The sequence below is a fragment of the Mytilus edulis genome, chromosome 11 (genome assembly GCF_963676685.1).
Source record: "Mytilus edulis chromosome 11, xbMytEdul2.2, whole genome shotgun sequence".
Classification (NCBI taxonomy): Eukaryota; Metazoa; Mollusca; class Bivalvia; order Mytilida; family Mytilidae; genus Mytilus; species Mytilus edulis.
The window spans coordinates 213,136-285,224 of NC_092354.1; the positions used below are offsets into that span (position 1 = coordinate 213,136).

Sequence of the window (72,089 nt, forward strand, 5' to 3'; positions counted from 1 at the left end):
TATTTATTTAGATGAAGTTCTGAAGTTGTGAAAAGGTTGTGTATTACGATAGGATAAAAAAATTATCTTTTTTCAAATTTTCAAATTTGTGAAGCGTAAAACTGAGATTATTTTATTTCTCTACTACAAGATTCATATGTATAGAAAACTTGAAAGGGAAAATAAAATTAGGCTTGACGTGTGGCTTGACTTGTTATTTTTAAAATAATTTGCTGATTGCCGGATAAAAGCAGGTTTTCGTAGTATTTTTGTTATTCATATTTTTCACTGATCTGATTCAGCTACATGCTTGCAGTAACGTATGGTCAACGTATATAAAGCGCCCAAACAAATTGCATATAAAGGTTGCGTATTTATTGATATTAGAAAATCAACCTGAATATTTAATATTAAATATTCATTTTTTAATATGAAACAAGAATGTGTCCAAAGTACACGGATGCCCCACTCGCACTATCCTTTTCCATGTTCCATGGACCGTGAAATTGGGTAATAATCTAATTTGGTATTAAAACTAGAATGATTATACTATAGGGAACACATGTACTAAGTTTCAAGTTGATTGGACTTCATTTTTATCAAAAACTACCTTGACCAAAAACTTTAACCTGAAACTCCCACTTTCATTTTCTATGTTTAGTGGACCGTGAAATTGGGATCAAAAGTCTAATTTGGCTTCAAAATTAAAAACATTATATTATAAGCAACAAGTTTACTAAGTTTCAAGTTGATTGGACTTCAGCTTCACCAAAAACTACCTTGACCAAAAACTTTAACCTGAAACTCCCACTTTCATTTTCTATGTTTAGTGGACCGTGAAATTGGGGTCAAAAGTCTAATTTGGCTTGAAAATTAGAAAGATTATATCATAAGCAACAAGTCTACTAGGTTTCAAGTTGATTGGACTTCAGCTTCATCAAAAACTACCTTGACCAAAAACTTTAACCTGAACGGACACACAGACGGACGAACGGACACACAGACGGACGCACAGACGGACGAACGGAGCCATAGACCAGAAAACATAATGCCCCTCTTCTATCGTAGGTGTGGCAAAAAAAAGACCATTTATTATTATAAGAAAATGATTTTTTAATATTAAACTAGAGGCTCTAAAGAACCTGTGTCGCTCACCTTGGTCTATGTGAATATTAAACAATGGACACAGATGGATTCATGACAAAATTGTGTTTTGGTGATGGTGATGTGTTTGTAGATCTTACTTTACTAAACATTCTTGCTGCTTACAATTACCTCTATCTATAACAGTACTTTCTGTGGAAAATGTTATTGAAAATCTTCAAATTTTAAGAAAATTGTTAAAAATTGACTATGAAGGGCAATAACTCCTTAGGGGGTCAATTGACTATTTTGGTCATACTGACTTATTTTTAGTTCTTACTTTAATGTACATTATTGTTGTTTACAGTTTATCTCTATCTATAATAATACTATAACAAAAAAACAGCAAAATTTCCTCAAAATTACCAACTCAGGGGCAGCAACCTAACAACCGATTATCCGATTCATCTGAAAATTCCAGGGCAGATAGATCTTGACCTGATCAACAATTTTACTTCCGGTCAGATTTGCTCTTAATGCTTTGGTTTTTGAGTTTTAAGCCAAAAACTGCATTTGACCCCCATGTTCTATTTTTAGCCATGGCGGCCATCTTGGTTTGTTGGCCGAGTTTCTGGACACATATTTTAACTAGATACCCCAATGATGATTATCGCTAAGTTTGGTTAAATTTGGCGCAGTAGTTTCAGAGAAGATTTTTCTAAAAGATTACTAAGATTTACGAAAAATGGTTAAAAATTGACTATAAAAGGCAATAACTCCTAAAGTGGTCAACTGACCATTTTGATCATGTTGACTTATTTGTAGATCTTACTTTGCTAAACATTATTGCTGTTTACAGTTTATCTCTATGTATAATAATATTTAAGATAATAACCAAAAACAGCAAAATTTCCTTAAAATTACCATTTCAGGGGCAGCAACCCAACAACGGAAAGTCCGATTCATCTGAAAATTTCAGGGCAGATAGATCTTGACCTAATGAACAATTTTACCCTTGTCAGATTTGCTCTAAATGCTTTGGTTTTTGAGTTATAAGCCAAAAACTGCATTTTACCCCTATGTTCTATTTTTAGCCATGGCGGCCATCTTGGTGAGTAGGCCGGGTCACCGGACAAATTTTTTAAACTAGATACCCCAATGATGATTATGGCCAAGTTTGGTTAAATTTGGCCCAGTAGTTTCATAGGAGAAGATTTTTCTAAAAGATTACTAAGATTTACGAAAAATGGTTAAAAATTGACTATAAAGGGTAATAACTCCTAAAGTGGTCAACTGACCATTTTGATCATGTTGACTTATTTGTAGATCTTACTTTGCTAAACATTATTGCTGTTTACAGTTTATCTCTATGTATAATAATATTTAAGATAATAACCAAAAACAGCAAAATTTCCTTAAAATTACCATTTCAAGGGCAGCAACCCAACAACGGAAAGTCCGATTCATCTGAAAATTTCAGGGCAGATAGATCTTGACCTGATGAACAATATTACCCTGTCAGATTTGCTCTAAATGCTTTGGTTTTTGAGTTATAAGCCAAAAACTGCATTTTACCCCTATGTTCTATTTTTAGCCATGGCAGCCATCTTGGTTGGTTGGCCGGGTCACCGGACACATTTTTAAACTAGATACCCCAATGATGATTGTGGCCAAGTTTGGTTAAATTTGGCCCAGTAGTTTCAGAAAAGAAGATTTTTGTAAAAGTTAACGCAGGACGACGACGACGGACGACGACGGACGACGACGGACGCCGGACGCCAAGTGTTGAGAAAATCTCACTTGGCCTTTCGGCCAGGTGAGCTAAAAATTAATTTTTAATATTAATAAATAGGATCTATTTTTTAATATTATTAAACATGTTAAATCGAATTTTCAATATCAAAAATGATTTTTAATATCAAAAAATAAAACCTATTTATTAATATTAAAAAATTACGATATTTCAATATTGAAAAATATTTATTAATATTAAAAATTCGATTTATTAATATTAAAAAAATAATATTTAATATCAATTAATGATTTATTAATATTAATAAATCGGGAATAAATTCCACAACGGCTTGCCATAGAATAAAGCTCAGTTATAATTTATGAAATTTGTGTATTTGTTCCAGTACAAAGTAGATAAGGTTCACACATTAAACAAGCTTATATCATACTATTTTTATTTATGACAATCATCGTTAGTTTTATGACATAGGATAGGCAAACACCTTAAATAAATAAGAATTGCATAAATACTTAAAACCAAACACCTTGTATGTCAGCCAATACAAAATCTCCATTTTCATCACCATGTTATCAATTTTATTACTATAGATTCGACTAAACTGGATCAAAATAAGAGTGTAATTAAATTCGTTTTTTTCACCTCAAACGAACTTTTTTCAAATCTTTTACTAGTATTTGTTTTTATCTAAGGGGATTTTAAAGAGATTTCTAAAGTTTAATGATGCTGCCTCACATGCGAACATGTGCACTCCAATTTGATATTGGAAGGTTTGCTTGACGAATGTAAACGTGTTTGATAAAAGATAGTTCTTTTGTCATGCCATTGAATAATAGCTTTATTACAAATGTACAAGTAATAACTACCCTCACAATGTACACAGTCAGTTGGTGATTTCTGAGGGTTCATCATAGAACATTATATAGACTTTTCTGTTTAAAGATAATTTATAATGTATTCAATATCAGTTCAATTGAAATGTGAAGAAATTAAGTTGATTTCTTTTCGTGCTGTCGTTAAATGATTTTTGATTATGTAAACTTTAAGGGAAATCCCCTTTTGGATATATCTTAGTTTTATTATAGCTTTTTTCTAGTTATAGATTTTGTCAATTCTATTACTGTGAAAGTACTTTTATTCGTGGGGTACCAATTTTCGTGGTTTTCGTGGATGACTTTATCCACGAATTTAAGTGTCCAACGAAATAAAATAACCATTGTCTAAATCAAGACCTGGAAAGATCCCAATCGGTAGGTTTGACTACTGATATGACATGTATGATCTAGTTGAATAGCACCAACTCTGAGAATACTTTAATAGCAGTCACAGAACTACAACCGCATGCAGGATTATACCCATTTAATCTTTAATAACCTAAAATGTACAACTTTTGTTTTTGATTAATAAAAGTCAGATTTCCGGTATTGATATGCTAGTATGATAAAGTGTTCATTTTTTATCCTCATAGTTCTCGTACGTATAAGAAATAAAAAATTATGCTGGTCTTGATTTTGCTAAGAACAATTGGCAATTCATAGCATTTATTTGCAAAACTTTGAATTATTCGAAAAACTAAGGATTTTCTTACCCCAGGAGTAGATTACCTTAGCCGTATTTGGCACAACTTTTTGGAATTTTGGGTCCTCAATGCTCTTCAACTTTGTATTTGTTTGGCTTTTTAACTACTTTGATCTGAGCGTCACTGATGAGTCTTATGTAGACGAAACGCGCGTCTGGCGTATAAAATTATAATCCTGGTACTTTTGATAACTATTTACACCACTGGGTGGATGCCACTGCTGGTGGACGTTTCGTCCCCGAGGGTATCACCAGCCCAGTAGTCAACACTTCGGTGTTGACATGAATATCAATTATATGGTCATTTTTATAAATTTTCTGTTTACAAAACTTTGAATTATTCGAAAAACTAAGGATTTTCTTACCCCAGGAGTAGATTACCTTAGCCGTATTTGGCACAACTTTTTGGAATTTTGGGTCCTCAATGCTCTTCAACTTTGTATTTGTTTGGCTTTTTAACTATTTTGATCTGAGCGTCACTGATGAGTCTTATGTAGACGAAACGCGCGTCTGGCGTATAAAATTATAATCCTGGTACTTTTGATAACTATTTACACCACTGGGTGGATGCCACTGCTGGTGGACGTTTCGTCCCCGAGGGTATCACCAGCCCAGTAGTCAACACTTCGGTGTTGACATGAATATCAATTATATGGTCATTTTTATAAATTTTCTGTTTACAAAACTTTGAATTATTCGAAAAACTAAGGATTTTCTTACCCCAGGAGTAGATTACCTTAGCCGTATTTGGCACAACTTTTTGGAATTTTGGGTCCTCAATGCTCTTCAACTTTGTATTTGTTTGGCTTTTTAACTATTTTGATCTGAGCGTCACTGATGAGTCTTATGTAGACGAAACGCGCGTCTGGCGTATAAAATTATAATCCTGGTACTTTTGATAACTATTTACACCACTGGGTGGATGCCACTGCTGGTGGACGTTTCGTCCCCGAGGGTATCACCAGCCCAGTAGTCAACACTTCGGTGTTGACATGAATATCAATTATATGGTCATTTTTATAAATTTTCTGTTTACAAAACTTTGAATTATTCGAAAAACTAAGGATTTTCTTACCCCAGGAGTAGATTACCTTAGCCGTATTTGGCACAACTTTTTGGAATTTTGGGTCCTCAATGCTCTTCAACTTTGTATTTGTTTGGCTTTTTAACTATTTTGATCTGAGCGTCACTGATGAGTCTTATGTAGACGAAACGCGCGTCTGGCGTATAAAATTATAATCCTGGTACTTTTGATAACTATTTACACCACTGGGTGGATGCCACTGCTGGTGGACGTTTCGTCCCCGAGGGTATCACCAGCCCAGTAGTCAACACTTCGGTGTTGACATGAATATCAATTATATGGTCATTTTTATAAATTTTCTGTTTACAAAACTTTGAATTATTCGAAAAACTAAGGATTTTCTTACCCCAGGAGTAGATTACCTTAGCCGTATTTGGCACAACTTTTTGGAATTTTGGGTCCTCAATGCTCTTCAACTTTGTATTTGTTTGGCTTTTTAACTATTTTGATCTGAGCGTCACTGATGAGTCTTATGTAGACGAAACGCGCGTCTGGCGTATAAAATTATAATCCTGGTACTTTTGATAACTATTATTTATGTTACTGTTTTCTTTAGGTGACATGTTAATGGCCTAATTAACACCTTTGATGGTCTTTAATCTGTTGATCACTTTATCATGGGTTAATTAGTGTTATCACTACGATTTTGCACTGGTCAATGTTTACTTTGCAATTTCCTTTAATCTAGACTATTTGTAACCCTCGTTTCTAAAGGCTTCAATTTTTCAATTTTTCTTTTAAGAAAACTAAAATCAATGAATTTAAAAACCCACGAACATGTAAATATTGCTCAAACCACGAAAATTGATACCCACGAATTAAAGTACTTTCACAGTATCTGTCTTTGTCTCTGCTTCCGTCCTATAAAAAAACAGTTGTTCACATTCTATCAATCAAAATAGTGTTCTTAATGAAACATAGATTATGAAATTTAACTCCGGCTTTGAATAAAAACTGCTTCGTCAAAATAGAACTCATCAGTAGCGCTCGCAAAATTATTAAGAATCCAGATTTTCCCTCGTACATTATAGTGTTAAATATTGAAAAATAAAGAATTTGAACGATAGATTTATAACATAATAAAATTGAAACGCGAAAGAAGTTCTGACGCTGACAAAAAAGCCATAACCCCCCTCATTTGAAGTTTAATTGTTAATGCATGCTCCCGGAACTGAGGTTTTTTATTGCGTAATCAAGACCCCGATTGAGATATCTTTAGCACATTTAAAGTTCTTTAATTTGTCAAAATGGCTTTCATGATTGCTATGAAAGTGTTTTGAGTAATTTTAATTTGATTCATTGTAATTGCATGTAAATGACACATAGTTTACAAGTGTGAACAAATCTAATGTACAGGTAATTAAACCATGTTCATATAGATGTAAACAAATTTAATGTGAAACCAGTGTACATTAAATTAAACTAATTGTAAACATAATAACCTCACATCGCGTTTGGTGTGAACACGGACTTAAGCTATATAGTTCAAAGAGGTAGAAAGAAGACCTTGAGCGTCCATACATCAATTATAAAAATAAATAAAAGTTTTGTTCCTTCATTCAGCTTTTAAATACTATGATTTGGGTGTTCCCTATGAAAAAAAATAAAGATGATGCATACAATGGATTACGTGGTAATTTCACTGGTTTCATAATGCAATATATTACCATCTTGTTATATCCCATTCTTGACGTTTTTGTCGCAGTTACAAATGTTCTTTAAAATTTTCTTTGAAGGATAAATAAACAAAAATTTCAAACTTGAAGGCAAATTCAAAATAGGGAAGTCAAACGCTATCAATCAGCGAAACAAGTGATAACTTAGTTCTATAGATGGCTTGATAAACTTCGAACTTATGGGACTTTTTTTTTATAGTGCCCTAATATTGAAAAAACAATATTCAGCAACCAAAACAAACATTATAGGTTAATGAGATAATTGGGATCTAGCAGTCAAAACTGTGTGAACATATATTAAAGACAAAAGACAAAAGAGGGACGAAAGATACCAGAGGGACATCATAACTTGAAAAAGGAGAAAAGAAATTAGCCCAGTCTTTTAATTTCACCTTTCGGTACATTGATGATGTATTGTCTCTTAATAATAATAGATTCAGTGATCACATTACATTTAATATATCCAAGTGAACTTGAAATTAAAGATACTACCGACACAGATAAATCTGCTTCATATTTAGACCTTTTCCTCGAAATGACTACTGATGGTAGGTTGAATACTATAATTTAAGACAAACGCGATGGTTTTAATTTTCCTTTAGTCAACTTTCCATTTCTGTGTAGCAACATCCCAGCGGCACCAGTATATGGAATATATATATCTCAATTGATACGTTACTCTAGAGCTAGCTCAAAGTACGTTGATTTTGTTGAACGAGGAATACTGCTTTCTCAAAAGTTGCTAAGACAGGGCTATGAATCAATCAAATTAAGGTCACCACTGAAGAAATGTTACGGTCGCCGTCATGAGCTGATTGGCCATTATGACAAAAGTGTGTCATAAATCATATCTGATATTCTTCCTCAGTCATAATAACCTTCCATCATTACCGAACTGAACAAAGAAATGACACGACGGGTGTCTTATACGGTGCAGGAAATGCTTACCCTTCCGGAACACCTGATTTCACTCTCGGTGTTTAGTGGAGTTCGTGATGTTTCTTGTTTCTTTTTTTTTGGTACTGGTGAGCAGCTGATGCATCTAGTGCCTAAACCTTTTCATATATTAGTTTTATCAAAAATATATACCTTGTCATATAGCAACTAACACAAACCAGACCTATGGATACATTCGGATATTTTCATCCTTATGTACAGGAGTATATAACACGTGTGTGGTCATGTTCATCTTAGTGTTTGTGTTTAGATTCAACGCAATCATAGTAAATACACCTTGCTTTTGATTTTTGTGTTTTTAGTTAAATGTAGTAACACCCTAGACAGCAGCACTTTCGCTGAGTTTTCCTTTAATGACAAAATGATAAGGAGTTCCACTGCCGTTTACCATTAAACGACGCTGACCCTCTAGAAATTCTTTGCATGCTGTTTATGTAAATGTAAATGAAGTGCATATATCAAAATATTCGGATTTCTAGCATCTATTACTAGCATCCGTGGAATTACCACATTGCAATAAATAACTATTAATTTGTTTGACAAAATGCTAATGCTTTAATGACTGTGATTTAACCGCACAAACATATCTGATTAGTTCTATATATCTATGATATAATCAAACAAGTAATTATATCAACCTTTTGATATATTTAATCTGAATTTCTCATCCTTATCATATATAAAGACGCATTAAAAAGTTACCTACTCTAACGGCTCGTCACTACCACTCATCACATAGTAAGCCCCCCTCCTAAGTCATGTTGTCGGTGATACATTCAACCGCTTTATAAAATATTATACAAATATATTCAGTGTTAAAATGACTAATACTTTTCTTGTGTTAAAAGTCATGAAGCAGTTACTTAAGATAACATTTGTAAACAGAATGCAACAATTATGATATGAATAAAAAAAAACCTAAACAGCGAGGTATTCAACGCCATTTATGTAATGATTTAAAGTTATTTATAAACTGAATGACTTCATCTAAAAATAAATCATTCACACTATTCGCCTTGATTGAAGTATGCAGTCAGACAACAATGGTAAGGTAATCTAAACGATTTGTAAAATAGAAAGTAAAAGTAAATAAATTAATTTGTCAGTTCTAATTTCTTTTTTTCTTTGAACACAGTGACCTTCAAGTAACTTTTGTATCGAGTGATATGTTATGACCTCTGAATGTATTCTTAAATTAAAACTTGTAAATAATGCAGCGTCAATGGACCATATGTACAAAAATCGGTGGGCATCATATTATCAGATAATATACAAACATTTAGGTACGTTAAAATCATTTTAGTAACATGTTAACATATTTAATGTTTAATATAGATATATTTAATTGTATACGGATTAAGTAGGTTGAATTGCGTCTTTACACTCGGGGCTATTTTATTCTTAAATAAAATCATATACATTGTATTGCAGTATTGCTTCAAATTCCTTTGATAATTTTGGAATGGTATTTAAATAAAGTTGTAATTTGAATTTATTTTTCATATCTGTACACAATATAACACAATTTAAAAATCCAATGGTTTTTTTTCTAATTCGATGAGTATTGAGTCTTAAGTAGACGAACCGCGCGTCTGGTGTAAAAACTTTGATTCCTGGATTGTATGAAGATTTATTTATGTTCTGCAAATAGCCAAATGCATCAAAAGTTCCCTGATGAAGACATCTATAGAGAGAACATTTGTAACTTAAATTCCAATTGAGGCATCGAAGACGCAGTGTAATGTAAACAGATATATTATCAATGTATTATTTAGTTAACCTTGTGTTTCCTTCTTTTAAAACAATAAAAACTTATCATAAGTGTTTGTGTAAATAAAATCATACAAGGCTTAAAATGTTGTTAGCAAGGTTATTAAGATGAACCTTGTGTCGCTACTTACTGTTTCTGTATATCTTACATTTTTACAATTCATTTCAAAACTTGAAATTTAAATCTTTACAGGTTTACCTGTGCAACTATTATAAAATCAAATACAATGTCCCGTTATAGGTCATTGATGTCAACTGGAAGACATGATGCTCCAGAGATGGGTTATTGAAAAGCTGTAACACAAATTAAACAGAAAAATATTTAAAGTTTTAATGAGTTTAAAGTATGCAGAAAAATTCAGAAATTGGCTGAGTAATATTTCTTCCATCTTGCTTAAAATATGCAAGGATTTTCCAGTAGAGAAAAAAGTTAAAAACATTTGGAAACAGAAACCTGAACACTGGCCACATGATGCATTGTTTTACGATCCGCATAACACAAAATACAAAGGGAAACAAGATAACCAAAGATTACTGACAATGTTATTAAAATGTGTTGAGATGAAAGGAGTGCAAATTAGCGTCAATATCAAGGAAGAAATTGAAGCATGGAAAAATCACGATATGAAAAGACTACTTAAGCTATTTACACTTAGACAATATGTGACACAAATTGAATCAGAACTCTCTATGCTAGCTCACTATTCAACATCAAAAACTCAAACATTTCATACCAAAAGGTTTAAACTCTCATTTACTTTCCTGTATCAAAAGAATGCTGAAGCTAAAAAAGTTATCCATCGATCAGAAGCTATGCGTAGAGTTGCATGTCTTTTATGTAAGATTTATCATGGAGTGAAGGTTGAGATAAAATCTGATTCCATATGGAAAACTCGCCCAAAAAACTGGCCTGATGATATTTCCTTTACAAATCCTTACAATAAACGGAATAAATGCGACAAATGGGAAGATGAACGACTTGCTAAAACCTTACTGAAGTGTTGTGTAAACGAGAATATAGATATACCGGCACCCTACAAACAAATAACAACTGCTTTATGTGAGAATGACTACGAAAACCTTATTACAAATGTTGTCGTATGTTCTTCCGAGGCAAAACTTCAAAGAGCATTTATACAACTAGATTTTGACAACATTCTGGAAGAAACCTGTGAAATTGTTCGACTGCAGTGTTCAGAAATTGTGCATTCATTGAGGGTTGAACCAAATTATTCAGAGGAATTATTAACAAGGAATGCAACAGAAAGCAGACATCAATCTAGCGTAAGCTATAATATGTTTTGGTCAAATTGCATAATCAAATAAATTTACCCTGAAGGAATAAAACCAATAATTAATTGTCCCATTGCTTTCTATGTTAAATTGCTTGATTTCAAGCTTTCATAGCTCTTTCTTTTTAAGTTCAAATGAAGTGACACTCATTCCATGTCAAAACATTACCTTCTGGTAACCCATGCTGGAAAAATCATCATACCCTTAATTGCATATAAGGACGCAGTGGTTTCCCGAAGTTCGAAAGTACTAAAACAGGTACTTCAGATCTGAGAATGAGGCAATACAGGTCCTTATGTTTCAAGTTCTTACAACGTTTTTATTATTTAATATAATCATTCAACAAAGTTTCTACAATGATCCACAGGCATTTACCTTTCATTTGAAAATTCCAAAATTGCCAAAATATTGTACAAATTAAAAACGTTACAGCTATTTTGTGTTTTAAATATGTACTTCTTTCTTGTAAGTTCTTTCAGACCGGGCCCGAATTAGTGGTTCTATACCTGAAGCTTCACTGTAACCAGTTTCATTGTATTTTATCAGAATGCATTAACAGACAAAATAGAAGATGTGGAATGAGTGCCAACGGGCAACTCTCCATCCAAGTCACAATTTGTTAAAACACAAAATGTTATGTCAAAATACGGACTTTAAATGTAGCCTTGGCTCACACCGAACTGCAAGCTACAAATAGGGTTTGTGTAAAACCATTAGTACAAGAGAACCAACGGTCCAATCTATATAAAAAATGAGACACGAGAAACACTTATGAACGACATCAACTACCCACAACTACTAAATATCAGATTCCTGAATAGTTTGTCTTATCTGCTTCGAAGAGAAGTGAAATGAACATGATTTCTTTCTGTTTTCCAACAATTGGAATGCACTACTAAAAGACCGTCAGTTGAATATACAATCGATTATTATCCTCCTTCACACTATAATTTTCTGCTGGCAACAATTTGTACAAGCATATTAATTTAAGTGTGCATTCATAACTTTACATTTACTTTTGATAACTACTCAAATTAAAACGTTCTATCGATCGATTACGTGTTGAGTTTAGCAATGTTATGATTTCGAAGGCTACAAAGACGTTAAAGACTATATATGACACTAGATGTCAGCTTTAGAATGATGAAAGCCTATTTAGAATAGAAATTTGAAAAATATGCTTAAGTCTCACGACATTGAGCCTCTAATAACATTGTTTTATTGTAATTAAAACACATATAATGTTTGGTAACGAAATTAAGTAATTACATTCAGTTGGAATAAAGGTAACACAAGTATACCGCTGTTAGAAATTCATAAATCGATTGAGGAAAAGACAAATCCGGGTAACAAACAAAAACTAATAAAAAAATATAAGAAGAGATCAAAAACACAACAGAAAGACAACACATAAATGCAACACACAGAGAAACCAATTATAATATAACAATGGTTATTTTCTGACTTGGTACAGAACATTTTAAGACAAAAATGGTAGGTTGAACCTGGTTTTGTGGCTAGCCAAACCTCCCGCTTATATGGCAATGTTAAATATAACATTAAATTGACAACATTATATGACAGGACTATAATACAAATACATGGGAGAACATACAGGATAGAAAAACACACAATTAATAGCTTTAAAAAGATACCAGGCTTATAATTTGATACGCCAGACGCGCGTTTTGCATACAAAAGAAACATTAGTGACGCTCACAAAAGTTCGAAAGCAAAAACAAGTACCGGTTAAAGAGCATTGAGGACCAAAAGTTCTAAAAAGTGCCAAATACGGCTCGGTTATCTGCCTGTGATAAGACCATCCTTAGTATTAAGAATTACTCATAGTTTTGCAAACAGTAAATTCCGCTCCCAGGTCTATGCTTTTCTTGTATTTAAAAGCCTATTGATTGCCTTGTTAGAAGTTTTGCTCTTTAGTAAGGGGTTGTCTCGTATTCGTAATCGTGTATAAAAAAGTGGAATGGTTTATCGCTTTTATTAAGATTAAAACAAGAATACGTTCAGGAATTGTAAACGTCCAAAAAATACAGAATAGCAAATCCAAATGTTGATTTGACTCTTGATTACATTTGTTTTTCTGTTTTGTTTACTTATGTGCTATTGAAAGGTTCCTAAAAGAGGGACGAAAGATACCAAAGGGACAGTCAAACTCATAAATCTAAAACAAACTGACAACGCCATGGCTAAAAATGAAAAGTGATGTTGATTAATTTGTTTATATTTACGTAAACATGAGTTATAAGTTTGGAGTATACTAGTACGTAAATCATGGATATGAAAAGATCCTGCTTTCAGAATCTTTACTGTTGTGGTAATCTATGGATGGTACCAGCGGGATTAAAACTCTCAATCTCGGGATCTGAAGGCAGCGCTCTAACATAAGCCAAAGAAGATGTACAATGTATTTATTCCCATTCGAGCAACTCATAGGTTCACTACTGTACAACTCATTCTTTCAATAAGAAACCCTCTGTCAGTTCTGGCGTCTGGCGTATATATAAAATTTAGTCCTGGTATATATGATGAGTTTATTTACAACCACTGGGTCGATGCCACTGCTGGTGGAGATAAATAAACTCAGATTTATTTCCAGGAGGGTATCACAAACCCAGTAGTCGGCACTGTTTGTGCTGACATGAATTATCATTGATATTGTTATATTTATGAATTAACTGTTTACAAAATTTTGAATATTTTGAAATACTAAGGCTTTTCTACCTCAGGCATATATTACATTAGCTGTGTTTGGTAACACTTTTAGGAATTTTGGATCTCAATGCTCTTCTACTTCTTACTTTATTTGGCTTTTTTAAAACTTTTTTTTTATTCGAGCGTCACTGATGGGTCTTTTGTAGACGAAACGCACGTCTGGCGTATATATAAAATTTAGTCCTGGTATCTATGATTAGTTTATTTTTCCTTGCATGTCACCTACATTTACATTTTTGAGTGTAAATTCACATTCCTATAAGACATGTCACGGTACTTATCTATCCCAAATTCATGTATTTGGTTTTGATGTTATATTTGTTATTCTCATAGGATTTAGTCTAATGCTTAGTCTGTTTCTGTGTGTGTTACATTTTAATGCTGTGTCGTTGTTCTCCACTTACATTTAATGGGTTTCCCTCAGTTTTAGTTTGTTACCCCGATTTTGTTTTTTGTCCATTGATTTATGAGTTTTAAACAGCGGTAAACTACTGTTTCCTTTATTTACTAGACATGTAACGGGAAATCTATGACCCGGTCAAACCTCGTGACCATATCTTACATTCAACTGCCCTACATTATTCTATATACACTGTGTGTATCAATAGTAGAAAGCTTTCCCGCTGTTGTGAAAATCCATGGATTGTAACAGTGGATTTGAATCCTCAATTTCGGGATCTAAAGGCAGCGCTATAATCATTTGAGCCAAAGGAGATCTTTCCTAAATCAACTAGTTAGAATATCTTTATATCTATAAGTCAACAATATTACGATGGTCTTTCTTTCATCAATTCATAGAACAGTCTCTAAGTTTTTGGACTATGAAATGTTTTGTCGACTGTCACTTGATTTTTGGATACCATTGTTTCTTTTTCCTAAACTTCAGTTATGTTGGTATTCGTTAGGACGTCTTTGGCTTTTCATACTAGGCTTTGAATATTTACTAATTCATTGTTTGTTGATATCAATCCTATAACAGTTTGACTTTTAAAAATGAACATAAAATCATATACATTTTGTTAACTTACTTATTCTGTACAACTATTGTGCATTTTATAAAATTAAATCAAGACTAATTGGTATTAAATAGTGAAATAAAAAAAAAATAATTAAAAAATGTTCCTTTTTTGATCCCCGTTCGAGAGTGAAAATTTCATGGAATGAATTTTTGTCTCTCCCTCGAAACCATGTGCAAGTTTGGTCTTGAGAAACGATGATAGTATGTCAGAAGGGGCGATACATGGCTGATCCGGGTTAAGATAAAGCAATAAATCTTGCACATCACAGACACCGTTGTATATGTCGAAAAAGAACAGGTTAATTCCGCCACAAGGCAGCACTCGCATCCGCACAGTTAAAAGAAATTACTGTAAATTTATCAATCCACTATTATTTACCTGAGATCACTCCTAGTTGTTGGTGGGATTCGTGTTGCTTATTCTTTAGTTTTCTATGTTGTGTGATTTGTACTTTTGTTTGTCTGTTTGTCTTTTTTCTTTTTTAGCCATGGCGTTGTCAGTTTATTTTCGATTTATGAGTTTGACTGTCCATTTGGTATCTTTCGTCCCTCTTTACACTAACAAACAATTCTGAACTTCATGAAACATTAAAATCGGAATCACTTATTAAATGGCAGAATCAAAAGCTAACACACATCTAATGAATGGAAAACAACAGTCGTATTCCTGACTTGAAACAGGTATTTCCTCATGCAGAAACTGGTGATTTATAGCTAGGTAAAACACTCCATTGTATGACAGTCACCTAAATCTCCATTTCCGAAAACTGCAACATGAATTAACAAAAAAAAAGATTGAATACATATATGTTTAAAGCAAAACACCGACTTCTTTTTTGTTATAGGTTGCTTTTCCGGTAAAAACAAAATAAATCCAATCAGATTGGTTTTAATTTGACAAATAATAAAATAAATACTTCAGTGATAGAGATATTCAACATGTTTAAATGGCAATGGTTAATTGTTTCGTATTTAATATTTTCAGAATCACAAACGTAAAGTCACAGATGTAAATAGAAAAAGATCCAAAACGGTTTGTATCACAATAACTGATCATAGATACCAGGTGTAAAATTTCGTACGATAGACGTGCGATTGGTATACATAAAACTCACTTGTTACGATAAAACAAGAGCATTGTAGACGTAACGTTTCGAATGGTTTTGCCAAAAACAGCGAAGTTAGTCTATAACTGGAACTAAATTTTCCTCTTAATGTATAAAAAACATATATATTTCGTTGTTTGAAAATATGATTTTACTGAATTCAAATTTAAAACATTCTAGTATATATATTTAAGCATTAAGTGTTGTCCATAAGGAGTACCTTGCACACTGTTCGAACGCCGAATATTTAGCCAAACCACCTTGCTCTAAACAACCATCCTTCATAATTTTATTAACATGTGCATCATACCAACATTAATTCAAACGAGAAGCGGAAGATGTTAAAAAGTATTTATGAACTCAAAAGTCGATGGCAAACTTACAATGCGATGGCAAAAAAAAAATAAAAACGATAAAAAAGACAAACAAAAGTATCAAAACATAGAAACCTAAAGACTATGAACAAGAGCGCTACCAAAATCGGTGTTAAATCTGGTGATTTGGAAAAATAAACATATCTGGCTCTACATGATGCACTATTTCTATTGCTCATTTAAGTAAAAACACGGTGAGCAGTATAATCGGCGATTTCACAAACGAGGACAAAGGATTGGACTCTGGTTTAGACAAAATAAAAGAGAGACGACAGATACAAGGGGGACAGTCAATCTCATAAATCGAAAATAAACTGACAACGCACATGGCTAACCATGAAAAAAATATATTAGTACACATGACACAACATAGAAAACTAAAGAATAAGCAATACGAACCCCACCAAAAACTAGAAGTGATCTCATTTATAAAAGAGGGGCGAAAGATACCAGAGGTACAGTCAAACTAATGGATCGAAAGTAAACTGACAACGCCATGGCTAAAAATGAAAAAGACAAACAGACAAATTTTAGTTCACATTATACAACATATAAAACTACAGACTAAGCAAAACGTACCCCACCACAAAATGGGGGGTGATCTCAGGTGTTCCAAAAGGGTAAGCAGATCTTGCACCACATTTGGCACATAAGTTATTATCTGTGAAACAGATATTCTATAACAGTCAGCCAATAATGTAATGACTCGTAAGATTGACTCGAACTTGACAATTTGAAACCTCGGTTTTACTGCTTGCTTCCTGGAGTAGCAGTCATCTATCAAGGAAATGCAAGCTCTGAAATATAATATCAACTGCAGTAAAGTACAAAAATTCATATCTAGACCGTAGTGAAATGCTATTTCAAAGAAGTTAAAAATTGGGAAGCTTCAACCATCTGTGTTGTCGAGTTTTTGTATCTTTTATTTCCAGATTAATGCGACAGAAGCTTCCTTTATAGTCAGTAACTTTGAGTTGTATGCTTTAGTTTTACTGCTTATGATTTTTTTAAATACTACACTTTAACTATAAAATTTCACCATGTTAAATAAACATTTGCAGCACCTAACTAAAAAGGAGAAAAAGCTGAAATTTTGTGACATAACAGAACATAACGAAAAACATTTCGTTACCAAAGAAGACAAGATAGTCGCTTTATCATCCTCGTCGATTAATTCCACGTCTGCGGAAAATTATCTGGACCTTCTTGCAGAAAGTGTTTTACCTATTAACTATAACGGGACGACTGGAGAGAAAACTGCTGATTATACATTATATTATCCTTTACATCATATAAGTGAAGAACACGTGAAGTTTAGGTGTAGTAGTCTAGCAGATGAAGACAAAGAAATTGAATTTGATGACCAAGAAGATCAGATTAACATTTTATCAACACCGAGCAATGGTCCCGCTGCAACTAAACCTTTTTTGTACATCCCTGCAAAAGATTCCTATTTACACTGCAATGGTTATCCTGAAACGGAAACTGCTGTCTCAATGAGGAATCTTTTAGATTCAGTAGACTTTTCAAAACAATTTGATATTGATAAAATCTTTTCTCAATCATTGTGTAATCATCTGCACTGTTAGAATATCTGAAAATCTATTATTTTCAACTAAATATCTACCATTTACACATACTAAACGTTGAACAATAGATAACATTGTAAAGAAAATATGTTAAGTTGCTCTTTAAGAGAGAAAAAAATCAATGATCTACTTTAGATCAGCGGTTTGTTGTTCAACTTGTGATTAAACTAGTCATATGATAAATTTTAATGAGTCCGTTAAAAGTTAATCGCATGATTAGTGAATACAATGATTAAATTGCGTTGTTCATTTTATTTCAATAATAATTGTATTTACTAATTTCTGTATTAATTTTTAATCATATGGTTAAGTTTGGGTAGTTAGCAAGTGTTTCCTACAATGCATTGTAAATCAGGACCTATATAACCTCTTTTTCTTCTTTGTTCTATCAATGATAACATTCTTCTTTTTACCAGTTTTGGGTGCCAATAATTAATGAATAAATATCTTATAACAAGTTCATATTTTTTATGGAAACATATATCAATATTTTATATATGTTAATAGCTCAAAATGAAATATGCTTTCAAGAATGACAAATAGTTTCAGTGAATGGAAAATTGATATGCATTTGTGTACCATAAAAACAGTTTAGGGTACATTTTTGTAATATTCAACATTTGCATTTCACTTTAAATTATGACAAGGGCCAGAGTTTTTCATTTGATTGTTCATAAATCTTGGTATCTGAAATGATGAGGTCATGCAGATGTCGAAAGTTAACCCACATTCAATGAGTAACTTATAATTCTGTTTCTATGAAAAAACAATCATTGTTGAAATAGTTTTATCATGCAGCATGTGGCTGTTCTAACTCGGAAACAATGCCAGTGATTGTCTTCTGTCCTAAAAAAAAATGCGTCATTCATAGCCATGATTTTCATGCAATTTGATGTCTGACGACGGCGAAAGTGTCAATGATAGCAATGATATTTTGAGGTCTTTGTTTTTACATATACACTTCATAATGATTCATATTAAACCTGTAATTTCTGTTGTTAACAACCTTCTACACATGCTACATATAAGTTTTGGTTTTATAAATGACATAATTATTTGGAATAAAATCTCCAATTATGCGTAGGTGAAGAATGTTTTCTTTTACGTCCGCATTTCATCGAGTATGACATAGCAAGTTAACATTTTAAAGATATATAACAGAGAAAAGACTGATTATAGTTCATACGGCATAAGAAGATACAGATAAGATATAAAAGGACTAGAAATGACAATTAAAAAAAAACACGATAAAAGAATTCAAACGAAAGGCCCTTTTTATGTACGAAATTATGAATGCAAAGCAATGATATATAGCAACAAAAGACAACCACTGAATTATAGGCATATGCAAAAAGACGATTGTATACAACAGAGGTTTATTTGGTCCTTTTTCTATGATCTCTTTTATCATTTGATGTCAATTTGCAACAGTTGCCTGTGCTGGCTCCACCCCAAGCATAACATATGTGGCGGCGTTTGCTGTTCTGTTTGGCAATCCCTGAATTTGTCTACAGACCTGTTGTTGAAGTCTTTCAAGCTTAAGAATGTCAGTTTTTGTATAATTCATGATCTCTATACCATACAAGCATCTTGGAATTGCATATGTGTGCCATACGTTAAGACATTTCTTTTCGAGCGTGAAGGCCTGGACCTAACATTGCGTATACAGTTTTCCTAGCGGTTTACAACATATCCTCGATATTCAGCTTATTTTTGGAGTCTCTGACTAGTCCTAGATGTTTTGTTTCTGACTTTTGATCTATAATATCATGACATTAAAATTGAAAAATTTCAACTATCAACATTTGAGGCTTTAAAAATTAAAATATTGAGAATTTTTTTTTTAAATGCCTTAATATATCAATTACCATGTATTTAAAGCAATATAGTGCTCATTTGATTTATCAGACTTAGTATAGTTATTCAAAAGTCAAGTTTATATGAGCCTGTGCCTAAAAATTGAGATTTTTCAATGAAGGGGGGGGCCTTACATGAAGATGTGATATTTTCCAGCAATTTTAAATTTGTGAAGCTTTTTGGTTATTAATAATCCTTACCTATGTATTAAATGTACTTTAAATGGAAAGAAAGGTTACACATAACATATCATATTAGTTTAAAAGGGTCTTAGGCCAAGTAAGACTGGATATAATTTAGAGTCTATTTAGGCCGTGCCACATATTTACATTACAAAATGCATATGAGGCTATAAGAAATAAAAATGTGTGTCTTATTTATCATTTCTATACTCATGTGACATGATACAACAAATTTGAGCACAAAAAGACTCTTGCAATTAACTTTTCTTACAGGCAGTATGGTCTGATAAAAAGAAATTTGCCTTTTTAGGAAAAAACTTGCATGCAATTTATTCTCAACAGGCTTATATTTAAACCACTTGCTATCCTACAGAAGAAAACAGAAAGATATTATGTGAAATGGAACAGTTACAATAGACATTGTCAAGTGCTTATGATACAAATTTAGTGAGGTCTTTATTATGGACTTCAAATTTTATGTACCAAGCTCCCTACTTTTGACTCCATCCAAACAGGGCGTTAGACAAGGGTCATTTATGCAACACATTTTGCACATATTGTCTGAGATAATCTTCTTTTCTGTAGATTCAGAGTTCATATAATATGGTCGGGTTGTTGTCTTTTTGGCACATTCCCCATTTCCATTCTCAATTTTAAAAGAACTAGATAAAAGCATACAAAAACAAATATTGACACATGAAAACCTGTCAGATAGAAAATCAGGATGCCATTTATGCATCAATATTGAAAAATCTATAAAATTCCTATTTTGACCATAAAATGCCAAAATTGGTCATTTTTGCAGAAATTCTATAAAATAAAATTTTAAATGCTTTAGTTTCATGCTATTTGACAAATTGACACCATCAAATCATTTAGGGAAGTTGCCAAAGGACAAATTCTATATTTACAGGTTTCACCTCTTAGGTCCAAGACCACAATTATTTCGTAGTGCATTTCTTTTAGAACATAAATGAAAATAAAAAATATCCCACCTGCGCTTTCTCAAAGAAATATTTACAGTGTGTTGTACTACTTTTGGGACAAATTATATTAACATTATAGAAAACTTCATCGGCTCTAACTCAAGATATGGACAATGTTATGTTTAGGGCGTCTTCTTTTGACAGCTTCCGAAGTGATCATTTTTAAACTTTTTCAGCTGGACCAAATCACTACTTTCCTTTAAAATTCTGGACCCATATTTTTTTACAGTGTAACTTCACCTCCCTACTTGCAATTTGAGGCATTTAACATGGAGAAATACATTTTGAAGGGGTTAAAAATTAATGGCAAGTAACCCACGGTCAACACTAGGGACTATATTCGTGAAGGGTTTAGGTTGGTACCTATTACAACGTTTAAACCCACTGCATTTGTTTACACCTGTCCAAAGTCAGGATCCTTATATTCAGTAGTTGTCGTTTGTTAAAGTGGTTAATACGTGTTTCTCCTTGCTAATTTTTATATAGATCAGAGCGTTGGCTTTACCGTTTGAATGGCTTTACGCGAGTTGTTTGATAAATTGTGACTTGGATGGCGAGTTGTTTCATTGGAACTTACACCATATCTTCTATATCTATTTCATTTAAGATCATAGGTTTGGCTTTTGCATTTTTTATATATTCATAAACAAATAAAAACATCAGAAGTTACATACATAAAAAACATGTACAAGATGAATATAAATAATGAACATAATATGTCATAGGTCGAGCTGTATCTTTGGTAAGGAAACGATTTATACTACATTTTTTTTATATTTTTTAAACATCAAGAAACTTGAAAACAATGAAATATATTCATTGTTGATATCTGTAAAGTGACTTATAATTTAACTTCTTATAGACACTTAGACTGTAATTATACAATATCTAAATTTCAGTGTCCACTTTATAAGTTTTTAAGAAAAGACTTTTATGATAATATATTAAAATAATAGGTTGTAAAATTTTTGAAAAGTTAAGCATAAGTGCCAAATTTAATTGGCTTTATATTCAAGAAAACCTAGAGGTATTGAAAAGTGTTGCAAAAAGTTAAATCACAAAAATGCTGAACTTAGAGGAAAATCAATTCGGAAAGTCCATAATCACATGGCAAAATCAAATAACAAAACACATCAAAAACGAATGACCCCAAGGGTGACTGGAGAATAGAAATATGGTCACTTGGTCTTCTCCCGACCTGCAAAAAACGCTTGCCGAAATGGGGCGTCCGTTTGGCTGTGCGGGATGTATCAAGTTCGCAGTCACACCCGGTCAGAATAGGGACGTTAAATCCGGTGTCTCGTGTAGAGAGAGTACCACGCTCTTTGCACGTTAAGAACCCTTGCAACAACTCTTTGAGGGTTCCGTAGGTAGCCTGTTGCAAGGCAAAATTTCTGTCCCTATCCAATAAATCCTCATTTTTCAATCGCAGTCCAATTTTCCCCGACCATCATCCCAGATGGCCTCTATTGTGACAAGACATACCTGTTGTTCTCGTCCTGAATGTGTATGAAACATTTGCCACTGGACGTTAAGCAACCAACAATCAATAAAAAATGAATGGCCAAGAACTGTCATATTCCTGACTTGGAACAGGCATTTTCAAATGTAGAAATATGATTTATTAAACAACATTATTGTGTCAATTATAAATTACTTTGCTTTTCATGAGCCCTTTAATTGGAATAAAAGTATCTTATCTTATCTTATCTTATCTTATACCACATCTCTTTATTTTAGTACTAACTGAAGTATTTAAATTAAGTGTTATGTTGACAAGCTAAGTTATGACTGTAAGTTCAGATAGTATCACGAGGTTTTTAATTAAAGTAAATAATGCGACTAAGTTGATTATCTCAATAAAGAAGAACTGATTTTAGACTATGAGATTATTTCTGATATCAGAATGATAAATATCTCATTGTGGTCCATACTTCAAAAGATTTCTGAACATACTGTATTTAAGACAGTTTTGTTTTTGTCTGAGACTACTATAACATGGGAAGTGACCAATCTCTTTGTTATACATTGTAGTAGTCTCAGGTTTTTGATTTTGTAGTTCAATTCACAGGCGCTTGGGTATATAATACAGATACATGTTTCCCCTAGTTTCGAGTATCCATACTAAGAAACAAAGAATGGATAGTAAAAATGGGTATTTTCTCTGAGTCGTTTGAATCACTCGAAACTAGGTGAGACATGCACAGAAGGGATAGATATGTATTATAGATATAGAAAATTCAATATTTTAATCAACAAATTTTTTTTTTTTAAATAATAGCTGTATCACATATTTAAGCGCCTGGGATTCAATTGACTTTGCAATTTTGAGGAGGTAATTATCTTTGGTTTCGAATACCCTACAAATTAACTTTTTTTCCATTCAATATTATATTTAATGTTAATGTTGATGCGCTTTCTAATTTCATCAAAATATTGTTTTGCCAAAAATAAACAGTTTGTGGTAAACTTAAAATAACTTAATCAAATTGAATGTTGTAAGATTCAGTTAAAATGACCAGTCCAACATGTCATTCTGCTTTGCCAAAGTTTTCGGAGCTTTCATGTGTGTATTCAATGCTAGAGAAAGTGTAGGATTCAAAATTCTACATAATTATTGAATTTACACAGAAATTTGCCCGTTTAAAACATTTATTTCTTAAAAAATAAAACACGGATAAAAAGTAAAATGTATCCCTTAAATCACTGAAAAAATTTCCGATTGATTTTTATGTCGTCAAGTGCTTTTAAAGAACCGTAGTATAGTAAACATCGATCGATTTCCCTCACAAATGTTATACACGCTATAGTAGTCAGAAATATTAATAATCTACCTGGGTTTAAATCCATATCATATATCAATATTGAGGTGCAGTTAAGGATAGCGCAGAAGCCTTTTTCTACAGATATTTTAACAGCCAAACTAAACTTGAAATAGTTAACATTAATTTTTTAGTTGAAAACATTATGTAAATTATATCCAATAGAATTATGATCTTTATGTAATGTCATCGTATTGCTGTGCCTGTGGTTACCTTTGTTTTGTATAACGCAGATTTAGCCAGGGAAACAATTCATATTAACAAATATTCTCATCGGATAAAGAAACGCACCATATAAAATATAATAATTTCTCTCATTATAGACAGTTGCAATCCTTGTCTATTCACCTTACTATGATATCTTTCTAATTCGTGTTGTGTAAACAACGAATTATAAAACGAAACTTTTAATGATTTAAACCTACTGAGCACATTTGTAATAGAGCTACATATATCATATTCATTTTTTGACGAAATGAGACAAAAAGTCTAAATAGTAGTTTTATCATTTTATTTTATCAACAATAATCAAACATGAGTGGGACCATTATTATCAATGTCAGCCAAACATTGCCAGTCACCTGATAACAAGGATAGCTGAATGATAACAAAATACCAGTACACTTTTAGATATTGAGTATACCACTTGTTTATATAGAATAAAATACAAATTCTTCCCATACCATCATATCTTTAGTGAATTAATGTTTTACTCTTTGCAGGTAAGTTTTGTATGTTGTATCTTACTATTCGAAGACTTACACATTAATTACCTAATTCAGTTTTATTTGTTTATTTTATTTATTCATTTATTTTTTTTTTGGGGGGGGAGCTTTGAGGAAAAGTTGTTTTTTCTAAACCTCCTACTGTTTATTGTAGATGTATGGGTAAGTGAAAAAGGATAAAAATGTAATTAGATGAATAAATAAATATAACTGAATACATTTTAAAAAAGGGGGAAAAGAAAAAAAAAGTTTACGATTTTGAATCACATTTGTAATTTTGAAAATGTACAATAATTTTTAACTTCATTATTTGAATGATTTTTTTTCAGATTCCACTTATTCTTATCCGATTATTACCTTTTAAATATCATGTCTTCAATGTTAATCTTAATTTGAGATCTTGTCAAAAACGAGAATATACCAGATGACGTCATATATAAAGCACACATTTTTTGTCAAAGCAATAGGGGAAAAAATGTGTAAAACAATTTATTTGAAAAATAGATTCTACCACTAAACATCATGCAATACAACAAGTCTCAACTCGGTTCACTTTTTTATGTCGAAAGATCTGCACGACAAGTACTAAATAAACTCATCATAGATACCAGGATTAAAATTTCTAAATACGCCAGACGCTTGTTTTGTCTAAAAAAGACTCATCAGTGACGTTCGACTCCAAACAAGTTAAAAATGCCAAATAGAGTACGAAGTTGAAGAGCATTGAGGACCAAAATTCCTAAAAGTTTTGCCAAATACAGCTAAGGTACATATTGTCACGCAAACAAAATCTGTTCAATTGCATATAACTGAAAAATCATCATTAACATACTTCGTACTTTCTAACGGATAACATTCGACTTATATAAAAGGTCAAATCTAAATTATAACAGCAAAAAAAATGTTTATTAGTAAATTCAAAATCATGCATTTAAGATAATCTGTCGTCTATTCGCATTTTTGCAGAAATCTAGTACGATTTCTGTTTTTCTTTATGGATAATCGTAACGTAACTTTTTAAAGAAATAAGTGTTCTCTGAAATATTCTACCTGATTTTGTAACAAAGGACAGTACACATTCTTCAAATCGTGTAGATTTTAAAAGGAATATCTATATATGATTGATTTATGTCATGTTTTAAGGGAGACATTATATTTGCTCAACAGGTCTGTGGATATGTCATTGGATTGCATAAGACTGAGCCTGATGATTGAAATCCCCGTAATATGAATTTCTTATAACAGTATTGTTCTCTTAAATGTCAGTCTCGGTCATTCACAAATTCTCCAAAAAATCATGACGGGGATACTAGTATAACGGCATACCTTTCCAGAGCACCTGAGGTCATCCCAAGTTTTTGGCGGGGTTCGTGTTGCTAAGTGTTTAGAATTCTGTGTTGTGTCATTTGCACTATTATTTGTCTGTTTGACTTTTTTTTATTTTTAGCAATGGCGTTGTCGGTTTTCTATTTTATATATGAGTTTGACTGTCCATCTTATATCTTTCATCCCTCTTTAGAAAAAAATCATATTTAAAAAAAAATGCATTACAGTCATTTGGGTTGTTATTGGGTCCCAGTTCAACACATTCAGTAATGACACCATATACTGACATATGATCCATATGCCGTGTCAAACATATGGTGATACTTATGTTATATAAAAAAATAATAAGCCGTGTATCTTTGATGAACAATTGAAATTCTCCATGTAGAACTTCAAACGATAAAAACCTATGAATATCATTCCGCAACTTCCTTACAGTTTATCATGGAATCATGTTAGATATTGAACAACTCACAATCTGAAAAATAAAGCATTGGCCAACCAATGAAATGTTGAGTGCAGTCCGCAGCAGCGCGAATACATCTTAATAGCAGGAAAGAGGAGTTTAAAAAGAACCAGAAGAAGCTACTGGTAACTTGTTAAAGAATATGGATAAGTCAAATATAGGGATCAGCCGAGTTCAGCTTGGAGATTTTGGAGCAAAAAGTCTTATTTCAAATATATCTAGTAAAGAATTTTAAATTCAAATTAAATGAGCGACATAGAGGCACATTATGCGTCTCCAACAAAACTCAAGCCAAATGTAATAAAACAAGATGACAAACTAAATCTAAGTGGAGATACAATAAAACATATATGCAAGACATCAAGGACACCGATCCTTTTATAAATTGTTTTATAATGATAAAAAAGGAACTGAACAAAATTTTAAAAAAGCCAAATAACTTATACATTTGAGTCATTTAACAGTTGACTAATTGAAAATTAGCGAAAGATAAAAACATAAAACGAACAGCAGTAAACAAAACACAACAAATAAACTTAGAGAATGAACGATGACGTCTAATTCTCGGTTCAGTAGTTTATGGGAATTAATCATTGTACAATTCTTAATGGTAATTACTGGTCAAGTGATATATCGTAGGCATACAAAGTTCACATATATCGTCAAGCTTTCGAATACATAACTGATACTTTGATTTATGACGGCATAGTCTCAAATAGATTAATGACGTCAAGAATTCATTCTAACAAATCCAAACTTACACCGTTTGAAAACCACCTATTTGCTTCTATTGGTATCATAAATCATAAATGTTCACTAGAAAAACCAACATCGGAGTCGACTCAGTTTTTCAGCTGACTGGTCAAACGAAATGTATATTCTTCTGGCCTCTTTCTTTAGAAACAAAATATTTCTTTTGATAATTTTTTTTTAATAATGGTATGATTTTGAAATGGTATGCTGCCTTCCTATTCATATGTTCATGATGGATTGAGAAACTTTAGATTTATTATTTGTCTGAGAACTCACCTTAAGTACATATTTTTTTCGATCTTTCTTTATTACTGTATTTGTCTAAACTATTTTGAATGTATTTTTATAGATTGAAATGTATCTATTATAATCAAAACATACTTATATGTTTTTTTACAGAACATGTTGTACCGGACGAAAATGTTCCATGTATATCATAAAGAAATACAGTCTTTAATTGTAAGAATAACCTTTATTCAAATGCACGAGTTCATCAATTGTAACAGAAACATCATTTTCTGTTTTTATTGACATTGGTCTTTACTACATACTCAGACGGTACTCGTTTGATTTGAAAATTAACCATTAAAACACATTATTAAAAATCTACGCATATTTTTATTATTATATTCAATTATTAAAATATAATCAGACCAGTTGGAAAAAAAGTGTAGTTTTTTAGTGCATTATGAACTAATTTTGTTTTTAATTTTTTAAACATGTAGTTTGTGATTCTCTTCCTAATTGGAGCTTGCTACGATTTAAAGTGTCCTGTCCGTTCACAGCATCAACAGCGTTTTAATAACTCTTGCGACATCTTTGATGAAAATTACATGTGCTTACAGGACGTGTTAACATTTCAACATATCGAACTATGTGCTACTAAAAGACATTTTCAACGACCTGGTAAGTTTTAGAAAAACAATAAAAATGCATATGCATTCTAGTCATTCGTTTTGTCATGGTTGCAAACTCTTAAATGTTTTTCTGTTGTCTTTTCAAAAGCTAGGATATGAGTTCTTCTAGTATATGCTGATGCTTAGAGAGCTCAGATTCAAACCAATCCTATAAACAACTTGGTCACACCGATATCTTTGGATAAAACTCTTCTTAAGTAGTACCAACTTGACATTGAGTCTTTATTGGAACTAACATTATATCTTTTACCACACAATGCACGTTTTAGCTTCGTCCTACATCCTCTCAAAGTTTAGATATTAACATTCTAAACGTGTAATCATCTTACAGACTACTACGTTTTTACACTGAATTCGTCAGATATTTCTTCTTTATCTGTTTACCCTTCCAAAGCGCCTGAGAACATCTCCAGTTTTTGTGTTACTCAGTCTTTACGTTGTGATTGCACTACAAATTGCTCAGAGTCTGAAAAGACCATATTTTGTGCTCGACCAGTAAAATTAAGCACATATTTCACTCGACTAGTCTCGACAGTACTAAACTGTACTCGACGTTACGTAATTGGTCTGATTTATTACTTCATGATCTTTGTGTAGTCTTAAATGGTCCTGACAAAAACTCGACCAGTCTCGACTTATCTCAACCTGTCGTCATCAGTCTCAACTCTGTCTCGACTAGTCTTGACCTTCAAATTTAGACTTGACTGATCTGATCAGCCCATCTAACTAAACTAAATAAAAATATTTAAAAAAACAGGTTAGTAAGTAGTTTGGCTCGTTGCCGTGAAATTTAAAAAAAATAATTAAACAGTAATAAAAAATTGATGAAATTAAAATAGTCATATTTAATAATGCCAGGTTGTTTGGTTGTTTGATTTCTTGCTGTCAAATTTGATGATTTTATTAACAGGTAAAAAAGCTAGAATTTTCAGTTGGACTGAATATAGATAGTAAATTTTACATGTGTATATCACTTTATTGAATTAATTTGAATTTTCATCAAACTATACACCTATTTTAGTTGAATATTCATCTAAATGAGTCCGAGGTCATTATGTTGTGTGGTGTATTGCTGTCAAATTTAGGGATGAAATTAATCTAGGTCAAACATCTAGACGTTGCAGTTCGGACAAATTCAGATAGTACACTTGAAAAAAAAATTATAACTTTTTCAAATCAGCTTTGATTTTCATAAAACTATACAGCAACCTCAGTTATATATATATTGATCTTACTGAATCTCAGATCGTTATGTAGTTTGGTGTAATACTGTCAAATTTAAGGATTAAATTGAATTTCTTTAAATTCATAGCAATGAACAAAACTACCAAATAGACTAATATTTTGTAAGTTGGGCTGATTTTAACCAGTCAAGGCAAATTTGAAGGTAAAGACTAGTCGAGACCAGTCAAGACTTGTCGAGACCGAGTTGAGACTCGTTATGACAGGTCGACACTGGTCAAGCTTTGGTCGAACCATTTCAGACTACACCAAGATTATGAAATACTGAATCAGACTTATTACGTATTGTCAAGACCAATATAGAGTACAGTTAAGTACTGTCAAGATAATGTCGGGACTAGTCGGTCAAATATGTGCTTAATTGTACTGGTCGAGCACAAAATATAGTGTTTTCAGACTCTGGGTAGTTGTAGTGTTGTGTAATATTGTTTGTTTGTTGGTCATATTCGTTATTAAACACAGGGTTGTCTCTTTTCGACTTAACAGTTTGAAGGCTCCTCTGGTGTATTTAGTCCCTGTTTTACTGATTCCTATTTTTGTCATGGAATCAAAAGGGTATTCGTAAATGCGAAACTAGGAATTCTGTTTTATTATGACAAAAAACAACATTTGGTGCTGTTAATTTGTATGTACCGATACAATGAACATTTTACGAATTTATAAAAGTGTGCTCTAAAGATAGGTTTGCACTGCCGATCAGATCAACTTAATGATCACGACTGTAAAATTTTCCATGCGTAAGCAAATTCTTGATCAGACCTGTTTACGAATTCGACCCGACTGCTATCCGACTGTACACGGCCTTTATTCGACCATTCACGACTCCTTAATGACTCAACCACGACTTCATCACGACCACTAATTGGATACATATTCGATAATTCTCTACACGATCTTTTCACGACTAGCTGGACCAAATCAACTATACTCGATCTCAGCCTGATCTCGACCAGACCAGATCGACGTCATCGTAGGGATAGTCGAGAATTGGTCGGGTATTTATAATTTCAGCATAAAAACGTCTGAACTTTTGTATATGACCCGCTGCACCGCAGGATCATTAACTGTTACCCTTGTCCATCCGTTATTACGTACGTACGTCCCAACAATTAGTTTCAGTTCTACAATTTTATTTTGCCTCAACTAAATTTTTATAAAACGTATACACAATGCTCATTACTATAAAACACAGATCTAGTGCAAATTTGGGTGGCGTCTCTTTTACCGTTCTTAGGTAATAACTCTTTATAACGTCATATGCAAGCTGGGGCATTATCAGTGTCCCATTGGTAAGTTCTCCGTTTATTGAACTAGATTCAGTAGTTTACAGAAGGTCTGAGTAAAATCACGAATCTAAAATATCTACATGGAAATAAATCAGTTGAATTAGTGGGCAATGTTGTTAGAGCTCAGAGAGACAGGTATATAGCTGCGCAGGGGCTTGAGTAAAGCGTAGAAGACGAGTAAGAAGGCGTACACTGCAAGAACCATCAATAAATCTATGTGAGATAGATAGTGGCTGATATGACGACCACTGTGTGGGCAGTATAAAGTAAAATCACAAAAATACTGAACTCCGAGAAAATTCAAAAATGGAAAGTCCCTATTCAAATGGCAAATTCAAAAGTATGAAACTTGCAGGAGTTCAAAAAAGAGAACCCCAATGGTAATAAAAAAATCCAAAAGAGTGGAGTAGGACGATGATCAGGAAATTTTACTTCTCTTTTCTTGCAAATGAAAACACAAAATAAGATTTATCACTGGATAAGTACTTATGTTAGACAACAATATACGTAAATTATGCCACCATCTTTTCCTTGTCTTCTCCTTGTGTCATGCCTGTGCATATGTATGTAATCATTATTTTCCATAGATTTGATATCTAATAGTTGAATGGTTTAAGAGATTTCTTTATGGTGTATCTATGGCAACAACCTGTTTGTTTTAATAAAGAAAATGTATTGCAAATAGTTGGGGGGAAAGGGGGGGGGTATGATGTAAAAAGTAAAATCACAAAAATACTGAACTCAGAGGAAAATCAATTTGGAAAGTTCATAATCACATGGCAAAATCAAATAACAAAACGCATCAAAAACGAATGGACAAGAACTGTCATATTCCGGACTTGTTACAGGCATTTTCAAATGTAGAAAATGGTGGATTAAACCTGGTTTTATAGCGCTAACCCTCTCACTTTGATGACAGTCTCATCAAATTCCGTTATATTTACATTGATGCGTTAACTAAACAGACACAATAACTAAAATAGTCAAAATATGTAACACATTTCGCCACAATTACATAGAATGTCAATTCCCTGGTGTGATACTGTTCCTGAAACTGTAATTATATCTATCAATAATTCAAATAAAAATCGTTTGTTTTTCGTCTCATTTTGTGTAAAATTGCGTCAAAACGTTCGTGAGAAAAAAATGTTTGTTAATCAGGTAGGGACCACTACCTTATGTGGAAATACATAAATTAGCATACTTATGTTCTCGCACATGTAATTGTTTATTTACATGTGACGCAATTTATTTTTACCTAGGTTTTTGAACAATTCACTTAATGAGTAACAATGCATGATGGACTACTACGTGTTATTTACTGAAATACAACCCATTTGGTCGTGTGATGCGGGATTCACAATTTCATTTATTTTCTCGAGTGACTGGCTTTTTGATCATTACTCGAATATTTTTGACATTTCAAAAACTACGGGTATAAAGTCAGATCAATGACGACCAAGGTAGACCACCCCAAACATTTTTATCGATTGATTTATACCAGTCTCAAGATCGCTTAAGCTGTCTTGATCGAGATTGATCGAGTTGGTCTGATCGGCAGTGTAAACCAAGCTTAATAATTAAATTGAGGAAGATGTGGTATGCGAGCCAATTAGACAACTCTCGATCCAAGTAACAATTTATAAAATGTTAACCATTATAGGTCAAGGTACGGTCTTCAACACGGAGCCTTGGCTCACACCGAACAGCAACTTATAAAAATTACTAGTGAGTTAGGGCTAAAGTGTGTACTGTCTTTCGGATTCAGTTGATAATGTTCTCAGTTAAAACTAACTGACAAAAATAAAATATGTACATGAATAGTTTATCAAAGACATTCAACAACAGCATGTAGCTCTGAATAGTAATTTTTTAATCTTTACATCTCAAATCTTTTGTTCTAACATATCACCCTACTTCGAGGTTTTTGGCACAACTTTTTTGAATTTTTGGTCCTCAATGCTGTTCAACTTTGTACTTGTTTATACTTTCAAACTTTTGTATCTGGGCGTCACTAGTAAGTCTTGTGTGGACAAAATGCGCTTCTGTCGTATTAAAATTTTAAACTTGTTGCCTTTTGTTAGCTATTATTCGTGTGTTTCTTTACATGGCCATTAAAGAAGGAGGTTTGGCATGCCACAAAACCAGGTTCAATCCACCATTTTTTCTTTAAAAATGTCCTGTACCAAGTCAGGAATATGGCCATTGATATATTATAGTTCGTTTCTGTGTGTGTTACATTTTAACGTTGTGTTTCCGTTGTGTCGTCTGTTTTCTCTTGTTTTTGAGTGAAAATTCATATTACTATAAGACGTGTCACGGTACTTGTCTATCCCAAATTCATGTATTTGGTTTTGATATTATATTTGTTATTCTCATAGGATTTTGTCTAATGCTTAGTCTGCTTCTGTGTACATGTGTGTTACATTTTAATGTTGTGTCGTTGTTCTCCTCTTATATTTAATGCGTTTCCCTCAGTTTTAGTTTGTTACCCCGATTTTGTGTTTTGTCCATTTATTAGTTTTGAACAGTGGTATACTACTGCTGCCTTTATTTTACATTCTGTATGTTTTCTGTTGTTCTTGAACATGTTGGCGGGAATATCAAAATCAAAATAAAACTTGGAAATATCTATGCATAATTTAGACTAGCTTTAAAATGTATGTACAATTCCATTAGACTTTCAGTGTCTTCTCGGGGAATCAAACTCAAGACCCTAAGCACGCGAAGGCAAGATTCATACATATACCTTTACACTAGTATGACTGGATACAAACTCACCTTTGATTTAACATATTTAAACATTGTATCAGGAAATCATAAAGTGTGTTTACTATATGGTTAAATATTAGATATATATTTAAATTATCTTATCGCATTTTGAACAAGCGAAAATGTTTTGTTTCATATTATCTAGAAGAGTTTATTGGTTGTATTCAAGAATAAGATTCATTGTCAGTGTAAATTAAATGTTCATAATTGATGCAAGACATCATTGATTTCCGGTTAAAAGTGATGGCTTATTTTCTACTGATTCCAAAAATCATCTACTTTTCCTTCAAATAATGGAGATAATTATCTACTCCCGGTTTATAAGAGAAAATGCTTGTGTGATTTAAAGGGTAATATAAGTTGATTTTAAATATATATGGTTAATGTTTCCTCGGAAGGGTACAGCAAAAGTACCTCCTGTTTGCACAGGTTCACTTTTGGTTGATATTATTCAAGGTCATGTGTCACCTTACCTCTTAAAAAAGATACTTTGGCCTCAACATGTACCAACATGACGTTATATTCGATTCACCGTATGTTTCAACCTGTAAGGGCAATAACTCATATAGGTATTATAAGTATTGCATCGGTCTGAATGACCATTTATTCGTCTCAACATCAAAAATATTTAGCTTCATTTCTTTTACATGAAGCTTTTATGGTATGAGGTAAAATACTCACACAATCAAAAGGGCAAAATTTTGTCAATGACCTTGACTTTTGACCTCGACACCAGTTTCATGTTGGATTACCAAAACCCCAAATTAAAATACCTTATATATCTGTCACTAGCGGTTAATCAGTTACATTCACATATCACTTATGTCAAATACAAAAGGGGAATTAACTATCATATTGACTCAGTATTGCGGTAAACATTAATATAACGAGCAATTTGGAAAACTAATTATTAATTTCTTTTACGGTTGTGAAGGAGATGCAAGAACAAGGAAAACAGTGTTCATTGAGATAAATCGTAAAACTTTAAAAAAAAAAAAAAAAAAACATCCAACATATTGACGAACAAAATTGTATTTGTCAGATCTCTTTTTTTATTGCAAATATTTATTTTCAAACACAATACTTTTTCTTCAACTGGTTCTAGGTTACATAATTGTTTGGAGTGGAAATTTAAATGGACAAATTTGTGACAGTCAACGATATCAACCAATAAGATACTTTAATAGTGACGGGAGTGATTGCATTTTGAGAAAATCGGTTTGCAATGAAGAAGGACAAATTATAGTTGAAGACGGATCGCCTATCAGTGATCGTCGATGTCGATGTGATTATAGACGAGGATATTCTTTTGTTTCTGAGCCAAAAAATAAGTGTACTTGCATTCCATCAATAGAGGATTGCTCCTGCTATTTTAAACATTGTCCGAAATATCAAGAAGTATCTCCAGGTTAGTACCAAGTCAGAGTATAAGAACAGAATTTTCTAATATGAAACTCAATGTAAGAAGCCTTTTCGAGATACATTTCATATGTTTATTTCTGATATCCCAATTAACAAGTACGTTACCTTGATGAAGTCCTCGTTGTCTCGATTTAGAAATTAATTCTTTTTGATTGTATAAATGATAATCACAAAAAGATGAATCGAGATACCGATACATAACAGATTAAAAAAAATCGAGAAAACATGACATATTAATCACCAGAGAACAGAAAAAAAGTTTGTCTGGATATTTTATTGTTTTCCAAAAAATAACGTGTTACAAATTCCAGCATGTTTGCCTTTTATACGAAATCAAGTAACTAAGATATTAGAAAAACTAGTGTAAGGATCTACAAACTATAAGTAAATAAGGCATTGCAAACAACAAATGTAAACTATTACCCCATTTCAAAACCACCAATATAACAGATTCTTTCTTGATGCGACCTTCTTACAAGTGAGAGGTTTAGCAAGCTACAAAACCAGGTCCAAACCCCCATTTTCCATAAGAAAATGTCTGTAATAAGTCAGGAATATTACAGCTGTTAACATTCATTTGATGATTTTAAGCTTTTAACTTTGCCATTGAATAACGGGCTTTCCGTTTTGAATTTTTCTCGGAGCTCAATGTTTGTTTATTTTACTTTATTCTAACATTCGGTAAAGTCACAGATACATTGTTTTGACTCTTTGACATGCTGAAGGATGCATAATTAAGTCTCATATTCTTATTTATTTCAATAATTTTTGTCTTTCACACAGGGAGAAAAATATGATAAAGAAATCGGAAGTCGTAACTTCACAGTAACACCAGTCATTCAAAACTTGACATCTCACTATTTTGATAACATAGAACCGATTAGCAATCCATAAACAAAGTACAAAATAACCGCAAAAAATTATTTTTCTAATTATATGTAAATAATAACAGAGGTCAATAGTAAGCTTTATAAATCATCCCATTTGAGTATGACTTACACAGCCATGTTATAAAGGAGACATAAGCGAAAGTAAAAAATCCAAAACCTAGAATTGTAAAATCGAATAGATTCAGTGTCGTTGGGTTATTGTAGATTGATTTTGGGATTCTTATTGTATTAAATAAAGGTAACAGAAGTATAGTCATAAATCGAAAAGTGAAAAGTAATCCGGGTCAAAAACCACACCCAAGGAAAACTCATCCACTATCAGAAGAACTACGAAACAACAGAAACACTGAACTGCACCAAAATCAAAAACATAGGTATAGATTTCGTGGAAAGTCGAATATCACATTGTAAAAATAACAAAGAAATTAATAGAAGGACAAACACATGTAATAATTATTAAATATAATGCCTATTTCTAGATTATAAAACACATTTAAAGTACCGGCTAAAAAAGCAGCCAACAATGCTAAGGTGATTATAGTAGATATGGTAAGATAAGGAATAAGTGTCAATGTGATCACTTTCTATCCAATGTCACAAGTTATAAAGGTAAACCATAACAGGTCAAATTACGGTCTTCAACACTGAGCATTGGCTCACACCGAACTGCAAACTTAAAAGAATCAAAAATGACTAGTGTAAAACCATTCAAATGGGAAAACCAAAGGTCTTATCTATATAAAAAAACGAGAAACAAACAACAACGACTGAACATCAGATTCCTGACTTAGGATAGGTGCAAACAATTGCAGTAGCTACATAGTAAATAGAAAATCAATAACGTATCGATTCATCTCGGTCTCTCAAATTGTAAAATTTCAGGTTTTGGACGAAAATGTTCATATGTTGACGAAACGCAAAATCCTACTCTGAGTACAGACAAACCTGTGCACCTGCAAAAGTTTTAAGGCGTGGAATGACCCAGATAATTAATTTGTTAATGCATATCAGAAATATATTAACTTTGCTATTCATTTTTTTCTTCATTCCCGCAGAAGGTGAAAAAATAAACTAAGTAGGTAAAACGTTTGAGGAGCTCCCCTCATATAGTCAATGTTGTGAGTAGTTTTTATTTTAAATGGACAATGGACATCTGTAAACAATATGCGATTTAAACTGTGGTACTGAGTGGTCCGTATCAAAATAAAACTCCTGGGTTTGTTTATTTTTCTATCTTCTGCAGACTGGGAAAAAAGCACATCATAATCCAGATAAGTCATTGATTTTTTTAAACATAGACTTCATACAACTTTTATATATCTAGGTCCTGCCATGTCTTAAAACTTTCCCCGATGCATTAGTTTGTCTGTACTCATAGTAGATTTTGGGGTGTAAAAACGGCCACATTTTTCAAATCCATCAGATGAACCTTAAATGATGTGCCTAATAACAAATTAATTTTATTACGCAATTTATTATAGATTTAATAAACGTGTAGTTAAGTACAGCTATTTGTAAGATCCAGACAAAGGGTGATTCTTGTATGTCTCAGAACTGCTTTATTCTTTTATATATTAGGCAGCTTAGATTGTTCATATCTATTGACGGGAGCTCACTTTAAATTTGTATATGTTTTAGGTTACGGAGAAATATGATTTTATTCATAAAAAAGGGGGGATATTCCAGTTTTCAGACAATGCTTTGAGCAGTAATGAAACTTTGGTGACCGGTTTATATCTATTTATATAACCTCTCATAAGTTTCGCATGAATATATGATATGACATTGCGAAGTTATTAAACTCTATTCTTTGGAGCAGCTGTTTATTTTTATTTTATGGAATTACATCCCTTTCAAAGTCTAGGATCAGCCACTAAAGGTGAGAGTAAATTTGAACTGTGCAGTATACCTGAGGTGGTTGATTTACACCTTAGCTGTGCATTATCCTGATTGTAGCACAGTAATAACACAGAGATTTTATCGTTGTTATGTATGACGTCTTCTTAAAACACCATGACTTTATATGTTTTCTTTTGGTCTGTCTGTCCATCTGTCTGTCCTTGTCACTTCAGTTTCAGTTAGGTAATGCTTAAACCAAATGTTTCTATTATTTTTTGTTTTGTAAGATTATATTTATAAGTGAGATCTCAAGTTGAGTCTCTTGCTATTTGGATTAAATTTCTGAGAGTTATTGCGCTAGGAACATAAGAATTTTGCCAAAATTAGTTAGGTAAAGGACATTATATACTTCAAAAATTATATGTACCTTGACAAAACCTAGAATGTGCTACACTAAAATAAACACGAAACGAAGCAACGCAGCTACGTATTTTCGTGCCAGTGCCCTGTCTATTGTTTATTTGAGACTTTTAATAGTTTGGATAAATATTTTACATTGTTATAAATTAAAAATTCATAACATGAATTTGACAGCTTGTTCCCATTTAAACCTGGTTTTATGGATAAACCTCTCAATTTTCCTCATAAGGATCTATAAAAGATTTAAACAAAAACTACAAAACCTCCACTCCTCCCCCAAAATGCTACAGTGTATATATTTAAATTTGTTGAGTCTTGTCAATGAGCAAAGACTGTTATGACAGTACTGAGAGTGAAACAAAGCAAAGCATGCAGTTATATTCTTATTGGAAAAATGAACATTATTAAAATAATTATATCTATTTTTTTACATAAAATTATATTATATATCATTTGATTGGCTGTTATGGGTGATATTTGTTACCATGACAACTGTTGTAATTATACATACCTTGCATTTGGAATTCAGGCTCATCCACAAACTCGATAAAGACTAATTCAGTGCCATTGTAGTGCCACCATATATTATATCCTGGAATCAAAAAGTCAGCAATGCGCTCAATGTGTGACTGGAAAAGAGACGACTTGATTCCAAAAATCTCTTTAGGAAAGATAGTGTTTTTCCCGCTTTGAAAGTAATTTTAATTGTTGGCTTATCACAGAGTTCTGTTTTGAAAAGGAGCATATACGGTTTTCAGTTTGCTGGCAGTTAAATCTTAAAATGGTGTTGTCAACGATCCAACCAGGTTTTCGGTTTGTTGTACCTTCCGCGAGACGTCTTAGTGGAAATGTGTCGGGGATCGATATTCTGTTCTGAGATCGATGGATCTTTATGTAGTTGTGTTTTATGATTATAATAAAATAGTGTTTTTAAGTTTGTCTGTCTTTTTTCTTTGTACAATAACTTATTTTCATGTGGTTTCTAGTCGACAGTATAATATTTTACATTGGTTCATAATAAAAATACGATTTGTATTCAATAATTTAATAATCATCATCACATCAGCACTAGCAATAGAACCAGTTATACAATAATAAACAAAAAATTTTATTTAAAAACAGATAGTTTTGAAAATGTTTAATGTCTTTCAATCCTGTTTTGACGACTCAGCTCTCTGGAAGAAGATAGATTTGCTTTACACAGAAACTGTGGAGGTGGTGTTTCATCACAAAAGAGTTAACAAAGTTCAAGTGAGACATTGTGCTGTTCGAATTATGAATGGTCTCGAGATGAGCATTTAAGGTGTTAAGAGCAGCAAACACGGAATTCATTGACGGTCTTGGAGGAGGTACTGGTTCATTTTCCTGGTCACTCTGATCGTCGGTTGCGGATCTGGAGGAGATGATATCGTCTATGATATATGTGTCTATCATCTCGGCGGACGTTGTCAAATTGTCGTCAACACTTGTGTAGTCTTCTATACTGGTATCGGTTGGTAACTCGATTCTGCAGAGTAAAGCCAAGGGAATGTCGTCGTCTTCATCGTCGTCGATATCGTCACTAGGTGTGAGGACGGGTGATTCGAAACCTGCATGGTGATAACAGTTTGCTATTGTTGTTTGGCTAACTTTACTTCAGGCATGATTTAGCATACGAATTCCGTCAAGGACGGTTATTGCAAATTCTAAATTTGTTTTCAAATTCAGATTTTATTAATGAAGTTTTTTACTTACCACCTGAGAAATATACATACGGATATTACTTTCCTTACCAGTCCATCTAGATGACGGAGATACTTCCAACCGGAACTACGTCACCGACATGCTTTACTTTACCTGTACCCCAGTTTTGTTTTTTCTATTTTTCAGTAACATTATTACTACTATAGAAAATTACTTGGGGAGGTTGGGTGGGTAATTATCAGGTGGTAAGTAGAAAACTTCATTCATAAAATCTGAATTTGGAAACAAATTTAGAATTTCATTTCATTCATTTTCTACTTACCACCTGAGAAATATACATACGGATAGATTACAAAGCCTTACCTCTCTGGTGGTAGGGTAATTTTCTATGGCTCTGCGTCTCTTCATTCTGGGTATAATCTCTACTTCATACCACTTGTTCTTTTTAAAAACATTCTTCTGTACACTATACAATATTTACAATGTCTTTATTTTTTTCTTCTTTTCTTTAGTCTTTTTTTTTTTTTTTTTTTTCGAACTGCACATTACAATAAGTTTTTTTGATGATTTTAAAAACAATCTGGTATATACACATCAGGATAAAACCTTAACATCTACATTTCTCAAATAAAACTTGATGAAAGTTGTATCTGTAGACCAGTCAGCTGACTCTAAATACTCTTTATACTAGCCCCATTGAATAAGGCCCATGAAGGTCCAATTGCTCTCGTACTGTGAGCTTTTACTTTAAAATCTGTATTTTCATATGCCATTTTGATGGTATTCACTAACCACCTAGAAATTGTTTGCGATGTAACCGGTTTGAATGGTTTAACCGTTGACAAGAAAAGTTTTCCTTCATCTTTCCTTGTTTCTTCTGTACGTTTCAAATAAATCGCAATGGCTCTTTTAGGATCCAGTTTTTTTATTGTGTTCAAAGTAAGGCACAAACATTTTAGTTCCATAATGATTTGGTCTATCTTGTTTTGATAAACCTGGTCTCAAGAAAACAAGTCCTTTCTTCTGAACATTCACAAACCCCTCTCCTATCTTCAATGCTTGTACGTCTGAGCACCTCCTGTACGTTGTGATTGCTGTAAGAAAAACCACTTTATAAGTTAAGCATTTAATATCAGCTTTCAATAAAGGTTCAAAAAGAGACGTTTGCAACATGTCCAACACTTTTTGTAAATCCCATTCTGGGACTAAATTTACTTTAGGAGGTCTAGAATTGAAAACCCCTCTTAGTAGTCTAATAATATAGGGATGTTGCCCAAAGGAAGATACTATTGACCGATAACCTGCTATAGTACGGTATTGTAAACCTGAAGTGAACAAATGAGATAACAAATCTGCACATTCTGCTAAAGTAACTGCATAGGGATCTTTTTCCCGTTCACTACACCAACTATGAAATCTTTTGAATTTACAAGCATAGTCTTGCTGTGTGCCCGATCTCCATGATGCTCTGAGAAGCTTTCCAGTTTCTCTTGAAAATCCCTTATTTCTGGAGAGCAGCCAGGCTGTTAGCGTGAACACTTCGGGATTTGGATGGTAAATGTTTGTTTTTGGTTGATACAGTATATTTTGCCTTATTGGTAGTCTTATTGGACTTGCTACTGATTTTTAAAGAAGCTCTGTGTACCAATGTCTTCTTGGCCACATTGGAGCTATCAGAATTAGTCGACAATTGAATTGACTCATGTGTTTTAGTACTTTTGGAATTAGACATATTGGTGGAAATGCATATGCCCACATTTTTTCCCCATGATATCGATAGAGCATCTACTGCTAGAGCACTGGGATGAGGTATCCAAGCACAAAACACTGGTCTCTTGTGATTGTGTACCGAGGCAAACAAATCTATTGTTGGTTCTCCCCACATTGCAAACACTGATTGAACTATCTGATTGTTCAGTGTCCACTCTGTGGGTTGTATTTTGTTTCGAGACAGATGATCTGCAAATATGTTTAATTTCCCCGCTATGTGAGCTGCTCTGAATGTCAGATTGTTCTGAATAGCCATTTTCATTAGTCACCATGTCTTGTAACAAAGGTGTATGGACTTGGTGTCCCCCTGTTTGTTTACATATTGAACGACTGTTGTGTTGTCGCATTTGAGTAGCACATTTTGATTTTGTAATTGTGGTAGGAAATGTTGTGCTGTTTGAATTACAGATTCCTATTCAAAGAGATTTATGTGTTGTTTCTGTTCTTGAACAGACCAAAAACCTTGAAAAATCTGATTGTTCATGTGACCCCCAAACCCTGTCTTTGAAGCATCTGTTGTTATTGTGAGGGTTGCTGACCACTGGTGTAATGATTTGCCCTTGGTAGTGTTTGCTCTGTCCAACCACCAATTCAAATGATCTTTTAGGTGTTGAGTAAATGGAATTTAATAAGTGAGATCTCTGGTGGAAGGTTTCCAGAAATGAAGTAGATGTAAGTGGATAGGCCTCATATAAAGGCGTGGATTGGAGATCAATTCTATGCAAGACGCTATCAAACCCAACAACATTAGATAATCTCTTGCCGTATTGTGTCCCTTCATTAAGCTTATCACTAACATTTCTAACTTTAAAATTCTTTCTATAGTTGGAGAAACTATCTCCTTCTTGAAAATGAACAATGCCCCTATGTAAGTGATCTCTTGTGATGGGATAAGAGAAGATTTTTAAAGATTTACTATAAGTCCCAGTTTTATCAGAAGATTGAGTGTTTTCTCTCTGTCTGAAATTAGTATTTTCTCTTGCGCATTCACTAGCAACCAATCGTCGAAATAAGTTGCTAGGCGTATGTTTTGGATTCTCAGATGAGCTGCTACTACAGTAACTATTTATGTGAACACTTTCTGTGTGTTTTGTGAATTGGAATATGGAGATATGCATCTTTCAGATCGAGAGACAACGCCCAGTCTTGGGGTTTTACTAGATTCAAAACTTTTGTTAAAGTGTCCATTTTGAAATGTTGTTTTTTTGAAAGAAAAAAAAAAAGAAATGTTGCTTCCTCAGATACTGGTTGAGAGGTTTCAAGTTTATCAGAGGTCTTAAATCGCCTGTTTTCTTGGGAACCAGAAAAAGTGTACTGTAAAAACCTTGATGTTTTCTCTGCTTGAGGTACAATCTCTATTGCATTTTTTTCTATTAAATCTTCTACCTCTGCTAAAATGATAGGTAGATTCCTCGCATTGACAGAAGTGTGTTTTATACCTATCAAGTGAGGAGTTTCTTGAAATTCTAATTTCAAATCCTCTTGTAAAGTTTTCAGTACCCATTGATCGTCTGTAATTGATTCCCATTCCTGATCAAATTAAAAATGTTTTAACCTCCCTCCCACTGGTATCTGAGGCAACAACATTAGATTTTTGGCGTCAGGAACTATACTTTTTCTTCACAGTAGAGAAAGAATTTACCCATGATTTGGTAGCTTGTGTCTGTTTACCAGATGACTTGAACTCCCCAAAGTTCTTCTTTGGTATCTTAAAGTTACTGTCAAATTTAAGCTGTTTCACAAATGTTGACTCTGAAGTAACTTTAGTTGTTGGTTTTCTTTTACCCAACTGTGAACCAAGTGTAACTCTTCTATTATCAGGTAAAACTTCAGCTAATTGTTTATTTCTGTCAGTTTTCTCTTTCATCTTGGTATCAAACTGTGAACCAAATATACCATCTGCTTTTAATGGTAAAGTCACAATTGTATTAGCATAGTCTCTTAGTTCATTTAGACCTGTATCATACATGGTAGCACGACGACGTATCATGTGGTGAAAAGCTCTAGTTCTCGCCGTCTGATCTAAACTTTTGGTTGACAAAGCAAATATGTCTCTTACATTCTGAATTGCACTATCTAAATTTGGCGAATCAGATGTTAAATTATCCAATAAATGTTCCCTTGCTTGTTGCAAATAACAAGTCGTGATCAATCCCATACGGGCTGCAACTTGACCCTGATAAGCTAACCTTTCAAGTGACTTTAAGTTCTTACTTAATAAACTTGGGACTCTGCCAAAAGCAGCTTTTGGACCATATCTTTTCATCAGTAAACTTTCTACTGTATTGTCTATTGTCGGTACATTAAAGTATTCTTGACAACTTGCATCTATTGGGAAACTTTGTCTATAATTTTCCTTATAACTAGTGATTTTGTGAGGAGTCTCTGATCTCCAAGAACCACGTAAAACATCAATCTGGTTTAGTTCTAACACTAAACCTGTTTTCTCAGTCTTTAACGAAGTGTAAGCATCTAGACCAAATTTGTCACCTAGTGTATGACTCACAGAATTATCTTGCTTCTCTGTTTCACAAGATTTCTCATTTCTGTTACCTACATATTTCTGGAACCTGTCATGTTCACCAGATTTAACTAAAACTGATCTACTGTCACAAGTATTGACATCTTCATGATCAGAATTTTTAGAATTCTCAGAGCCCTCTGCACTGAATAAAATGCCAGTTTTATGACGTTCCGAATCCGAAATTTGAACAGATAGTGTTTCAATATCATCACCGCTACTTTGGTGCTCATTAATAGCACTATTCAACGGGATAAGAGGTCTGCGAGCAGCACTAGATGCCTCGACTGTGACCGTATTTGGATTCTCAGGTTCTGACCTTGGAACTTCATTTCCGGTGTCAGTTAACTTATCTTGAAGTAAATCAAAGAATTTACCCATTTTAGCATTCATTGTATCAAATTGTTTGTCCTGTTCTTCAATTCTTGCCATCATACGACTTTATAAGTCTGACAAATTGTCTTTCTTGCTACTAGAAGAAGCACATTCCTTACCTTTCTTCCCGGGAGCGGAAGTGACTTTGTCGGAGGCCATTCGTTATCCTCTAAGACAAAAGAAGTGTCTTACTCGACATAGGCATCCAAGCCTTCACTTCTCATTATCTTAAACTTATATGAATTAAATAACTTTGAAAATATTTTTTAACGTCTGAACTCTTCGGCGCAAAAAATAAAACTGGGGTACAGGTAAAGTAAAGCATCTAGGTGACGTAGTTCCGGTTGGAAGTATATCCGTCATCTAGATGTTTTATTTTAATTTAAATGAACTGGTAAGGAAAGTAATATCCGTATGTATATTTCTCAGGTGGTAAGTAGAAAATGAATGAAATGAAATTCAGTTTTAGTATCAATGGCAGTGGTTTGCTTTTGGATGACTAACTTACGATAGTGAAGTTTTAAATTTCTTATTACACCTTGATCCATTGGTTGAGTTACACTAGTAGTGTTTGGTGGTAAAAACCCCAATTTAATTGACTCTAAGGAACATGAGGATGAGCTGGACAATTGTCCATTATCATAACTATGCTTATCTTTCTTTTAGTCTTTAATTTATCAACTTGATGAAGCCCATTTATGAAACATTCTGAAGTCATCCAAGCCGTTTTGTTGGCGACATACTCGGTAGGTAATGATTTAACATTTTTAAATCAACGAGGATTTTAAGATTTGCCAATGACTAGAATAGGCAATTTATCATCCCAGACATATTAGCACAAAATAAAGCAGTCAACCTTTCCTTACTTTGTTTGCCACCACTACATTTTACATCTTTAAATTCTAAAGTTTTATCGGGTAATAACCGAAAAAAATAAACCAGTTTCATCTGCATTATAGATTTGATCAGGCGAGTAGTCATTCAGGAGATTGGACAATTTATTTTTCTATTCATTCATTTCATCTGAATTTTCTTGCACAGATTTTGACTCCCCACAGATTTTTTAAAAGCAATATTGTGACGACCTTTAAATCTTTCTAACCAACCAAAAAAGCATTCAAATGCATTTTCTGCAATGCCTAAACTTGTAGCAAAGAATTTAGCTTTTTCACACACCAACTCCCCTGATATAGCAACATTTTGTTCCCTATCATTTTTGAACCATTTTAAAAGAGCATCTTCGACCTCTGGAAATTAAGCAGTTCTATATTTTTTTCTTTGTGAACTCATTTCTCCCGAAAGATATTTTTGCTTAATTTCTTCACTTTTTTTAACCAAGTTGATAAGGTAGACATAGGAATGCAAAAATCTGAAGCAATTTGGTTTTTTTTTTACCACCTCTCTCTACTGCCATAATAGCATCATATTTTGTTTCGTATGATTTAGCATCTAATTTACGTTTTATGCCGAGCTAGTTATACCCCAGTTTTTAGGCTGGGTCCTTCACTAGCTTGATCAACATTTGTAAATCTGCCTATCCCCCCCCCCCCCCCCCCCCGAGACAGATTCACGTGTAACAGTTTCATCAGAAGACATTCTGAAAGGCATATTGAATAAAAACAACGAAACCTTTTTATAACATAAGTAAATATGATCTCATATTTGAGAAATTTAGATTTCTTTCCATTGTCTTTCATTTCTTTTTATTTCCGCAAGAGAAAACAAAAGATTAAAGACGCCGGTTGAGAAGTATTGAGTTGCTCACTTTATCATTATGTATAAACAACCAAGCTCTAATTAGTGTTTTTTGAAGGTTAATTGATTTTTAACTTGTAAATAACTTTAGATAATCTATAACAATGCATCGCAAATTATTGATTATTGACATCAAATATAATCATAGGTAAACACTCTGTCATAAATGAATACAGTGTTCAATGACCGGAAATTTAATAACAAGTGTACTGTCGGATTAAATCATCATGAAATCGATTTAAATCCCCGAGGTCACGTTTTGACACATGTGTATTACTTCGACATAAAGAATGTAATTAAAATGTTTTTGTTAGCCTTTGGACCGTAAATTTAATTCGAGACATCCGAAATTTCGACTCATCCAATTTCGACTCATCAGGAGTAAAAATACATGTATCTATATGGAACAAAGTTCGGGACCACGGGAATATTTCGACTCATCCGAAATTTCGAGTCAACCGAGTCCGAGACAACGGGATTCGACTGTACTTAACGATTGTAGTTTAGAGTTTATATATGCTTGTATGCATTTTCAAAAAGATTTGGAAACAATTGAGAACATTAAATTCCCTATACTTCAGAATTCAACAAATAATAATTCTGGTTCCAAGGGGAACATACGTTAACATGGTGATAAAATTCAAGAGAGCCCCACGCAATGATTTATTTATTTTGGTTGGGTAGCATTCAAACTTTGTTTCTACAACGCTGGCTTTGCCTTACATATTTTTCATTTTTCGAAAAACACACAAGAAAATATGATAATTTCACAAAACTTCATGATTCAGAAAAAATGAATGTTTTTAGTATATTTTTACAAAAAATCTTAAAGTCGGGGTTGAACTGCAATATTTAATAAGCTTTGAAGCTAAAACCTAGTTATATTGATGTTATATATGACATTTCTGAAAAAAAAGATTCTATTTATAGTCAGGCTTTCCGACCAAACGTTATCTTTTAAAAAATCTACATGTATGATTTTTTTGGAAATAAACTCCCCCCCCCCCTTTCCCCAAACTTTCGGTGCCAACCCCAATGTTAAATATTTTTTTACATTTGTGCAACCTTCTGAAAAGAACAGACAAGATTGTGAGTGAAGCAAGGCATGCAGTCATATTCCAATTTGAATATAAACACCCTCTACATATGTATTTTTTTACAAAAATTTCTATTGAAACATTCTAAAATAGATGTTGCTACGGGAAATATGTATTTCCATGGTAACTATCGAAGTCAGCAACTCTTAACGATGGCAATTTAGAGTTAGCTTATGCTTATATGTAAAGAAAATTATTAGTTATGAAACAATTCAGTACATTTAAACTCAAAAACCGCAATACTCTGTAAATAATAACTCCATTTCCAAGAAAAAAAAATCGGTTGCTATGGTGATAAAACTAAAAAAAGTCCCTCGCATTTTTCTATTTAGTTTGGTAAAGTAGTATTCAAATTTCATAACTACATTGCTAACTATGCTGTACACATTTGCTCTTTTTCTGAAAAACATCAGAGAAAATTTGATAATTTTGTTAAAATCCCACATTCATGAAAAGTTGAAAATATGCATTTTTTGGCATTTTTTTTCCAAAAAAAATACAAATTTGGTTAACATGCAATCTTAAACATCACTGCATGTCAGTTTATGTAAAAGAAAAACATAACCCAGGATACACTAATAGACGAAAAAGGAAGAGATTACAACTTCAAAAACATTTTTCATCCTAGCACCCCCCCCCCCCCCCCCCCAATAAAAATCAAATGGAAGTTCCGTAAGTACGCTGCTGCAGTCTACAATTTTGTTTGCGTATTCGAGACATCTTAAGTATATTTAATTCACTGCAAAAAAAAAACAACTTTCATAACTGCTACAAAAGTCCGAGAAATTTAAAATCGTTTTTATGTGAATGACATAAAGTTTACAAGACATTGTTAGTGTGAACAATCTTATAAACATGTTTTCTCTAGCCAAGGAATTTGTGTTTGTCCCGGCCGATAAAGCTGCTAATAATATTATTATTGTTTGACGTAAATTTTACATTGAGGTTCTGAAAAAGGAAATCACCAATTCACCAACATTCCAACTGACTCCATTTTCAGAAAACGAAATCTGTAACAAACATAAACTTTTAGCCACGGCTTTACAAGCAGAGCCAAATACAATGAAAGTCCCAACTATGTATTGGCTTCCGAAGCTACACAAAACCCCTTACAAACATAGATTTATTTCGTCTTCAAGCCATTGTTCAACTACTAAATTGTCTATTCTTCTTACCAGCACACTTGGTACAATTAAAAACCTGATAATAAATTGTTCAAATAAGGCCTTCGAAAATAGTGGAATAAATTACTTTTGAAGTGTCAAGAACTCGTTGGAAGTACTTGATAAATTGCATGCTTATATTGGTGATTTTGAATCTGTTCAAAGTTTTGATTTTTCTACCCTATATACCACATTGCCTCACATTCTCATTAAGAAAAAAATCACACACCTAATTAAATGGGCATTCAAAAAATCAGAATGTGAATATATATGTTCAAACTCTTTTAGGTCATTTTTTAGTAGCAATAAACAAAAAAACTATGTTAATTGGACATGCTTTGATACTATATATGCCCTTGAATTTTTACTAGATAACATTTTTGTTCGCTTTGGGGATTCCGTATATCGTCAGATTATCGGAATTCCAATGGGGACTAACTGTGCACCACTTATTGCGGACCTGTTTTTGTATTGTTATGAGTTACAATTCATGACAAAAATAAGCAAAGACCCATCGAAACAACATCTGATAAACAAATTTAATAATACTTTTAGATATTTGGATGATATTTTGGCTCTCAATAATGACGACTTCAATATGTATATTAATGAAATTTATCCTGTTGAACTTACTTTAAATAAAGCTAATACTAACAATGACCACTTCCCTTTTCTCGATCTTGATATCTATATCACTAATGGAAAGCTGAATACTAAAATTTATGATAAAAGGGATGATTTTTCATTTCCTATCGTTAACTATCCGTTTTTAGATGGTGACGTTCCCTTGTTACCATCTTACGGTGTTTATATATCTCAACTTGTACGATTCGCTCGTGTATGTAACAATGTTTTAGATTTTAACGAGAGAAATTTATGTATTACTGAAAAATTATTACACCAGGGTTTTCGATATCACAAACTAGTCAAAACATTTACTAAATTTTATCATCGGTATAAAGACATCATTCGTAAATATGGCTCAACATGCAGACTTCTAATACGTTCAGGTATTTCACATCCAATTTTTTATGGAAATATTCTTTATAAAGCACAAAGGTGTCAGTATTCACCTCAGAAACTTACAAAACCTTTGAATAGACTTATTAAGAAGGGATCTAACTACGATACTGTTGTCAAGTCATTAAAGATTGCATATTTTGGAGTTAATATTGAGTCACTGATAAAGTCTTTGCATCGGAACTAAACACATTTATTCTAAAAACAGTTGTTGGCATGACATGGGTTATGTTCTTCTCATATATGTTATGATGGTATGGTACTAAACCCCTAACGGGAAAGATTGTGCCTGATGTTCATATGATGAAATCATAATCTTTCAGTCAGTTTAATTGAAGTCTGGAGCTGGCATGTCAGTTAACTGCTAGTAGTCTGTTGTTATTTATGTATTATTGTCATTTTGTTTATTTTCTTTGGTTACATCTTCTGCCATCAGACTCGGACTTCTCTTGAACTGAATTTTAATTTGCGTATTGTTATGCGTTTACTTTTCTACATTGGTTAGAGGTATAGGGGGAGGGTTGAAATCTCACAAACATGTTTAACCCCGCCGCATTTTTGCGCCTGTCCCAAGTCAGGAGCCTCTGGCCTTTGTTAGTCTTGTATTATTTTAATTTTAGTTTCTTGTGTACAATTTGGACATTAATATGGCGTTCATTATCACTGGACTAGTATATATTTGTTTAGGGGCCAGCTGAAGGACGCCTCCGGGTGCGGGAATTTCTCGCTACATTGAAGACCTGTTGGTGACCCTCTGCTGTTGTTTTTTATTTGGTCGGGTTGTTGTCTCTTTGACACATTCCCCATTTCCATTCTCAATTTTATTAAACCACTTGTATATATGTGAACAAATTTAATCTGAAACCAGTGTTCATAATATTAAACAAATAAAACGTCTACTGTACATGGCGTAAAATGTCATAGTTCATATGAAACTTCATATCCAGTCACCTCCAGTTACGCATGATAAAGTATCTGCTAAAATGTAATTACAAATTCATTTATCTATCGCAATATGATAAAATTATGATTTCCAAAGTATTGAAATCTTATGATATTGATTACAATATCCAAAGAATGTTTTTCTACATGTGTTATAATCAATTGAAGTTTTCCTCAGGTAAACCAAGGACAAAATGTTGACAGGAAATTACAATTTAGGATCAACACTGTTGTTAAACAATCATTTAATACGTGAAAATATCTAAATGTTTATGTTTTGCGAATGGGGATTTATTGTGTAATGTATTTTTGTATATATCTAGTTTGAAATAATTTTCATGAATTGTTTTCTGAAATTATATATACTGCAAGGAAGTGAAATGCAATGCAATATACTTGAAAGAAGCAGACGGACCTATTTACATTTCCTTCAATTTCATACCGCTATTTATTTTTCCATCAGTTTCCCTTTCTTTCATGTCTTGTAAGTACTTTGCAGCTACCCTCTTACTATTGGTTTGAAACCTTTATCACTGTCAAATAACAATATTGATATGCCATCTTGACCTATTTTACAATAATATGTTAAAGTTTGCACTCTCTGTCAAATCATTTTCCGATAAACACTCAGCACAAAGTCGTATATAAATTGATTTGTGAACTGTAAACCATCTTCATGCCTTTCACGTTTAGGAAATTAAGCACAAATGTCATACAGTTTTTCTAACGCATCATAATTTAAAATGATTAACAAATGAAAAAGTAACACAGTAGATCTTAAAAAAAACATACCTTAGTATACAAAAGTGATGTCATTTTAATTTAAAAGGATTATTGACCTTGTGTTTCTGTGTATTTCTTTTCAGATTACAAATGCATATGGCAAGACGAAATAGACGAACGTTTCAACTGTAAAAGATTTTTGAGCTGGTAAGTACTCTCTGATTTAGAAAATCGGAAATATTTTTTAAATAGATTTCTCTCTTTTATTCATCGGCAGTTCATGCATTTTACTAATTTTTGCATAAACTTAATGTCTATCTACTTAAAAGAGTGACAAAATATATTAAAGGTAAAGTCAAACTCATAAATCGAAAAAAACTGAAAACGCAATGGCTAAAAAAGAAAAAAAACGAATAATAGTACACAAAAAACAACATAGAAAACTGAACACCAAGCAATATTAACCTCACCAAAAACTGAGATGATCAATCTCATCATTTGATCCGGAAGAGTAAGCAGATCCCGTCGTGTTGCTCAAATTATTAGAAACCTGGTATATAGTCAGATTCGGTAAGTCGCAATCGTAAAAAGGGAGGGGAGTTGTACGACATAAGGAAAATATCCGATATCATCTGTGAAACGGTTACTCCACAACGATGACCTTACCGTTATGGCGTTGGAAAAAAATAAGTCTATTGAAACTATTGGTTTTTAAATAGCTTTCATGTGAGCAACAACTCTCTTTCAAGGTAATCATGATAGGAAAGTAAAGTTTTGTTTTCAAACGACCCTCATTGTCAATTTCTAGGTGTAAGTCAAGATATGAGACAGACTTAACTGTATCTGTTGTATCCTTTATTTCTAGTTCGATTGATAAAGACGCAAGTCGGTAAAATGGGGCATAATTACATCCCTGTAGAATGCCGACCGTCTGCTAAAATACACGTCCTCCAAACGAAACAAATGATGTCATCAAGAAATCAATCATCTTGATAATGTCAGTTTCAGAGTATCATTTTTGTTTGAATCAGAGTGATTCTCTACAATATAGGATTTATGAAACAAACCAACTCTTTTAATTTTTCTTTAAGTTTGGAATGGGGAAAATTGTGTAATGTGTAGAAAAATCAAATGCTGGAATACTTTTAAAAAATGATAGAGTCTTGGATTGTATGTTGTCTAAAAGATATTGGGTCTTTAAAGATTGACGAAGAATTGTATTGATATATTCTTTTAAGTTTATTAGTTCTGATTCATATCTACGAACTCACAGCCGTTATCCAATTATCCAGTCTTTATTGATTGATGAGATTTCGCTACTGCTGCATCTAATTCAAATCAAGGACAATGAAATGCATCACTTTAGTCAGACACATTAATTTTTGAAAACACCACCAGTGTGTAATAGTTCGACGCGCTATGCTGAATTCTAATAATTTGTTAAGAGTCAACGGAGGAAAATGTCAGCTGAAAAAATAAATTGAAAATAAAATTGAAAATGCAAACGGGGTATGTGTCAAAGAGACAACAACCCTATCTAAATCAACCACCAATAGGTATTAAACTCATAATATCTCACAAGCGAGTTAAGATTTTTCAGACTTGTAACAGATATTCACGCTGAAAACACATACCGTTAGGTATTTCTAGACACTTGTACAAAATCGAATGAGTTTCCGACAACGACCAAATGACATAGCAGTATCAACTTCAGGTACCTGTATTTCCTTGAATAATGCAAATATGTAACTTTAAGAATTAACAAACATCTGTCACCCCGTTAAATTATATATTGGACTATCCCTAGTCTTAGAAGTGTAGTTCACTGGTTGTCGGTAATTACTGTCTGTTTTGTTGTTAGTCATATGTTGTATTTCAAATGTGGGGTTTTCATACCTGACTATTTGGTTAGTTTTTGTTATTTCCTAATTTTATCTTTCATGTCCAACTTGTTAATATCCATCGTTCTTATAACCAAAATAACAAGAACTTAATGTATTTCAGTATAAAGAACAAAATATCGACTCACGGATGTAATAAATAAACAGTGACTCGAAACAGTTGTCGTAAACATAGGATATCCGACAAAAAGCAATCTCATTAACTCTATACTAATATCAATTAATTTAGGGAGACCGACAATCAAGAAAAGAAAATGGAAAATTCAAGGCAACATATTCATGTAATCAGTGCTGACACGAAATTGTTGACTAATGAAATGTTGTATTCAGGTATTTTTCCAAATAATTATTAAGTTTTCCTCCTTTTGTGAAATTTTAAGGCTGTAATTAATAGTTAATTGGTTTGTATAAATACAATTAATATACTTCTTGGAATTGTCATTTCCAGAACTACATGTAAAAATAGTTTTATTCAAAAAAAAAATATAACTGATGGTAGACTTAAATTATTATGCAAACTGGGTCAGAATTGATATTTTCTTAAGCATGCACTTAAATATAACGAAATTTGATGAAACTGTCATCAAAGTGAGAGGGTTAGCGCTATAGAACCAGGTTTAATCCACCATTTTCTACATTTGAAAATGCCTGTACCAAGTCAGGAATATAAAGGCAACAGTAGTATACCGCTGTTCAAAACTCATAAATCCATGGACAAAAAACAAAATCGGGGTAACAAACCAAAACCGAGCGAAACGCATTAAATATAAGAGGAGAACAACGACACAACACCGAAACGCAACACACACAGAAACAGACCAATCATCAGACAAAACACCACGAGAATAACAAATGTAACATGACAGTTCTTGTCCATTCGTTATACAATTTTGCCTTGTGATTATGGACTTTCCGAATTGATTTTCCTCTAAGTTCAGTATTTATGTGATTTTGCTTTTCAGCAAATTATATTTTTCTCGAATGCAAACATTTTATACGTTACCTATTACTTGAACGCCAACAAAAATATTTCAATAGATGTTTTTATAGTAACAATAGTTGTTTTTATAACTATTTGAATGTTTTTATCAGGATAACACGGTTATAAATGATGAGTGAACTTGATAAAAATAGTAAATTTTGGGAATAAAACTGTTTGTATTTTAAGGAGAATGAAATCTTGTTTATTACATTTTATTTAGAATAGAGATATTGGAATGGAAATGTTTATTAACATAAGACAAATCAGAAATATTAAGGACATTTTAGTTTAAAAAAACATTTCAAACTAAAGAAAAGGGATATTTAAGATTTGTTTAATTCCATTTTATTTAAATTAAGTTAAAAGTTAATATGAACTTACAATTAAGAAGTGTGATATGTTTAATTATAGGATAACATATTTTTTCAAATAGTAAATACACAAAACTATTTCCAACAACTTGACAAACATGAACTAGGTTAGCTACATGTAAAGCTATCTGTTTAATTAGTATGATTGTTTTCTTAAGCATGCACTTTTGTTGTGATAACACATATTCCCCAAACGCCAACAAAATTCAGGTAAATTATCGGTAGATCAAAGGATGTTGGCATTTAATGTATAAATATTTGATGACTACAGTTTAACACAGTGCTCTTTTATTGCATACGACTGCTCATTATTTTGCATTTATATAAAAATCAATATACATTTTTTTTTATCATACGGACGTGACTTCAAACCGCAGTGTTAAAACCAACTACTTTTTCTTTAATATGAGTATGTAAAACATTAAAGTTTAATTATGGTCCTCTTATGATAATTGTATTGCAAAGGACAACAATAAAGGCAATAGTAGTATGTCAAACGTCCTAAATTGATTGAGGGAAAACACATCTGGGGTACAAACTTAAACCGAGGGAACCACATCAGCTCTAAGGAGAAAACAACGGAGCAACAGAAACACTGAAGTGCAACAAAATCCAACGCCAACATAGAAACAAAGGATTTGATAACCAATCCATTTTGTTTTACTTTGTACTGCACATTTTATGTTAGCCAAACCTCCTGTTGATATGCAGTGCTTTTATATATCATTAAATTAACAACACTACATGACAGAAATACAACACAAACAAACGCAAAAACATCAAGACAAAAAAAAAGTACATAGCAAGATGTTATTAGCAGAATGATAACGAACATCTTACATTAACGACAACACAGGAAACCACAGTGAGATTTTTTTTATGTTAATGTAATCACGAAATTAATACAATTATATAGAACGAGATCAATTATTTTCACAATACAAGTCCAAACAATCATCATGATTATGACGGTATTGAAATTCTATTTTAAAATAATACTATTATTACAACATTATGATAATTTAATGGAAAATCATCCCTTCGTATATTTTACGATCGCCATCAAAAGTTAGTTTACCATTATTGTATATATGATTCACACAGATGATATCGGATATCTTCCTGACGTACATCTCTAGGTCGATACCTCTCCTGGTGTACTATTTGTCCCCGAGGGTATCATCAATTTAGTGGTCAGTATTTCAATACTGACATGAATTAACAAACTTTACTAAAACTATTAAGAAACTAAGGTTTCAACTTCATCAGGCAAAGTTGGCTTTAGATGAATTTGGCTATTTATTTTAGGTATTTTTGACATATAGCTCTTCGACGGTTTTGGTACTTATACATCTTCGAAATTCAAATGTTTGGCTTTGAGCGTTCCTGCTGGAGGTAAATCCAGAAAAGCGCTTCGAACGCAATAAATTATCAAACGGGTTATTTTCAATTTTTTCTACAATCGCTTTCATAGAATTTGATCCACCGAATAAGACTTAGTTCCTACTAACATTGGCAACACTACGGGTGCCAAATGCTGGACAGGATCTGCTTACCCTTCCGGATCACCTGAGATCAATCTCAGTTTGTTTTTGTTTTTGTTTTGTTTTTGTTTGTTTTGTTTTGTTGGGGTTTTTTTTTTTGGGGGGGAGGGTCATGTCGCTTAGTCTTTGTTTTACCAAATTGTATTTGTATACAATTGACCGTTTTTTTAATCATGTCGTTGTCAATTTATTTTCAATTGATGATTATTATTTTGACTGTATCCAGTATCTTTCGCCCTTCTTTTAAACTAACACAATACTTTAACCAAGGCAAATGAAAATTAACTCGGATATACTGATAAATAAGACATATGTGAAATGTACCGAAAATACGTTTTTTTAATATAGATTAATATTATTTGATTTTAGTACCTTTCATAGCTTGCTGTTCGATGTGAGCCAAGACTCCGTGTTGAAGACCATACCTTAACCTATAAGTTGGGACTTGGATGGAAAGTTGTTTCATTGGCACTCATACCACATCTTCCGATATCTATTATAATATATCGTTTTCTGAATGCGCTTCAGAATGCATGATCGAATAGATTTGATCTATTCAGATAAAGTGTCCAGTTTTGGTTCGTTTTGCTCTCGCTTTACTTGTTTTCTAGCATAGTCTAAAATTGCATCCATCAGTAACCAAAATTTTTTTTGTCAAGTTGAGGGACGGAGGAAATCTATTTTTTGGTTCCTAAAGGATACAATGCCAAGATCGCCTGTTATAACATGACCAGCTGGACTATAATCATGATAATTGTATTTTTAACGATGTACATGAAAATTTCTGATGTTTAGATTTCATATCTGTGTGGTTTACGGCTTCTTAAACCCATATATGGTTGAAATCCTCGGATGCATCAGAGAGGAGTACATATATGAAATGTAGGATGAAATTACAGTCTATAAATGATTCTATTCATGTTAAACACTTCCTAGATGTTTTACATAAATCACGTGCTTTTTCCCAATTTCCAATTACTTGACTTGTTGATGATGCATGTGGATTGCTTAACGTTCAGCAGCAATTTAATATGCATTTGGTGGACAAAAATATGTCAATGTTAATGTTATATAAATAAAGTCCTATAATAACATACCGAATTCTATAAAAATCTGTCTCTAGTATATTTGATTAGCTAAATAAATCTAAATGAATAAAACTTGACAACCAAATGTTCAAATTAACTATATTTCCATCAATTAAAACTAATTGTGTGAGTTAGTATTATAGAAAGGAGCATGCAAATATGTTTTAAATTATTTTCACTATGTTGTTTTCTTTTAGAACCTAAATGCACACTCCATATCCTTTATACCCTGATCTGCCTTGTAATTTTAAATGGTAAGTTATGCTTATAGTTCATGATGATACATATATGTTCTAAAGTAAATACCGGTTAATTGATAACACAAAAAAATATGTAAAATATTTGTTTTGTTAACAAATTGTTGTAATACATTGTCTCTTACATTGCTGAAATAAATTTTCCTCCAAAATATAAATTGATAAGATTTTGTGTAAAATTTACTGTTGATTTACTGATTACGTTACGAAAGAGAGAAGAATTATTTAAAGGGTTGACATGGCAAAAACTGAAGAAAAATAATAAAAAAAGATTAACACTCAACAAAACACAACATAGAAAAAAAATACTAGAATACAATGTAAATTCATATAGGGAAAGTTCATGAAGACTTACGAAATCAGACGTTGCCAATCAAAACAACGAGTAATCAAACCGCCCATATCCATAATTTGGTACAAACCTTTCCAACGAATATGGGAACAATAGCAACTTTTGGTTTGATGGCGTCTTTTCAAACATCAACTATCTATCAACAAAATAATTAGAAGAAAAACATATCCCGGAATATAGTAACAATATCAATATATATATGTATATGTATATCGTATGCAGGCGATACTAAAATGTTGCTACATAAAAATTTAGTGTTCAAAAATGTGAAGCTGACGTCATCGTTTTGCCGCATAGTCGTTTTCTCCATCGATCCTCTTTGTTTGTTTTTAACCGACTTTTTACATGCGATTGTTTGAGCAATGTCATCACTGTCGTAAAGGTATAACCACAAAAAATCTGACAACAGTGAAAATTTTAAGAAACTCCTTTTCCATGATCAAAAATTTATTTTGTTTGGCTGGTTCTTGTTACAAAACCAACAAATGGGATGATATATATGATGTTTAGACGAGTATATCACTATAATAAATGTTCTTGTGTATAGAAATATATATAGATTTCTAATAAATCCAACATTTCCTGTATGAATAGTTTTAATTCACCAGTACTCTCATGCTAAGGGGTTTTTTTTCTGTATTGTGGCTGCCGTATCTGTTGTCTATAAATGCACACTCTTTCTGTTACACTGTTCCCTGTTTGGCCGATATAAGTTCCCTGGCAACCATTACATTTAATGCATTAAATTAGATTCTCGGATTTACAGGTTATGTCTTCGTTGGTAAAGAGTGATAGATCATTAGGTATGTCCATTTCCTTGCCGACATGGATATATGGACATGCTCCACAACCAATATCTAGACATTTTGACACACTGAATGTTCTTTTTTGGTCGAATCTCGGGTCAAAAGTCGTTTAAGGTTTTGTGGTTGCCGTTTACTTTGTAGAAGTTTTTCTGAGTTTATTAAACGGCGCATTTTTTCATCCTGACCAAGAATAGATAAATTTGCTTTCGCAACGGGAATAATTTTAAAGTTCAGGTGATTATGTGTAATAACGAACGGTATTTTATCGTTGTTATTACTCTGCTCCTCGCGGGTGGAGCGTAATTGGTTGATCGGGATCTGGTTTGCCATTTGAATTCCCCTTTCTATTAAAGTCTCTGAAAAGGTTTGCTTGATCAAAAATGACTGTCGTTCCTCTAGACGGTCTTCTCTCAAATGTTCATCCTAGACTACTGTACATTGTTTTCTTGCTAAACAATAGGGGATATTCCTTTTGGTATGAGATGGATGTCGGCATAGAAACGGCAATTGTTTGAAATTTTCATCCTTCGTTAATTTTATGGAGGTATGAAGGTTATTCAGTTTTTCCGAAAATAGTTGGAGTTCTTCGTCGCATTTGGTCCAGATAATGAAACAATCATCAAGGTATCTTTTCCATGATAATTCAAATTCTTTTGCAAATTCAACTCCAAAATTATTTTCAACTTCTTGATCCAGTCTTTGTTCAAGGAAACCCATGACTAATGTTGCATAGGTTGGTGCAAATTTTGTTCTCATTGCTGTCCCCCGATGTTGCAAGTAGTTATTGCCATTGAAATAGAGTGAATTGTTTTCCAGAATAAGTTTAGTAGAATCGAGTATAAAGTCAACAGTGAATCGATTTGGTATTGCATCTCGATGTTTTGCAACCCAATATTGTATTCCCTCTATTCCTAAATCGTGTGGAATGTTCGTATATAGGCTAGTGACATCGAAGCTTACTAAATGAGCGTGAACCGGTGCTATTTTTGGCAGGTGTGAGAGAAAATCTATATCGTCTCTTATATAGCTCGGTACATATTTTCATAATGGTTTCAAAAGTATGTCTAAAAAGTTGCTTTGTCTTTGGGCGGGACACGCTGGACCTGAAATGATGGGTCTACGTTTTAAGATCCGACGGGTTTTGCACTTTAAGATTGGCCGTGTGTTACATTTCCTCGTCAAAAAAAAGCAAAATCAAATTTACAGATCTAACATTGTTATGTTTATGTTTAGATGAGTTGTATATACATAATGTACATAGCCATGTATCGCCATCATTGCTGGTGATCCGATGGATAAATCTGTTATAGAGTTGTCACTGACTCAGACGTACTTATAAATATAATTATTTTCTGTGACTGTATCTTGCATTAATTTGTAGGATCCTTTACTATAGATAATTGAGCTGATCTGTAACAATAACATCTCCATGCCTTATATATCATGTACTGTAGTACGACGCTAGATTAACACATGGCCACCGAAAACTTTATTATTGTGAAGCCCAGGTGGTCGTGTGGTCTAGCGGCACGATATCTCAGTAGCATGGGTTCGAATCCCGGCGAGAAAGAACAAAAAATTTGCAAAAGCAAATTTACAAATCTAACATTTTTGGGTTGATGTTTAGACGAGTTATATATATAAGTGCCTATAAATAGCAGCACATGACATACAAATTTATGGGAGTGTGGATCAATCAGTACAGAGATTAATTCAATTACACAAATACAATTATAGATTGCCTAACAATGTAATTTTAACACACTATTTAGTATGTAAATATAAGAATGTTTAAAATATTAACAAAATGATGAAAATAAACGCAATATTTCGCTAGACCAAATAGCTTTATCAAGCGTGCATCTATCTACTAGGTGAAATCGGATGTAGATGATAAGAAACTTTTGCAGCTCAACGTCTATGTTGCACTTACTGCCTTTGAAATAAGAAAATTTTGCAGCTCAATGTCTATGAGCACTTGAATTTAGCTGCTAAATATATATATATATATATGTGTGTGTGTGTGTAACACTCAGAAACGTGTCCTGCCCCTCCCCCAAACGTGTCCACATGACGTTACTAAACATGTCTAGTTGTAAAACAGCGCCAAAGCGTGTCATTTGTATAAGCATCCAAACGTGTCCAATCCCCAAAATGTATCCATATTTTTTTTCATCTTACTGGAATTATCATGCATGTCAATATAATAAAGTCAATATAATAAATACGTGGGTTATTTGATTATTGCTGTTTCATTAATATATGCTCATTATACTATTTCATTTGATGATAGAAAAATAACTGTAGGTCATTTTTCTTAATCGGCAGTATAACCTGAGTAAAAGTTCGTTTTTCTATGTTGGATGTATATGCTGAGTTAAATCCGAGATATTAAATCAGATACCTCGTGAATGGAGAATGTTCAATTTTCTGTGCATTTCTTACTGAAACTCTTTATTTTTGTTAGATTAAAATCCAAACGAGTGTTAATCTACAGTATAAAAAAGAAGATGTAGTATGATTGTCAATGAGACAACTCTACACAAGAGACCAAATAACACATAAACTAACAGCTTTTAGTATAGGTCACCGTACGGACTTCAACAATGAGCAAAGTCCATACTGCATAGTCAGCTATAAAAGTCCCCGAAATGACAAATGCATTTATTGTTAACATATCTTTCAAATGATGCATATTTGGATTCATATAAAAGGAATCAACGGAGTTTACTAGTACAAAATACTTTACAAATTAAACTACCAATTCAACAGTACAAGAGCTATATGTTTCCTCGTTCTAAATGAGCATGACATACTTGCAACTGGACAATAATCAATTTCAGATAAAATTGTCTATTTATATTTTACTGATTAATTTTGGAATCTTTTTTATGCTAATCATTAATAAAATTAACGGTATCAATTTTCTTGCACCAGATGCGCATTTCGACAATACATGTCTCTTCAGTGATGCTCGTGGCCAAAATATTTGAAATCCAAAGCTTATATAAAAGATGAAGAGCTATAATCCAAAAGGTCCAAAAAGTATAGCCAAATCCGTGAAAGGAATCAGAGCTTTGCATGAGGGAGATACATTCCTTAATTTATAACAATTTCTATCATTTTGTAACAGCAAATTTTAATAACACAAAACAAATCCGTATTTTCATGCCAGTACCGAAGTACTGGCTACTGGGCTGGTGATACCCTCGGGGACTAATAGTCCACCAGCAGAGGCATCGACCCAGTGATAGTAATAAAATTAACGGTATCAATTTTCTTGCACCAGATGCGCATTTCGACAATACATGTCTCTTCAGTGATGCTCGTGGCCAAAATATTTGAAATCCAAAGCTTATATAAAAGATGAAGAGCTATAATCCAAAAGGTCCAAAAAGTATAACCAAATCCGTGAAAGGAATCAGAGCTTTGCATGAGGGAGATACATTCCTTAATTTATAACAATTTCTAACATTTTGTAACAGCAAATTTTAATAACACAAAAAAAATCCGTATTTTCATGCCAGTACCGAAGTACTGGCTACTGGGCTGGTGATACCCTCGGGGACTAATAGTCCACCAGCAGAGGCATCGACCCAGTGATAGTAATAAAATTAACGGTATCAATTTTCTTGCAATGCGCATTTCGACAATACATGTCTCTTCAGTGATGCTCGTGGCCAAAATATTTGAAATCCAAAGCTTATATAAAAGATGAAGAGCTATAATCCAAAAGGTCCAAAAAGTATAGCCAAATCCGTGAAAGGAATCAGAGCTTTGCATGAGGGAGATACATTCCTTAATTTATAACAAACTTTTGCGAATAAATTACCACTTCATCAACTGTGTCCCCCATCACAAAATTGCCGTAAACGTTATTGATTTGGGACATGCATATATTAGCGCTAAAAGACGTGATACATTCTGGCGAGTAATAATAGACACGTTTTGGCGAATAACACTTATTTAAGACGTTTGGGGGTTATGAAATCGGACACGTTTGGGGAATATTGAATATTACGGACACGTTTGTGGAGAATATACACGTTTTGGGGGATCGGACACGTTTGGGAGTGTTACATATATACATATATATATATATATATATATATATATATATATATATATATATATATATATATATATATATATATATATATATATATAAAAGAAAAAGACCGATCAAACCTCTCGAATACAAACACTGGCGTCAGATTGAAAATGCTTCCTTAAAAAAGATTATTCCATCACGTCCCGTCATGGCTTACCGCAAACCCAAAACCCTTAAGATATTCTAGTAAGATCCAAAGTATCTAAACAGGAGATATCGAAAATCGGAGGTTATAAATCATGCGAAAAAGGCAATTGTAATTGCTGCAAAGTCGCCAACATCAAACCCCAGTTTTCCAGCACAGTCACAGATAAAAAATACAACATATTTATAACATCAAATTGCAAAACGCAAAATTATGTTTATGTCCTAACGAGTGGACCTTGCAAATTGCAATATGTTGGTGAAACAGAAACACCATTTAACATCGGTCATTTTATACATAAGAAAGACACTGCTCAATCACAAGAAATCTTTTAACATGTTTAAGAGCACGACATGATTTTGAAAACTCCACATTTCAAATCATGTAGAAAAACCAAAATTGGGATACACAAGGAAGACAAAAGAGAGAGATATTTTGGATGCACCAGTTACGAACTGAATTTGCATTTTAAGTATTATCACAAATGTCTTACTTTAAGCCATGCATTATACATTTTAGGTATGGCAGTCATTGGGTTTTGCATTTTAAAACAAAAGACGCCGTTCTGGTGGAAAAGAACTTTTTCCGGTAAGTATCTCACAATCACCACAATAACAGAGAATGATCTCAGTTGCTTAAGACAGGTTCTCTGAATGTTTTATGTTTGTAATGTTAAATACATTTTCAGTGACAATTCCCATTCGATGTCATATGCATTATCCGATTCTTGTTGTGTGTAAACCTGGTTTATTGCAAGCTCATCTTTCATCAGATTCATATTTTTCTCTGCTGATTACATCATTGCGTGAGCAACAATAATAATTGTGACCCTGCATCAAAATTATGTTAACATGCATCATTGATACACAAAATAACAAAATTCAATAATCCAAACAAACATACAATTGAATCCAAGAAAGGCACCAACAAAAAAAGTATGTAGATGATATTAATTATAAACAAATGTAAAGGATTAAATCATAATGACATATGTAACATCCCGAAGTGTACAAATTGTGAAAATTATTGGTAAGAGGACACAAAGTAAAGAAATATAAAAAAAAATCAACTTGTACTCTAAGAACCACAATACAGACGCATTGTGGAAGTATGATTTCATTGCATAGTCTTATGTAAGTAGACATATAGTTTTATGGTTTCCGTGAACAGACACTTTAACGCTAAATCCTTCAGAAAATGATTGCCATAGGACGTTATTTAACCAACAATCAATAAACAAAATTAACATTTCGTAAAACCTTCAGTTAAGATGTAAAACATATTTTAAAACTACATATTGAGTGTTGAATGTTTAGTTATTCATTTAGTTTAGTGAGGGTTTTTTTCATATTAAACGATGTAATACATTTTTTTTATTATGATACTTGCTTATAATTGTAGAGAATGATGTTTTGGCTGAAGAATCAACTTGTAAAAATACGAAGTCAGAACAAATGAGCACTTTTAACAAATGTGTTAATAGAAATATAATCGTTAATAACTTAAACAAATCAACAACTCTTCGGTATGTGATAAAAAAAAATGACCAATGCGATTACAAAGAGAATATTAACAGATGTTGTTTTCAGCTTAAACAATTCGTCGAATCCAACATGCAAGAACAAGATGTAAATACATTCACTTTAGTTTTCTCTGTGCTGTGTGTGGACTCTAAACGGCAAACACCTCAAAATGAGTTCGTTGAAAAATTTGAACAATTGTGTATAGAATATGGTTACCAATTAATCAAACAATTATCGAATTGCCGAACTGACTGAAATGTATTCCCGAATTAAAACCAACTACATAAACAAGAAAAATTAAAACAGACAACAATCAGTGGTAGTCATATTCGTATATCCTTTGAGTTTAACAAATGAGATATTTGTAGTAAATCTATTTCTTTTTACATTTCGTCATCCAAATGATTTCTTTCTTTCATTGCTGATCAGGCTAAGTAATCTTTAAAAATCGTGTATTCAAGACCAATTAATTTATTTTTTTTATTTCCACAAGCATTAGTATAGTTTGCCAATTATTTGTGGAACCTTATAATCTTAAATAATTACTCATGTCATGCTCGACATTTACATTGCAGGACCAAAATTAAATTGTCGAAATGTACATATGGCATTATATGGTCCTTGTGCTCTTCTTTTAATGTGTTTTGTTTTTTATACATGTTATAGTCTTTAACTTGATATATATTCCATTTTTTATATCTATTGTCAATATGCGAACATGGTTTAGGGAATATTATTAGTTATGTCATACAACTGGGGTTTTGTTCAATATTCGAATTGAAAATATAAAAACGACCAAAAAAAAACGGAAATGTTCCCCAGTTCTTATTTGATATCCTAAGTTTTGAGCTTTTGTCATTTTAAAGTAAATAAGAAAAATTGAGTACAACATTAGTTATATGTTTAGATAGATGTGACATGATTAAAAAGCACTTTTTGGGACTCAAATGTTTTATAAAAGAAAATGTAGCTAGTCAATTAATAAGGAAAATATTTTTGTGTTATTTTATGAAGACTTAGGCCGTGTTCAAAACAAGTATCATGTACAGTAAACATGTTTACTATTAGTTTAATGTTATGTACACGGGTTCCACATCAAATTTGTTCACATCTATACACCTGGTGTAATTGCCTGTACACGAGATTTGTTCACACTTGTAAACTATGTTTATGTCATTTAAATGCTCATTACATACAATCCAACTCGAATTTGTAGGCAACGTTTCTAGCAGTAATGAAAGCAATTTTGATTATGGCAAGACTTTAATGTAAAAAGAGAAACATTTGAGTATTTTCAATATGAATAGGGAGCTTTCATTAATGTATAGGGGGGGGGGGGGGGCGGGGGCTAGTATGGTATTTTAAAACAAGGAAGGACAGGAGTTGTGAGTTGAAAAAAAGCAGGATGAGTCACTTTACCAAAGGCAGGATGACAGTTAATGTACAAAAAAATAGGCAGGATATCAGTTTATGTAAAAATGATAGTTAGAATAAAGTAAAGAAGCTAGAACCGAATAGAATGATAAAAGGGCAGGTCAGAGATGACGAAAAAAAAGGACACATTTTCATCATAGCACCCCCCCCCCCCTTTTTTTTCATGCAAAAAAAAATCCAACACAACCCAACCCCGATAAAATTCAAAAGATAACTCCTTTAGCATACACATATACAAATAAACTTCGCATATATGTACGCATAGACGCAATATTTGAGCAATGACCCAATACTACCATGCAGATATTGCTTATCAACTACGGCTTTGGCTAGAAAATAACAGTTTGTACATTTCAAATTAATGCTTCATTTATTTTTAAGTCCATTTTACCGGATCTGGATACTAGGCAAACAATACAATTTGACGCACAAATATTAAGTAATGCATTTATGAGGTAAACATGGTTTGGGATAATACCAGTGGCAAATGTTTCATGCATATTTCAAACGATGTACTTATAATACTGATGCTTTGAGTTTTGAATAGGGACTTTCCGATTTGATTTTCCTCTGAGTTCAGTATTTTTGTGATTTTACTTTTTGAAAAGGGTTGATAAAGCTACCTGAAGTTTTTATACGAAGTCATAAGAAACCTCAAATTAAAAAAAAAATAATGCATATGGTTTTTTATAACTCAATGGATAGTTTTCATTCTATTGTGACAAGACCTACCTATAGTATTTATTGTGAACTTGTTCTCGTCCTGAAATATTTGACACTGGACGTTAAGCAACCAACAATAAATCAATCAATCATTATAAAACCTTTGTACATATACTTTTTTCTGAAGAAAATTCTTTGATTTGTTCATATTTAGAAGAAGTTTACATTATTTTAATTGCACCAATTCCCCGACATATTTTCCGTATGCAAAATGACAATAGTGTGACCTTTCTCGTAAAAATCCGGTGATCGCAATGCACATGGATGTCCTTAAAATAAACTATTATCTGATTGAACATCATAAACACGTTCTCAATATCCATGTTTTTTGTTGATTGTTGACAAACAGGTGACAATCGTTTAACTTTGCGTAAAAACACGAACTTTAATTACCTGCCATATTTTCACAACAACACTGACCGATTGAAAAAAATTGACGATCGTACAAATTTTAGGCGAAAAAAAATGATAAAATCGTGCACAGTAGACTAAGTTTATGATGTTTGTATGCATTGGTTCAAGAATTGGAATAACATTATTTTTCACCGGTCACTCGTTTCTTATGGCTTTAAATATGCTGGTAAAATTCATATTCTAAATATCTTGTTTTGTGTACATTTAACCTACACAAGGCCTCAATTGACTATCAACTGCATGTAAACAAAACATGATTTAAACTACATGTAAACATTGCGTTTTTTCAATGGAAACGTAATTGTGTTTTGTTTACGTGTGATATACACTAACACAATACCGAGTTTAGGTCAATATGAACACGGTCTTAGATATGATATGTTAGGTGATAAAATGCTTATACATAATGTGCATGTATAGCTTGTTGTTCGGTGTGAGCCAAGGCTCCGTGTTGAAGGCCGTACTTTAACCTATAATGGTTTACTTTTTTAAATTGTTATTTTGATGGAGAGTTGTCTCATTGGCACTCACACCACATCTGCCTTTATCTATGTTATATGTTTTTAAATTTATACGAATCATTACCTTCTAAAATTTGTGAGTGTGTGTGTTTGTGTACCGACGCACCCCCTGAACTGGGGACTTACATAGGTTACACCAACGAGAAAGTGGGGACTTGACCCAGGTCCCCTCTACAAAATCCTCTTTGATATCTTAAATATTGATTATATTTAGTCACATATATTTGTGTGTGTGTGTGTGTGTGTGTGTGTGTGTGTGTGTGTTTGTGTGTGTATAACATTACTATAAGACGTGTCACGGTACTTATCTATCCCAAATTTATGTATTTGGCATTGATGTTATAATTTTTATTCCAATAGGATTTTGGCTAATGCTTAGTCCGTGTCTGTGTGTGTTACATTTTAATGCTGTGTCGTTGTTCTCCTCTTATATTTAATGCGTTTCTCTCAGTTTTAGTTTTTTTGACCCAATTTTGTTTTTTGTCCATGGATTTATGAGTTTTGAACAGCGGTATACTACTGTTGTCTTTATTTATATGGTCTACTCATTATACATCTTGTTCATTTTTGTAAATGTTGAAGTACAATTTATAATCTTTCCTAAAACATTAAATATATATGACTAAATAAAGATGTTTTGTATGTTTTTTATACAATAAGGATAAAGGATACAACAGGTATCCTTTTGCTGCCTCATACATTGAATAACATGTAGAAATTGACAATGCGCGGCGGTTGAAAACAAAACTTCACGACAAAGCTTGACAAAATAAATGATTTCAGCATCCCAAATTTTTATGAAGCAAGATTCCAGCAGCGCCTGCATATGTCCCAAATGATACGATATGCTCGAGCTTGTATATTTCCGCTATCATCATTTTCTTAATAGAGGGTTGCTGCTCTCAATACAGCTATAAAACCAAAGTTCACAAGGAAGCTATCAAAACAAGAGTTCCGAGAATTTGAAATCATCGCTCTTCTACGGACTCTATCACGAGTTGGTTGACCGATATGGAATAACCATTTCACAGATGATATCGGATATATTCCTTATGTCGTAACAACACCCCTCTTTCTTTTTCTACGAGTGTGACCTACCGAATTGGACTATTTACCGGGTTTGTAATAACAAAGTCAACACGACGGGTGTCACATGTGGAACAGAAACAGCTTACCCTTCTGGAGCTCCTCAGATAACCCCCGGTTTTTGGTGGTTGCTAAGTCTTTAGTTTCTGTGTTGTGTCTTGTGTACTATGATTAGTCTATTTGTCTTTTCTTTTTTAGCCATGGCATTGGTTTTTTTTTTTATATATGAGTATGAATGTCCCTCTGGCATCTTTCCACCTTCTTTAATACCTTTTATCTGGTTTTTTTAACTGAAAAAATCATCTATACAAATCTCCCATTTTAAGTTAAACTATATAACTTAACTTGACAAAACTACATTATTAAAACGACTTGTAGCCAATTTGTCAAGATGTTCGATTAAACACATTTCTTAAGTTCCTGCGACCATTGTTTTCTACAGTAATAGACGGTCTTGAGAAATATTGTGATGAAATATATTGAACTATCGATGTTTATCAGATGTTGATTCTCAAAAATTATAAATATCTCCAAATTCTTCACTTATACTCTGTAGAAGTTTGCAATAATATCAAAACATTTGATCTGTTCATACACTTAACACTTCTTTGCCCACTGCTCAATGGAAATATCGACTTTTTCTGTCTCAACAAGATATTTCTTTTTAACAAATACAGTTACGAGCTATATGGATGATGCCCAGAAAATTCATACTCTGTGAAGAACCAAACGTTTTCCGACTACAAATATGGACACTAAAGAAGATATTTAAAAAAATGCTGTAATACTAGTAGATGAGTTTAGTGGATTGACGGGCAGACAGGCAGTCATTATTTTACGGAAACTAATAGCGCACCACTATCTACAGATTTGTTTCTGTATAAAAATAAGATATTTATAATTACCAGCAAGACACCGAACTACAGTGCTAGAAAGTTTCCTCATAAAAACTCACGAAATTTGTAATTATCAGAATGGTAGATAACTCTTTGGCTAGATGAGCAAGTAAAGTCTGATTCTTTTTCTTCAAATAACGGCATCAATACACCTTAGATCAAACCCTGTTTTAACGAGGATGGTGATGCTCATTTATTGATTTATAATGTTTTGTAGACTGTGGTTTTTCTTTTCGTCGATTAACGGTGTTTTTGTCTTTATATGGTGTAATAACAAAAAAATAAAATGTGCTACGAATGCAAATGAAACAACTCTCCGCTCTGTGTATAAGAACATGGTCATCCATAGAAATATCCCGAAACAAATATGAAGAAAAAAAATTTTCCCTTTGATACCGCTGTAAATTGTCACCAAATGTTTGCGTTTGCTAGTAAAAACTACACCAACAGAAATTTAGTGACTCTTTTTATTTAAAAAAAACATCATATTCCGCTGTCACTCGATTTTGTTACAAGTTATAAGAAATGGGAAGATATGATATTTGGTATCTTAGTGATGCCTTTACCAAAAATTACATGTTATGGTATGTTAAACATGTGCAGATCCATATTTTAATGTCATATATTTATTAAATTGTGATTGGTTTTGAACTTGCTTTCAGTAACTGCAAGTACTCACAAACTTTTAAAGAAGAAGATACAGTAATAGTTGGGGTTGGTAATGTAACATTGTATTTTTTGCAGCATTAAAGTGTAAACATATCGAGAGAAAAAAACCTATCCTGTTTAAACTGCCATTTGGCTTTATAATGATTGGAGATTATTTGTACCAATTTTATTAAACTAAATACTGATGATTGTTTGCTGAAAAATTTAAACTTGATATATTAGCAGCAAAATTATACGTTTTTCCCTAGTATCATTTACATTTTAAAACAATTATTTCCAAATCATTGTTACTCGAAATTAAAGCATACAAACAAGTTATTCCAAATGGTATTACAAACAGAAATCTGGTCGTGTTTATCTTTTGGATTTCGCTGAGGGTTATCGTGTTTGTTTGTATGTATTCCTGTGACGTAGTTTTGTCCATAAAGCGGTATTTTTTTTAGCATTGTCATGTTAGTGGAATGTATATCTATCCATGTATTCATACAATGGCATGTACAAAGTTAGGAACATGGCAGTTGTTGTGAAATTTTCCGTGCCAATGATTGAAGGCAACAGTAGTATACCGCTGTTCGAAATTTACAAATCCGGGTTGAATATTTTTTAAGGGGCCAGCTGAAGGACGCCTGCGGGTGCGGGAGTTTTTCGCTACATTGAAGACCCATTGGTGGCCTTCGGCTGTTGTCTGCTCTATGGTCGGGTTGTTGTCGCTTTGACACATTCCCCATTTCCATTCTCAATTTTAAAACTGAGGGAAACGCATGAAATTTAAGATAACTACAACACAACAGACACACAACATTAAAATGTACACACCGAAACGAATTATATTATAACAATGGCCATTTCCCTGACTTGGTACAGGTCATTTTAGAATACAAATTTGGTAGGTTGAACCTAGTTTTGTGGCATGCCAAACCTCCAGCTTTAATGGCAATGTTGATTAGTACATTCAAATGACAATATTACAAGACAGGACTACAATACAAATAAATTGGAGAAAATATAGGACAGAGAAACAAATGAATTTAACCAATACGCCAGGGACAAGATCATTGTTATTATTTAGAAATTAGAATCATTTATACTTTTGTGAACAGTAAATTTTATAAAATGACTATATAATAGATCTACATAATTAAACTGAAGTGGTGGCTAGCTATAGAATAAAAACGGATACATTACAAAAATCCACAGCCGTGTTAGCTGAAATAAAGGCAACAGTAGTATACCGCTGTTCAAAACTCATAAATCCATGGACAAAAAACAAAAACCCAGCATATCGTTCAAAATGACGTCACATTTGAATTTGTAAAATGGAACCAATATGCCTAGGACAAGAACATCATTATTACTTAGAATTTAAAATAATTCATACTTTTGTGAACAGTAAATTTTATAAATGACTATATATTAGAGCTACATTATTAAACTGAAGTGGTGGCTAGCTTTAAAACAAAAACGGACACATTTCAAAAATCCACAGCCGTGTTAGCTGAAACTCAGAGTAATGCTCAAAATGACGTCACATTTGAAGTTGTAAAACAAGTTCCCAAGAATATGTATGGGATTCAAAATTAGATTTGTATGACTATCTAACATTTATTATTAACAGTGAAAATTACAATACTAATTAATATCAAATGGTAGTAGTAATAACATAATTAATAGTATTATCTAGATATGTCGATGTTTCTTCTGAAATAATCTGTAAACTAAATATATCGTGTAAATTTCGTAGATCCAAACTAAAATTTAATAAATGAACTGGATGATCCATTATCTTTACCATATCACACGAATACAACAGAAAAAATAAGATTAACAACTACAAACGTTAAGACATTTTATAAAATCCGATGACCATTACAACTAAAACATCAAAACTAAATAAATGAATTTTGGATGGAAAAGTACAATGACACGTCTTATAGCAATGCGAATTCACACTCAGCAAAACGGTCACAATCGGGAATAAATCACGTTCGGTAATAAAAAGATCAGACGACGTAATGACAAACCGAAACACATTGTAAAAATGTCCATAGTAAGTTTGGACAACGACACATCGTATGGATCAACCAATTCGTGATTGTGATCGTAAAATTTACGGAGTGTAATTTTTAATCTGTCCTCTTCATAACTTTGTTGGAGCAGTTTCTGCGTTAGGAACACACTCCTGTATATGCAGTCCGTATAGTGTGAACATGCACGAGAATAAAGTATCAATTGAGATATGTAAACACCAACGAAGGGGCAGAGGGTATGTTACTGCTGAGAAATGGAAAGTTGATAATTGGGAAGTTGAAATCGTCCCGTTTA

At 32.8% G+C, this 72,089-nt stretch overlaps 2 protein-coding genes across 2 annotated transcripts; both read left to right on the top strand.

Moving 5' to 3' along the window:
• Positions 1-9,091: 9,091 nt before the first annotated feature.
• Positions 9,092-18,412, top strand: LOC139494709 (uncharacterized). The gene is made up of 4 exons (XM_071282891.1): positions 9,092-9,156; positions 10,074-11,164; positions 15,907-15,954; positions 17,463-18,412. Exons 2-4 carry the CDS (start codon positions 10,214-10,216, stop codon positions 17,988-17,990), a joined length of 1,527 nt encoding a protein of 508 aa, XP_071138992.1. The 5' UTR covers positions 9,092-9,156; positions 10,074-10,213; the 3' UTR covers positions 17,991-18,412.
• Positions 18,413-26,224: 7,812 nt separating this feature from the next.
• Positions 26,225-54,243, top strand: LOC139495354 (uncharacterized). The gene is made up of 7 exons (XM_071283656.1): positions 26,225-26,479; positions 27,507-27,566; positions 27,833-28,013; positions 34,430-34,732; positions 51,088-51,151; positions 53,075-53,175; positions 54,239-54,243. Exons 2-7 carry the CDS (start codon positions 27,510-27,512, stop codon positions 54,241-54,243), a joined length of 711 nt encoding a protein of 236 aa, XP_071139757.1. The 5' UTR covers positions 26,225-26,479; positions 27,507-27,509.
• The last annotated feature ends 17,846 nt before the right edge of the window (positions 54,244-72,089 follow it).

Coding starts and splice junctions, on each gene's coding strand:
- LOC139494709 (XM_071282891.1), top strand. CDS start 10,214: ATGAGTTTAAAGTATGCAGAAAAATTCAGAAATTGGCTGAGTAATATT. Junction 11,165..15,906: donor AAAGCAGACATCAATCTAGC/GTAAGCTATAAT, acceptor TAATATTTTCAG/AATCACAAACGTAAAGTCAC. Junction 15,955..17,462: donor ATAGAAAAAGATCCAAAACG/GTTTGTATCACA, acceptor AAACATTTGCAG/CACCTAACTAAAAAGGAGAA.
- LOC139495354 (XM_071283656.1), top strand. CDS start 27,510: ATGTTGTACCGGACGAAAATGTTCCATGTATATCATAAAGAAATACAG. Junction 28,014..34,429: donor AAGACATTTTCAACGACCTG/GTAAGTTTTAGA, acceptor AACTGGTTCTAG/GTTACATAATTGTTTGGAGT. Junction 34,733..51,087: donor ATATCAAGAAGTATCTCCAG/GTTAGTACCAAG, acceptor ATTTCTTTTCAG/ATTACAAATGCATATGGCAA.